This window comes from Ananas comosus, linkage group 9 (assembly GCF_001540865.1).
Source record: "Ananas comosus cultivar F153 linkage group 9, ASM154086v1, whole genome shotgun sequence".
Lineage (NCBI taxonomy): Eukaryota > Viridiplantae > Streptophyta > Magnoliopsida > Poales > Bromeliaceae > Ananas > Ananas comosus.
The window spans coordinates 4,210,563-4,282,651 of record NC_033629.1 but is presented as its reverse complement, the minus strand read 5'-3'; the positions used below and the strand labels follow the sequence as shown (position 1 = coordinate 4,282,651).

The 72,089-nt window shown below is 35.9% G+C and overlaps 3 protein-coding genes and 1 long non-coding RNA gene across 5 annotated transcripts; 1 reads left to right on the top strand and 3 right to left on the bottom strand.

Moving 5' to 3' along the window:
• On the top strand, positions 22,680 to 27,802 carry LOC109715902 (hydroxyproline O-galactosyltransferase GALT6-like). The gene is made up of 7 exons (XM_020241132.1): positions 22,680 to 23,805; positions 23,945 to 24,183; positions 24,425 to 24,712; positions 24,789 to 24,917; positions 25,037 to 25,210; positions 26,197 to 26,304; positions 27,084 to 27,802. The coding sequence occupies exons 1-7, from the start codon at positions 22,986 to 22,988 to the stop codon at positions 27,288 to 27,290; spliced, it is 1,965 nt and encodes a 654-aa protein (XP_020096721.1). The 5' UTR covers positions 22,680 to 22,985; the 3' UTR covers positions 27,291 to 27,802.
• LOC109715762 (probable prolyl 4-hydroxylase 6) lies at positions 35,655 to 39,139 on the bottom strand. 2 transcript variants are annotated; one of them, XM_020240909.1, is made up of 7 exons: positions 38,985 to 39,133; positions 38,832 to 38,889; positions 38,629 to 38,733; positions 37,234 to 37,291; positions 36,983 to 37,158; positions 36,838 to 36,898; positions 35,655 to 36,100 (listed from the first exon to the last, which is right to left on the bottom strand). In XM_020240909.1, exons 1-7 carry the CDS (start codon positions 39,098 to 39,100, stop codon positions 35,790 to 35,792), a joined length of 885 nt encoding a protein of 294 aa, XP_020096498.1. In that variant the 5' UTR covers positions 39,101 to 39,133; the 3' UTR covers positions 35,655 to 35,789. The 2 variants fall into 2 exon arrangements, with proteins under 2 accessions (XP_020096498.1, XP_020096499.1); XM_020240910.1 differs by lacking the exon at positions 35,655 to 36,100 and adding an exon at positions 36,268 to 36,722 and having other exon boundaries at positions 38,985 to 39,139.
• On the bottom strand, positions 48,102 to 49,707 carry LOC109715668. Its single transcript, XR_002217719.1, has 2 exons — positions 49,469 to 49,707; positions 48,102 to 48,647 (listed from the first exon to the last, which is right to left on the bottom strand). It is a non-coding gene; the product is annotated as an uncharacterized LOC109715668 (long non-coding RNA).
• LOC109715685 (vesicle-associated membrane protein 721-like) lies at positions 61,151 to 68,849 on the bottom strand. The gene is made up of 5 exons (XM_020240801.1): positions 68,376 to 68,849; positions 62,437 to 62,578; positions 62,222 to 62,342; positions 62,037 to 62,099; positions 61,151 to 61,414 (listed from the first exon to the last, which is right to left on the bottom strand). Exons 1-5 carry the CDS (start codon positions 68,563 to 68,565, stop codon positions 61,268 to 61,270), a joined length of 663 nt encoding a protein of 220 aa, XP_020096390.1. The 5' UTR covers positions 68,566 to 68,849; the 3' UTR covers positions 61,151 to 61,267.

Here is a 72,089-nt window from a genome sequence, read left to right as displayed (position 1 = left end):
CGGTATATTAGATATTATTCCTTAGAAAAAAAAAAAAAAAATCAATTTAGAGCTATCAATTCTTGGTCCCCTCGTTACCTTCCAATTAGTTCAACTTAAATGCTTATAGTTTCCTGGAGCCAAGTGGTTGGTTTAAGTTGATGAGTTTTTGTCCTCGTGATTTTAATAGAAATTATTATTATGATCTTTCCAGCTAACGCTAAGATCGAGCAGGATCTTTCTCCTTCATGAATAGTCCCCTTCTTTAATTAGAGCAACTAAAAACTACCAACTAATTAATAAAGTATGAGGCAACCAAAAAAAAAAAAGAAAGGTAAATTTCATCATTGGTCAGTGAAATTTTATTTAGGGCACTGTATTTTAATTGAGAAATGCTATTTTTCCATTCCCAAAAAAATATAGATCTTAAAAGAAAAAACTCGACAGAAAAAAAAAAAAAAAAAAAAAGTTAATTGTTGGCTCTTATATGAAAAAGTGCAAGATTTATATATACACTACTTTTTTGATATACAGATATACAGATAGTGTTGCTCATTTTAATTTGTTGGAGTTGAATTCGTTGACTTTACTTCTTATTTTAATTATATAATTTGTTTGTGGAAAGATAATGCGATAGTTGTCATGTCATTTCCGAGCAATTATGTTGCAAATGATGTTAGAATTGATTGGTGGCTACATTGTATCAACACTATAAAAGTTTGCCTAAATTATGAAAAGCTTGCTTATACTTTATAATAGTACTAAAAATATTATTAATTATTATAATATACTTTATCATCATCTCAAATAAATCTAAAAAAATATCCCAGTTTCATTGGAAAAAAAACAAAATAATAATAATAATAATAATAATAATAGCAAGTCAATACAAATAATGTATTTAAATTTTAAAGTAAAATGATTATTGATTGACTCAAATCAAACAAACAGAAAGGTTAAATAGTAAAATCAAAATTTTGACAGGTATATATAAACAGGGAATTAAAGAGTCATTTTGATTTTGCAACCATACAATCTTTCATTTGGTTCATGCAAAATTCTTATCTCAGATTAATTTAATGATTATTTTTTTGAAATATAGATAATAGCATGGGCAATTTCTCAAAATAAACTTGCCCTTATATGCATTTAATTTTATTTATTTGTAGCAAAATTATTTATCATTAGAATATAAAATAAAATTAGTATGTAAATCATAATTAAAAGAATCAATTTTCAATTTGTTATATGCGTTGTTGGCTCATATTTTAACTTTTATTTGAGCTCAAAATTATAATTTGAATTGTAAATCAAAATTAAAATTTGATTTGAATTTATATTAAAATTTTATGGCCAAATTATAAATTCGAATTTTATTTAAAGCAAAGGATTTTCATGTGATTCAATTAAACGTAAATTAAATTTAAATAAAAATTAAACTCAAATTTAAACCAGAACGTAGATATCGAATTAAAACTGTATGTTTAACTCGTTGAATTAACATTTGAATTTGAACTTCAAACTCAATAGGACTTCCATTTATTTAACTAAAACAAAATGAATTCAATTGGCAAGTTTAAGTCTTGAATTCTACCCTCAAATAGTGAATTTAAACGTGAATTTACTTTGTGGATTCTAAGAACTCACAGTAATTTAATTTAAATTTGAACTTAATTGTAACTAAGTTTTTAACTTTTAAATTAAAAGGTTTAAGAGTTCTTAAAGTCAATTTAGAAATTTTGAAAAATATATTTGATTTAGGCTTCGTTTGGAATTGCGGGGAGATTGCGTTACGCGCGGTGAGAAGGTACGATAAGAGTACGATAAGAAAATACTGTATTTATTTTCTTACGTATTCATACGTAATATTGCATTCCGCATATCGCAATGAGTCGATATGATATATTTTCTATGATTCCACCAACAAACGAAGAAGCAATCCCACATACTTAATACTATGTAGGGGTTGAACTGGGCCGGGCTTGGGTCGGGTAATACTATGCCCAAACCCACCCAAAAAAAAATACTGGGCTTCGGGTCGGGCATTTACCCATTTTTGTTTGAAAATTAAGGCCCGGCCCAAACCTAAGCCCAATTCTCAATACCCATCGGGCTTTGTGAAGGCCCATTTTATATATTTATCGTATAATATATGAATGCTTTTATTTGTATAAAATTAAAATAAAATACCTACTTTTACTGTGGGTTGATCACATCACAGAAATTAATATTTAACATCAAATATAATACCATTAATATCTACTAGTAATTATCTATCAATGAAATAAGACTAAATAAAGAATATTAATAAATTAAAACTAATAAGTTATGTACATAGAATGTCTAATTAATTTTTTAAAAAAATTCTAAAATAAGTGTTATGCGCATAACTAATTAGGTATATATAATAATATGTATCACATATTTACCTTAGTTAGTTAATTCGCGATTAAAACGCGAATTATGCGCGAATTTTAAAAAATACGTATTAAACGGTCAGTTCCGTATTTTTTTCGAAAAGTTCGAAAAAAAAAAACGCGATTTCTTCCTCAAAAAAACTTGTTCGCGAATTATTCGCGATTCGCAAATGATTCGACCAAAAAAACAGTGCTCGCGGTCGCAGATTCACGGCCGAGGCTCGCGTCGTCGCCGCGCTCGTGGTCGCGGATTCGCGGCCGAGGGTCGCGTCGTCGCCGCTCTCGTCGCCGAACTTGTCCGGGTTGTCCTCCTCCTCCTCCTCCTCCGCCACCCTTGCCGGCGCCGGGAGCAAGAGCCGCGGCGGCAGATGCCCTCTCGCTCAAGGCCGTCCACAGAAAAGGAGAAGAGGAACAGTAAAAAAAAATCGGAGCTTTTGGAGGCAAATATAAATTTATAATTATTTATTAATATTTCTAAATACATAACTCTTATATATTATTAATATATATTTATTATAACTTTAAATATATTTAATTTATATATATAAATTATAATAATAATATATATAGTATATTAATTATTATATATTTATTATATAGTTGAATTTTATATCTCGAGTTTTTAATTGGTGAACGCATAATACCCGTAAAAATCACATATCCGAATAATTGCCGAATCTGATTTTTAGCCGTATTTTTCAACAAATTTAAAAATTAAAAGACGAATTTTATCCGAATTTTATCCGTACCGAATTTTTGCCGAATCCGAATTAACTAACTATGATATTTACTCATAGATACGTATAATTAATTAATTAATTATATATAATAATACTATTTAATATATCTAATATGGAGCTAGATAGTTTTGTTAATATAAATATATCGTTATATATATAAATATTACAATAACAATATAATACTATATATGATATACTATATCAATTTATTCTTTATATAATATATAATTATATATATATATATATATATTATATATATAATATATATATATATATATATATATATATATAATTAAATATTTTATTTTAATAATTAATATATCGGGCTTTTGGGTCCGACTTGGGCCGATCTAGGACATGCCCAAATAGGCCCAAAATTTTTTCGGGCCTAAATTTTTAAGCCCGACCTGAACCTAAAGTTGTATTTTTAATGCCCAAAGTCCGGCCCAAACATGGCCCATCAGGCTGCGCTTTGCTTAGGCCCGAGCCCAGTTCCACCCCTAATACTATGAGATACTCACCCCCCTCTCTTGCTAGGGCTGGAATCAGGCTGAAATCGGATCATGCTATACCCAAGCCCGGCCCAAAATAAAATACTAGGCTTTGGGCCGGCCCCAAAGAAAATAGTAGGCCTTGGGTCAGGCTTGGCCCAATTTTCAAAGAATTAAGGCTCGCCCAAACCCACGATCGCATGATCGAGGACTAATATCTATCGGGCTTTGTTTAGGCCAACCTCAAATTGCTTGTATACATTTTATTATATCAAATGGAAATAACATATAATATATATATAATATTACAGACACTTCATTTTAGTGCTTTATTGAACAATGATTCTCATAAGGCTTTGTTTGAATGTTGGAATAAGTTATTTAAGAATAATTTATTCTATATAAAGATTTTCTAATATTATTAGGAGAAACGTAGCTGCCTTTTCTTTTCCTTCAAGAAAATAATGGAGTTCACTTTTTCACGTCTAGTACAAGGGATACAGGACGGGATATATAGAAGGTCCTACTTTTTGGTGGGTTCCAAAATAGGATTTTAAAAAATTTTCCACAAATTTTGAAAATTTTCTGGAATTTTTCTGTATTTTTTTTAGTAATTTTCTAGGAACTTTTGGAATTCGGAAGTTTTTAAGCAATTGTAAAATTATAAAAGCTAGAGAAAAATAACAGAAAAAACTGAAGAAGGGGGAAAGATAATCCTTACTCTTGAGCCAAACAAGAACTTTTACAATGAAACTTTAAGCCTTGTAGTGTCCTTGGCCTTATGGAAGCATAATTGGTTTAGGATCTGATCTTATCCCAAACAAGCAATTAAAACAACCTGATCTAGAAACTTACTAAACAACTAAAATATGGAAATCTGAAAATAAATTAGACCATTGTAGAGGATACTTAAAAATCCTAATTTAATTAACTAAAATATGAGATCAAGCTATAGCAATCCGACTATAAAAGCAGAAAATCTAATCTTAAAAAAAAAGAAGACAAAGTCAACTGGTGTAATCTGGTCAAAGCGATTGAGTTTTTTTTTTAGAAATAGATAGCACGCTACCAGCTTCATTTATTTCATCTAGAAATAAACTTAGCTGGAAATGTGAATCAACTAGGATTCGAACTTGGGACCTCGGATACCAACCACCAAGTCCTTTGCTACTTGCACTAGGGACGGTCGGTTCAAAGCGATTGTGTTACTGTAGAATTTTCAAGATATACGGGAGGAAGAATATCTCAAACTTAAATTTGAGTTCAAATATTTCGTATTTGTTTACTTCACATCCAAAACCTGTCTAAAGCACATTTAAGCACGGTTCATGGTGACATCTCTAGTACTAATCAATTCTCAAGGGTATGGATTACCACAAATTTTGTAGGAGAGGAGCAGTTTCTTTGAATTTGCCTATTCTTGCAGTAAGTTTGGTAGAATAACAGCTTGCCATTAAAATATTACGAGGTCAACAGAAGCGAAATTCTATTCTATTTTCAGTTTATGCTAACTCTGGTTAGGAGTAGCCCTTCATAAACTTCCCTGGATTTTGAAGTAGTCAGTACAAAGGAGAAAATGGGATCTAAGATTTATGCAACATGAAACATCTTTATAGGATCATTGGCGTTAACCATTAATCCCAAAAGGTCGAGCTGTTAGAAATACGCAACTAATTCACTTAAAGCGTACAGATACAGTGCCTATGGGTCTTGATTGTGACTCGGCCTCACGCCACTTCGAATATAATTTGGCCCACCCAGCCTCACGTCATTTCGAATATGACTCGGCCCTCCAACACCTGCATACATTTGCAGTATGCGGGAATCGAATCCGCGACCTCTGTCTCTGATACCTCTTGTGGATTGTAAACGCTAACCAACTATCTCAAAAGCACGTGATGATAGAAATGGCGCACCCAGGGCACTTAAGGGCTCAGCCATAGCGCTTGCGGGCTCCGACTTGACTCAACCCATCTGGACGTTGGGTCTATTATTTGGCCTCTTACCGTTAGGTTTCTTGTGGACCGTATCATCACTCGACTTATTAGGCTCATCTAACTCAACTTATTAGTCTCCTGGGCCTATTGTTACAGGACAGGATGTTGGACCTATTTTAGCCCAATAATAAATAGCGAACAATCTTCATATAGAATTCGAGAACGTTTTCTGAATCTCACCGTAATTTAACATAATGGTAGCTGTTATTGTCAATTTTTTACCTTCATTGGATCCTTCTTCTCGATACTTGCTAAGCCCGTTTTATGATGTCACGGATGAATCTTCCTTTTAACAGTATCCACATCTTAGTGTGCCATCTTTTTGAAAGCGAAAAAAAATAAAAAATAAAAACAGAGTATTTTGAAAGTTGGCTAATTTGAACTCCTACTTTCCTCCAAAACTTTTCATTTTGCGGAATTGTGGGTCTTATATAAGATATCAGACATCCGAAATTGGATTCGGAACATCGAACAGCATGCATCTGATAATGTTAACAAGATCTTGGGGGGCAACATCATCATCATTAATTTTCTATATCTGTAACTTTGTTCTCCCTCTACCGGGCTGCGCCGACATCACGAGGCCAAATGCTAGCTGATGAGTATGGCATTAAATTTCTCGAAACCGTAAGCTGGATGGATATACTAAACAGTTTAAATCCAGATTCTTCACAAACAATGCATCATCATGATGCAAGTTTTTTTGAATGATTAACAGCAAACTCTGCAGAGTGCAAAGCAGAGATTAACAGAGTGATGTATGAATCCATTCATAGTAAAAAATCAGGACAACAAATGTGCTCGACCTCTCTTTGCACTATTATAAAATTATCACATGAACTTTCAAATGTTGAGAAGAAAAAGAAACTATCCGAACTCTCTGCCTATCTCAGTCAGCATCTACTCCTAATCTCCATCAGTTTTTCTGAGCAATCAGTCATATGAAAAGCTCAATGACTCAAATAGCCCTAAACTCGTCTAGGCATTCGAAAGAATAGATGTACGGCCTGAAATTTAAAGGCTCATGGGATAGTCACGTACTAACGGTCTTTAAAAAAAAAACTTATGGAATTAGGGAGTGGGTTGTCAAGGACTAAGCAAAATTGTCTCGCAGCCTGAGTTTCTGGCCCAACTTCGCAAATCTAGCGGGCTGTCAAGGAGACCCAAAGCCAGCAGCTTTTATGGAAGGCAAAAAAAGGTCATATAACTACCGGACATAAAGACTCCAAAACCGCAGATGAAAACCCAAGAGTCATGGGCAATCCCTGAGTTTACCTTGCATTTATGAGGACTCATTGCTATGTGTTAATGGGTGAGTTATATAAAATAGATTTGTTGTATCTTAGGCCTACAAATTTGTGAAAAGAAGAGTTGTCTACTGAAATTCTATTTTTTCAAGTAGTCGAGTACTTAATTTTTCGAAAGCCTCTGCCTCTCTCTCTCTCTTCTCTCTTTATTGCATATTTAGTTGTAGGATGCGGAGGTCCGGACTAATCATATGGAATTAGACTTATCCATCTTTGAGCAGAAGAAAAGCAAGCGCCGCACGGACTTTGCAAGAAAACACGCTAAGTCTGTGAAAAGGTGGTGGGTTAAAACACGCTAAGTTCAGGTAGACCTTTGCATTTTTCTTTCCCCTGTGTAAATAGTTATATGTTATGTCATTATGCTTGCTTTGTATCTGCATTCCTAGTTCAGCCGCAAGCGATCAAAATCAATAAAACAGACGCAGCTCAGACCGCAAGTACGGTTACAGCTAGGCCATCTTTGCTGCTCCTGAAGAATTTTATGTGAAGATTTATCAGGTCCTAGGTCCTCTCTAGGCACTCCTAGTTCGTCGGCGTTTCCTGTTTGGTGACTTTTCTAATGCATGCTACAAAATGTGGGTGTTTTATGTATCAACTAGTTAGGAGGTTTTTCACATTGACCACCTTCGGCCCTTTCCGAATTTCTTGTTTCGTCCTGCTGCAGAATGTTTGAGTGCCTCTCAATAGGCAAAATTAACTTGCACTGTTTCAGGTTTACTGAATTATTCTGGTTTTCACAGCAATACAAGTATGTATGCATCTTTGTTCTGCTGATGAATATGCGAACTTCAGCCAAGTTAGGCATACTATATTTTGCGTGGCTTCGCAATTATGTTACTTGCTGCATCTTTAGCTCTATTATTGCAATATGGAACTTGTCATCTGCAACATTCATTCAGGAGCTTGATATTTTTTTATTAAGACAAAGCCATTTGGTTGTTATGACGTCGATATTTACAAGTCTCAAAATGCAATGAATCTGTGACATCCTAATAGTCCCATATCGGATAGGAATGGATTATCATTGAGTATATAAGAAAATTTCATTCTAGTAATAATGACTGGGCTTAAGTATTTTTGGCCGATAGTTTTGACCTAACGAGTTATTATTGCTGACGGGTCGGGTCGGGTCGGGTCGGGTCGTTAAAGTACCGTCGAATGTTTTATCCCTTCAACAGCTATTCGAAGACGTTGAGTTAGTCATTTGTTGAGCAATACTATGCTTATAAACGAACTCGATCTACAGCGATCTCTGAACATGCATATTTGGCGGGGTGAATCACAAAGTGATGGACACGTGATTCACAAGGTCAGGTGAAATCCGACCGTTAAAATACATGGTTTGTGAATTTGATGTGAACTTTGTTCGTAAGCATAGCATTATTTGTCATCTTCTGATCCAGAAGCTTATAAGAGTGTTTGCGGCGCCGCAGTATCCATTACACTACACTCTTTCAAGTTCATCTTTAAGACGTTTCATGGATTTTTTTTTTTTTTTTTTTTTTGAGAGAGAGAAAGAGAGAGGAAGGTAGCATGCTATCCGCTTCGTTTATTTTTTAGAAATAAACTTAACTAGAAATGTGAATCAACTAGAATTCGAATTTGTGACCTCGAGTACCAACCACTAAGCTCTTTGCCGCTTACGCTAGAGACAGTCAGGGCGTGTTTGGTTCGAAGTCGGAATCGAAATCAGAATCGGAATCGAAATAAGCTGGAATCAGAATCGGAATGACTCATTACCTAATTCTGTTTGGTTCATCACCTGAATCGGAATCGGAATAAATCATTCTCATTGTCGGTGTTTGGTTCAGGTAAATATAAAAAACGTAATCAGATTAATATATTAATTTTATCTTTATAATATATTAATTTAAATTCAAATTAAAAATTAAATATTAAAATTTTACATCAAAATTTTAAAATGATGTCAAAATTTTAAATCTATTTTTTAAAAGAAATTAAACTTTGAAGTTAAATGGATAATTCGAAATATAAAACTAAATTTCGATTTATTCAAAGTCAAACTTAAAATTACAATTTAAATTTTAATTTGAATCCATAAATTTAATTTAAGTTTTAAATAAAATTTAAATAAAACTTTATATAAATTAAAATTTAATTTAAATTCAAATTCATAAGTTAGATTCGAAATACTTGATTANAAATTTGAATAAAACTTTATATAAATTAAAATTTAATTTAAATTCAAATTCATAAGTTAGATTCGAAATACTTGATTAAATTTTAATTTTTAGTTCAAGTTCAAATTAAAATTTAAAATTTAAAAGTTAATTTCTAAATTTAAACTCATATTTTAATTAAAAAAGTTGAAAAAATAAATTTAATCTGAATAAATATCCATTCCGTCCGGATTCAACTTCTAATCCGGCCTCCTAGGCCGGATTGAAAAAAAGGGAGGCCGGATTGAAAAAAAGGGGCGATCGGGGGATTTCCATTTCACTCGGGAATCTGAATCGGAATAGTACTCCCGCGTACCAAACACCTACAAACGAATTCACTCATTCCGATTCCGATTCCATGGTGAAAAAAAAAAAAAACGAACCAAACACGCCCTCAGTGTTCATGGATTTTGTTGGTGTGGATTTAATCTGGTTTGAAGTGGAAAAGTTATCTTTTCTTAAAACTAAAATAAAATAGAAAATCAACATTTATTACTAATAGGCCAGAGGCTATAAAAAATCAACATTTATCTATTTATTTATTTATTTATTATAAAATGGACTCCACTTATAATTATCAAAATTACAAATTAGAGTTGTGGGAACTCTTTTGGGAGGCGTATAAATTTTACAGATATTTTTGCAAAAATTAAAATGTTATGTATACTTCTGCCACGTATAGAAAATTAAAACAAAATGGCCTTGTCGTGGCTAAAATGTGGCTAAATAAGGGAGGGGTTAAGTTATGAAATGACGAATCTACTCCTAATTTTTGGATGCTACTAATTAGGACTTGAACCGGCAATCTAGCTTGGATCGAGTTTGCGAGCCAGCTCGTGCATGTTTGGCTCGAAACAGATTTGAGATTGAATTGCTCATATAATAAACAAGGCGAATGTGATCCAGCTGAATTTTTCGGTTCGATATCTTAATGAGTCAAACATGAGCGAGAGTCAACTCACTTATGTAATAGCTTGAATATATATACTTTTATGTCTATATTTTCTACAGATATTATATTTATATATGATATTATATATACGTGCAAAATACAAATTTTTACTATTTGGATTTTGGCCAAACTCAAATGTATAGAAGTCCACTTATTTTGTAAATCTCAACCATTATATCAATATCTGATAGATAGAATTTAGGGTTTTATGTCATATATAAGCTTTTAACCCAAGATCTAATGGCTCACTAAAATTTTCATGCAAAAAATGATTATTTTTTAAGTTAATTAATCTAAGATTTAAATTTTAAGCTGTAAATAATTCGAGTTACAAACGAGCTAACTCAAATTCGTAAAATAATCGAGCTAACATGTCGAACACGGGTTAACTCGATAAAGTACGAGCTGATCATAAGCTAGGCTTTTCTAGCACGATACAAGCTCCAGCTGTACATAAGTTTGTCCCTAATACTTTTAAGCTGATGTCGAGCTGGTCCTAACTCGCACGTGTTCGGCTCATTGGCAGTCTCACTTGGGAGCCAAAAATGCACTAGAGATCCCTCATCTAGGGGTATTTTGGAATAGCCCCTCAACTTTTAATTTTTTGTTCGACGCCGGCTCAACCTTTAATTTTTTTATATTTGAGTTTTTATATTTATCTAAGTCATTCAATTTCATCAAATTTAATGATTTTATTAGTTTATTAAATATTAATTACTCTACTATTGTTTGCTACAAGTGAATAACATTATTAAATTTGGTGAAACCACTAATGAATTTGATAATTTTTTTTTCAGTTCTTTGATTAAAATCACTTAATTCCAAAAAATTAAAAGGTGAGGAGGTCTTAGTAAAAAAGATAAAAGCACATATAGTTGAGTAGGTCTCCATACTTTTTCACATTCAAAATAATTTAAAAAATTAATAGTCTTAACTTCAAAAAATTTAAGTTGAGGGGGACACTTTAAAATTACCCATATTGAGGGGGTTTCCATACATTTTTAAATACCACATTTAATACAGAGAGGTATAGATGATATTTAATTTGAGAAGCACTCTGTTTGGTTCATCTCTTTTTCATTCCGGAATTGGAATCAGATTAGACGATTATGCTTGTAGGTGTTTACTATGCGAGAGTTAGGTGTGTCAACAAGCTGAACACGAGTGAGCTTGGGCCGGCTTGTGTTCTCGTGTTCGGCTTGTTTAATGAACGAGCAGAACATGAGCTGATTCGTTAAAATATCGAGCCGAAAAATTCAGCCCGTATTCGATTCGACCGAACACGAGCTGGCTCACGAGCTAGCCAACGAACAATAAATTAAATAGATTAGATTAGATATATATAAAAAATAAATTTATAAAATTCTACCCATTAGACTTTGATTTAAAGGTTAAAACTTTACATATAAATGAGTCTTTTGGTTTTATATTTTTGTTTGGCTAAAAATCATATATATATATATATATATATATATATATATATAATATATATAGTAATTATATTAAATATATCTTATTCATATATAAATTAATATTATTAAATAAATTATATAAATATAAATATATGTATTCGAGCGTTACGAGCCTAACAAGCAAGCTTCGGCTATATTAAACGGAGCTGTAAAAATTCGCTCGTGTTTCAGCTCTTTACAAACGATTATTCACCCAGCTCATTTCCAAGTGAACACTGTAATGGCCGTCGGAACAACGAGTTGGATTGCACCCATTAGCGAGAATATCACTAGCTTATCTAATCTACACAGGCCTAGGCAGCGCAGACTGAAAGTTACTCTGAGTGAATAAATACTTTACAAAATAACTCAAAGCTATATTATATTTTAATTTAAAAATTATGTTTTAATTTTTTAAACTTAATTTTAAATAAATATGTTTTAAAATTAGAATAAATTTTAATTTTATTAGAATTTAAAAATTAAATTTAAATTCAATTAAATATTTTGAATTTGATCCATGAATTTAATTTATATTTTATATTCAAATTTGAATTTTTAACTATTATTTAATTTTAAATTAAATTTTTGGATTCAAATTAGAACTTAAATTGTAATTTTTAAGTTTCAATTTGAATCAAATCAAAATTTAGTTTTATATTTTGAATTGTCCACACAATTTTATATTTTAAATTTTTTTAAAAAGAATTATCAGAAAATTTTGACTTATCATTTAAAATTTTGATCTAAAATTTTAATATTTAACTTATAGTATGAATTTATATTATAAATTTAATTTTATGTTTTGAGTTGCATACTCAATTTTAAAGCATTTTTATATTTTACATTTTAATTTAAAATTTATTTTAGTTATTTTTTATCAGCAAAATTCTTTTTTCTATTTGAACCAAATAGTGAAAACAGGAATCAACTATGCTGATTCCAATCTTATTCTAAAGCAAACATATTAGGGAATTTTACTATACCATTTTGATTTTGATTCCGATTCCATTTCATTTGTGGACGCATGTCTACAATCGAAAGAGGTTGTAATCCCTACAACCTCTCATTCAAGAGTTTGTAGGGTTTACCGACTGTCCCTAGCGCAAGTGGCAGAGGACTTGGTGGTTGGTATCCGAGGTCCCAAGTTCGAATCCTAATTGATTCATATTTCTAGTTAAGTTTATTTCTAAATGAAATAAACGAAACGGATAGTATGCTGCCAATCTCTCAAAAAAAGAGTTTGTAGCGTTTACCAGCTCTTTTTTTGGGTTTTAGTTACAAAAGAGAAAAAGTTAAGCCAAGCAGGAAAAACTGAACCATTGGATGAATGAGGTTATAAGACTGCAACCCAAAATGGGTTGCAGGGTTATATAGTTTGCTCATTTACTTTTAGGATAAATTATACTTTTAATCCTCAAACTCTGAGTAGCGTGGCACTTTGGTCCTCAAATTTTATTTTGTTGTAATTATTTATTCGAACTTTCTGTATAATTACAATTAAGTCTCATAATCCAATTTAGTTGGCTAAATATTGACAAATTGTTTGATATAGAAGTGATGTGGAGGTATTGAGATTGATGATGTAATATTTTTTTTTTTTGAGAAAAGAGATTGATGATGTAATAATAATTAAGGTGCTACATCACTTCTATATAAAAAATATATCAATATTAATTTAGCCGAATACTTAAATTGTAGGACTGGGTTGCAATAACTTAGAAAGTTCGAGCCAGCAATTAAAACAAATTGAAGTTTGAGAAGCAAAGTGTTACGTGCACGATAGTTTGAGGGCCAAAAGCGTAATATATCTTAATTTCATGATGACTATTTTTAACAAAAAAATTACTGAGGTTGGTGTTAACGATTATCTCTTGAGTTTAGAAGAGTGTTGGTTGGTGATATTCTGAATTTGGAGGGCTATTGATAAAATTTTACTGTCTTTTCAAAATTAATTAGTTTAACCATCGAACCAGTCCGATTGATTATTTTAGTTGTAAATTTAATCACCATGCATTTAGCTAAATAAGTACAAATTATTGATGACATGCATTTTCTATTCAAATGAATTATATTAGATTGTTGGTACAAAATAGTGTATTGATAATAATACGTGGAAAACGCATTACAAAGAAACAAGCATGGTTAAACAGGCACGTACCGTCCGTATATCTCAATCTGCAAGCCTGTGCTAATAGTGCCGATCTCGGATCATTGACGCTACCTATTAATTTTAAAAATTCGGCTTATTAAAAATACGCAACCGATTTATTCAGGGACGGAGCTATTGAGAGGCCCACAGTGGCCATGGCCTTTCCTAACTCTTTTAAAATTACATAAAAATTCTTTGTGATAAAAATTAAAATATTATAAATTTTAATTTTATGGGGCCAAATTAATTTTTGTAATAAAATTTGTGCCTTAATTTTTTTTTTTTCAAATTTTTTAGTTCTTTTCCTTCAACTCTTACCGTCTTGTTCCACCTTGAGCGTATCGTCATTATTGTTGCTAGTAATAATTGATCAGTGAATCTGACAAATTTTTTTTCTTATTATTCGAGGTTGAATTTTTTTCCTATGAAATCTAAATCTTGGCTCCCCCGAATTTTAATTTCTGGCTTCGTCTCTAGATTCATTTAAAGTATACAGATATAGTGTCTACAGGCCTCGATTGTAATTCGATCCAACCAACCTCACACAATTTAAGACATGGCTAAACCTAACCTGATCTACTGTTACGGGACAAAATGCTTGCCTTTTTAAGCGAACACGCTAAAGTGCATAGTCATAGCGTATCATACCGATAGCGTATCATACCAATAGCTCATCAATACATTTCGTGCCTTTGTTACTAACACTAATTCTTAAGTTTCATACATCGTTTTCGAACTTTTCTCTTATAATAATACAAGGGGGGGACCGACCGTCCCTAGAGCAAGTGGGGAAAGGGCTTGGTGGTTGAAACCCGAGACCCAAGTTCGAATCCTAATTGATTCACATTTCTAGCTAAGTTTATTTCTAAATAAAATAAACGAAACGGGTAGCGTGCTACCTATCTCTCAAAAAAAATAATAATAATAATACAAGGGGGGGAGGTTAATTAATGCAAATAAATATATATATAAACTTGTAAGCAAAGTAAACAAAACCAAATTCCTAAACTTATGGAATATGCACGCCTTTCCTTATCATACAATTCATTGGTTATTACCAATTAATGCGAACCAATACCAGCCCATAAGACTCCATTCTGACGTAATTCGTCTCGTAGTCCTTTCTGGACTCCTCGTGTGGTGTGCCAAATCTGCCGGCAGCCTGTCCGGCGGTGGCTTGCTCAATTCTCGCCCGCCACCCAAATCTTTTCATCCCACTTTAACGTTTCCTTGGTAGAAACAGTTGTTTGATTTTCAGGATCGCTCGATACAATTGACTAAAAATATATAATATATATATACTATGAAAGTTCATAGAAGTACATTTCTTTTAATTTTGTGGCAGAGTTGAGAAAAACTATATTAATTTTTTTTTTTTTTTTGAGAGATAGGTAGCACGCTACCCACTTCATTTTATTTTATTTAAAAAAAATATATTAGTTGAATCATTGCAATCTACATAACATGTCATCAGTACGAATATATATATATATATATGGAGTAATGAGTATGACTACTATACTCTTATGAGTATAGAGTCCTTCATACTCATAAGTTGTTTTTAATGTTGGGGCTTCCGAATCGATGATCCATACTGTTAAACATGATCTAGAGTATTTGAAACTTCTAGAAAATAAATTTCATAATTTTTCGAAATCATTATAAAGACCATCAAGCGGATATAAAATGAACGGTCAAAATCGAACGACGTCCTAAAAATGGATGATCGGATCCTTCAATTTAAGATCGGGGTTATTGATCTTTATCTAGGTAATGAATAGAATTTTCTATCAAAAATTCAAGCGATTCCGATTCTTTTACACCGTTAAACTAGCAAGTATCACATACCGGCCGTTAAAAATTGTCACTTTTGTGAGCTTTTGATCGTAAGATAAATGATATCGAAAAATTATGAAATTTGATTTCTAGAAGTTTTAAATATTCTAGATAATATTTAACGGTCTGGATCGTTGATTCGGAAGCTCTATTATCGAAAACGACTTATGAGTACGAGAGCGATCTTACTCATAAGAGTATAGTAGCCGGACTCTATATATATATATAGTAGTCTTGTATGTTATTAGAAGCACAGAGACTTTTATGCTCCTAAACCGTTGTTGATGATTGAGTTTTCAAATCGACGATCGGTTCCATTAGACTTGATCTAGCGTATTTTAAGTATCTAGAAAATAAATTTTATGATTTTTCGATATCATTTACCTAGCAATCAAAAGGGATCAAAATCAACAATTTTTAATGGTCGATATATATCATTTGCAAATTTAATGGTGTAGAAATATTCAAATCAGATAAAATTTTGATAGAAAATTTTTTATACTATTTAGTGCAAAGATCAATATCTCTGATTGAAAATTTTAGTGCTATATCATCACTTTTTGTGAGATTTTTATTTCCAGCCGTTGATTTTGAACTCTTTCGATCACTGGGTAAATGATATCAAAATATCGCAAAATTTATTTTCTAAATACTTCAAATATGTTGGATCAAGTCTAATTGAGCTGATCGTTGATTCAAAAGCTCCATCATCGAAAACGACTTAGGAGCACGATGACCTCCGTGCTCCTAATAGCACACAAGACCTATACACACACATTTTCAGTAAACTGACCAAAATACCCTTATCACTTTTTCTCTCATTTTTTTTTTCTCTCGTTCTTTTTTCTCTCTCTCGGAAGGAGGAAGTGGAGGCGGAGGTGGAAATAGCCTTCCTCGCCTTTGCTTCGCACGCCCTCGCCCTCGCCCTCGCCCTCGCCCATACACCCCAGCCCTCCTCACCTCCGACCCTGCTGAGGTCGCGCCGCGACCCTCCTTCTCCACTAGGGCACGGCGACGTCGAGACGCAGACCCTTCTCCTCCACCGTGCGTTGAAACGCTGAGACGTCGTCGGAGGCGGCGAGATCGCCTCCGACGACATCGCGGTGGTTGCCATAGAGAGCAAGGAAGAGGTGGTGACAACAAATATATATATATAGAGAAAAAAATAAGAATAATAAAAAATAAAAATAAAAAATATTTTTTTTCTTACAGAAAAGATCAAAAAATATAGAAGAAAAAAGAAGATGATTAAATTGTATTGTTAAAATAAGATTACACTGTTTAAAAAAAATTGCACTGTTTTAATGAAAATTACACTATTTGATATAGAAATTACACTCTTTTGAAATAGATTTTANATTGCACTGTTAAAATAAGATTATACTGTTTAAAAAAAATTGCACTATTTTAATGAAAATTACACTATTTGATATAGAAATTACACTTTTTGGAATAGATTTTACACTCTTTAGGCCAAAATTGCACTATTTAGGAGAATTTTGGACAATTTCTTTTCCTTTTCTTTTTCTCTTTCTCTTCTTCTTCTTCTTTTCTTCTTCTTCTTTCGTCACCGCCTCCCGCCCGGCCCGAGTCCACTGCTCTTCCTTGGTTCTTCTACAGTTCCACTCCCGTCCTTCAAAACCCCCAGCTTCCTCCACCCCACATCACTCAAATCTCTCCCCCCCTCTCTCTCTCTAAATTCATGGCGGTGAATCGAGATCATGACCTCATCCCTTTGTCCCCGAGCAACTCATCACTCTTCTTCTCCAACCTCAACACCGAGGTAAGTAACCCTACTGTCGATGCTTCTCCCACACAATTGCCCCTTGTTTCTCTCACTTAATTAAGTAAAATATTGTGCGTTCGCTGTGGTGGCCCTCCACCTCCCACAAAAGTCGACGGGCTCCTTCTTCCCCGACCGAAGCACTTCCCTCGGAACCCTAATGGGCGTCTCCTTCCTCGACCTCCCCGCACGGTGCCCAGCACGCCGTGACCATAACGGCACCGACGTCGGCACCGCTGCCAAAGGGAGGAGGCCGAGGCGGCGGAGCGGCAGCGGCGCAGCAGCCGCAGTAGGGGGAGAGGGTGGTGGCGCCCCTGTCGCGGTGGCGCCGGCCTCACTAGGGGAGTTCCTGCAGGTAGAACGCAGGATCGGCGAGGGGAGGGAGGGGGGTGGGCGGTCAATGGGGACTACGCCTACGGCGGCGGCGGCAGCCCTGGCGCGGCGGAGCATGAGGTGATAAGAGGGGGCCCCGGCGTGGCGGAGTAATTTTTCCTATTTCACAAAGAGGGCGGCGGAAGAAGAAGAGAAAGAGAAAAAGAAATGAAAAAAAAATAGTGCAAAATTCTTCAAATAGTGCAATTTTGGCCTAAAGAGTATAAAATCCATTCCAAAAGAGTGTAATTTTTATATCAAATAATACAATTTTCATTAAAACAGTGAAATTTTTTTTTAAAACAGTGTAATCTTATTTTAACAGTGCAATTTCATCTTTTTTCTATATTTTTTTTATTTTTTCTGTAAGAAAAAAATATTTTTTATTTTTATTTTTTATTCTTTTTATTTTTTTCTCTTTTTTTTTTGTCACCACCTCTTTCTTGCTTTCTATCGCATCCGACGACGTCTCGGCATTCCAACGCGCGGTAGAGGAGAAGAGCCTACGTCTCGACGTCGCCGCGCCCTAGTGGAGAAGAGAATCGTGGCGCGGCCTCAGCAGAGTCGGAGGCGAGGAGGGCGGCAATGCACGGGCGAGGGCGAGGGTGTGCGGGGCAGAGGCGAGACTAGTTGTATTTGCCTCCGCCTCCGCTTGCTTCTTCGGAGAGAGAAAAAAAAGAACGAAAGAAAAAAAAGAGAAGAGAGAAAAAATAATAAGGATATTTTGATCATTTTGCTGAAAATCCGGTCCGAACCTGCAAAATTAAAAAAATGTGGCTACTTTTACAAAAGCGTAAAACTAGTGAATTTTTTATGCAAATTGGCTAAATAATTTTAAATAACAAAAATTTTCTCATATATCTACATTTAAAAGTGGGGATAGCATTGTCGTTGTCACTATTGTGACACGTAACTTTAAATTGGATAACACCACAGCAAATATTAAATGCAAATATAAAACACAATCACCTTCAATTTGGCATCTGGAATAGCATTAATTTTTGTTTCCCCACTAATCTTATATTTATTGCTATACAGCACCTGTGTATATATGTGTTTAATTGGACAGCTACTTAAAGCTACAATGGTCCTCCAAATCTAAAATGTATTAAATGAAGCTGGAAAAGTTTCTAAAATAAGCTAAATTATTTACTTTTCACTTTATTATGGAAAATCAGGCATTCAATTGATGATAGATACCATTAAATAATATTTAAATTATTTGAACTCTATGAACCCTATATAATAATTTTATGATTTTATTGTGAAATATATTACTTCTTAGATATATTTCCCATCAAATCAATTTTTTAGATAATATAGTATCAGAGTTAATTATAAATCTTTTCATTTTATGAGGTCGTGTGGTCGATTGCTGCTTTTATTGTAAATATCAATTCCACATGTTTTTCTGAATCTGATTCTTAATAGATCGATCTTTGTCATTCAAAGTGGAAGCAAACGCCCTATTTATTTTTGGAAGTATTTAACTTTAATATACTATTCAAACCCAAAGGTTTACAATTACTCGTTACATAATTTTAAAACATTATTAATTTAAAGGTTTAATTTCATACAGGTTCCTGCAAATATAGTAAATTGTAAATACATCCCTATAAAGTTTAATTTTTATATATTGTCCATACAAAAGTACTGATATTTTCAAATATATTTCTGCCGTTAGAATCTGTTAGAAAAAAATAGTTAACCATAGGTAAAATAGTTAACCCTGATTAGTTAATGATAGGGATGTCAACGGGTCGGATTCGGGGCGGATTTTCAAAAACCCGAACCCGAACCCGACTCCAAATCCGAACCCGACGGATTTTAAAAATCTATATCCAAATCCAAACCCGACCAAAAATCTGAAACCCGAACCCGAAACAATTATTTCTTTTTTCAATATTTCAAAATATATTATATTAAATCTAAATTTTTAAAATACAAATTCAAATATAATATCAAATTTTTATATATATATTATATATAATACAAAATAAATTCGGGTTCGGGTCGGGTTCAGTTTCGAGTCGGGTACAGTAAAAATCCATATCCGTCGGATTTCTATTTTTTATATCCATATTCGAATCCATATCTATTTAATTTCGGATATATCCGTTTCATTCAGATTCGGATAAAATTTCGGGTATTCATACCCATTGACATCCCTAGTTAATGAGGTGAATTGACCTTTTTACTCCTATTCAATTAACAGTTGGGACTTTTGGAGGGATATATTTGTGATAGCAAAAAGGTCATTTCACTTATAAAATAAACAGTATTTTAACGGTAACAAACTAGAAGGACATATTTGAAAAATATTAAAACTTTTGTAGAGAAAAGTTGAACTTTGTAGGGATATATTTACAATTCACTATATTTATAGGGACCTATATGAAATTAACCCTAATTTAAATCATACTGCATAAATTAATACAATAGATATATATATATATAAGAAATATTTTAATTCAAAATTAAACTATTTTTATTTAAATTGATCTAGTCCTTGCATTGCAGGATAGTACAGTACTATTGCTTCATTGTTGGCGAATTGTGCTTCCAGATTTTGGCAACTCAGTATTTCAAAAGTATTATTAAGCTGGATTCTAATTCTTCAATTTTATTTCTATGCTCTTTTGCCACTATTTATCATGTATTTTGTTCGAAAATTTTTCGCGCAAAGATAATAGTGGTTGATAGATACTTTTAACTATTTAATTATCATTTAAAGCTAATATATATATATATATATATAGAGAGAGAGAGAGAGAGAGAGAGAGAGAGAGAGAGAGATGAGTTAGAATACTATCGATAGAAAATCGGCACTTTTGCCACCCATTTGTTTTCGATGACGGAACCTCCAAATTGATGATCGGCACCGTTGAACATGATCTACACCATTTGAAGTATTTAGAAATCAAATTTCATACATTTTTTATATTGTTCTCTTATCCATCGAGTGTACACAAAAATGAACGGCTGAAAATGAATATTCTTAAAAAAATGATGATAGGGGTCTTGTAATTAAGATCAAGAGTATAGATCTTATTTTAAATAGTTTAAAGAATTTTCTAACAAAAATTCAATTGATTTGGATATCTTTACGCCGTTAAACGAGAAAACTCCTCATATCGACCATTAAAATTACAAACTTTGAAACCCTTTGATCATTAGGCAAATGATGTCGAAAATATTTAAAATTTAATTTCTAAATAATTCAAGTGGTATAGATCATGTTCAACGGTGTCAATCGTCGATTTGGAGGCTCCATCATCGAAAACAAATAGGTGGCAAAAGTGACGATTTGCTATCGATAGTATTCTAGCTCAACTCTCTCTCTCTCTCTCTCTCTATATATATATATATATATTAAATTTTTAAAACTTGGTTAATTGGTTTTATTCAACTTTTTTAGTACCCAATGTTTAAAACCGAATTCAACCAATTATGTATAAAAATCAAACCAAATGGAACTAAACCGACCGAAATGAGTGAGTTCGATTCAGTAATTCGATTCAAACTGAGTAATGCTAACCCCTAACAAATGGCGGGCATTGCGATTATATTATACCGGAATATAAAATATTTTAGATTTCTAAATTCAGAACAGAAATAAGTCAGGCATCACTTCTAGAAAAATAAACTACTAGCTGATTTTGAAATATAAAAAATACAAATTTTTGATTCATTAACTGTATTTTCGAAGGCTAAATTATAGAAAATTTTTCTGTAAATACTCGTTTTTTTACTTTCTCTTTCTGACTTTCAAAAACTTATATTTTATTCTCTTAAAATTTCAGAAATGGAGTACGGTGTTAATGGAGAAACGAAATAACCAAATTGCCCTTGCTTTTCCCATAAGAAAAAAAATAATTTTCTAATATATTTATGTTATTTTGAAGGAAATTTTTTGTATAAATTATAATAGAGTTACTATACTATCGGAAGTATAGAGAATCTGATACTTCTGATTTTTGCTTCTGATTTTTTGGCCCTTAGATCGGTCTTTTTAATTATTTCTAATCTTTAGATTAATATTATTATCCTGTAGGGATCACTGAACCCTAGCTGTACTACTCAACCCTAAGGAGGACCGCAATCATTCCAACCGTACAATTCTTAATCCAAAGGTCAAAAAATCGGAAGCATCAAATGCGCTATACTTTCTTCTTTCTTTTTTTTTTTTTGAGAGATAGGTAGCATGCTACCCACTTCATTTATTTCATTTAGAAATAAACTTAGCTGAAAATGTAAATCAACTAGGATTCGAACTTGTGTCTCGGGTATCAACCACCAAGCCCTTTGCCACTTGCTCTAGGATTGGTAATGCGCTATACTTTCAATAGCATAGTAGCTCTGCATGTATAAACTATAAAAATATAAACAAAATAGTGATGAAATCCTAACAGAGGGGTCAAATGCAGCAACTTGAAATATTAAGAGAATAAAATATAGATTTTTGAAAATATAAAAAAGATATATTTATATTTTTCTTTGGTAATTTAGCTATTTTTGAATATTGCATTATTAGGTACATTAGTATATTTTTATTTAGAAAAAAAAAAAATTCAAATTACCCCTCCAGTGGTGCATGAAGTTTTTCATTTAACACACGTTCCTCTCTTTGAAAAGTTCTAGAGATTGACTTGGGCCTACATTTCCGCGTGAGCATTCAACGGCGGATTCCATTCAAACTGGGACATCCCAACATGAGAATTTTTACTTCTGCTCTCGTGGACCGGGCCTATAGACCAAATCAGTCCAAATAAGCAAATATTTTCTTTTCCCAATTACCGTGAGCGAAAAAAAAAAAATCAGCTCAGGGATGATGTGGTAGACCTGGTCCACAACTTAGTTAGCTTTTCCTCGGACGGGTTTTGGCCTTCTGACGTGTCGCTTTGTTACTGGTCAAATTGACGTTTTTGTGTATGAGTTCGTTCACCAGATGCTCAACGGTCGGCGTTTCCACGTCTATAATTCCGCCGCGCTTTATTGAAATTTCTGAAAAATAAACAAAAAGAAAAAATAAAAAAAAATTCAAATCGAAACCTAATTATTGAGTTCGAAACGGCTATTTTTTTGGTCCCCAACTCCTCTTATTACTTCCTCTCCCGCTTCGCTCCTTGTTTTCTTCGTCGCCCTTCTCCTCTCTCTCTCTCTCTCTCGTTCTCGAGCTCAAGCTTCGTGCTAGAGTTAGAGTTAGGGTTAGGGTTGGAGCGAGGGTTTTGCTCCATCCTTGCGTCGTGTGGAGCTCCCTATCCCTAGGGTTTGGGGTTCTGGAGTCGAATTCGATCCCGATTTCACGCGGTTTGGAGTGGAGGAGCGATGAGGAGGCGATCGATCCAAATCCTCCTTTCGTTGGCGCTACTCTACGTCGCCTTCCTCTTCCTCTGCGAGTTCCCCTTCGTCACCCGCCAATTTTCCGGCGCCGGCGCTGCCGCCGGAACCTCCGCCGCCATGCTCCGGCCGCGGCCGCTCGACAGCGAGGAGGAGATAGAAGCGAAATCCGCTCCCGTCCGCCCCTTCAAAAGCCCGTACAGACTCCCGGAGCACTCCACGGCTCCCTCCCACCGCCCTGCGCGGCGCCGCTCTCCGATCGTCTCCGGATTGGTGTTCCGGGCGGGCAACGCCCCCGGCAGCGCCGCTGTATCGGAGCTGCATAGGTCGGCCAGGGACGCGTGGGTGGCCGGGAGGAAGCTCTTCGAGGGTATGCGAGCCTCTCCGCCGCTCGCGTCTCCGGCCCCGGAGGCGGATCGGACGCTCGAGAGCTGCCCCAGCTCGATCACGCTCTCCGGCGCGGGTTTCGGCGATCGGAGGAACGTGATGGTGCTCCCCTGTGGTCTCACCTTGGGTTCCCACATAACGGTGGTGGCGACTCCGCGCCGAGCCCATGCCGACCGCGACCCAAAGATCTCAGCTTTGAAGGAAGGGGAGCAAGCCGTGATGATTTCACAGTTCATGATGGAGCTCCAGGGGCTCAAGACGGTGGACGGCGAGGCCCCGCCGCGAATTCTACACTTCAATCCCAGGTTGAAGGGCGATTGGAGCGGCAAGCCGGTGATCGAGCAGAACACTTGCTACCGGATGCAGTGGGGAACGCCATTCCGCTGTGACGGATGGAAATCTAGGGCTGATGAGGAGACAGGTATGTCATCGAAAGCATCCCCACCCGCTTTTTTTTTTTTTCTTTTTTTTTTTTGAGAGAGATAGGTAGCACGCTACCCGCTTCGTTTTTCTTTTCCTTAATGAAATCATAGATTGAATTAGAGAATTTGTTGTTTCAGTTGATGGGCAAGTCAAGTGTGAAAAGTGGATTAGGGATGATGATGATGATGAGCATTCGAAGGAGTCCAAGATGAGTTGGTGGTTAAACCGATTGATCGGTCGGACGAAGAGTGTTTCGATTGATTGGCCTTACCCTTTTGTAGAGAACAAGTTGTTTGTTCTAACTCTCAGTGCTGGCTTGGAAGGTTATCATATCAATGTTGATGGACGGCACGTGTCTTCTTTCCCTTATCGCATCGTAAGTTCTCATTCGAACCCTATAGATTTGTTTACTTCAGCTTCTTATGCATGCTTGTTCAACCTGGCTTTCTTAGCAGTTTCTCTCCTCCCGAAAAATTTCTCTTCTATTATAGCAAGAGAATGTTGATGAGATTTTAACGAAAATGTTGCTACCGATAATTGAAACAACAACTCTGCTCAAACGGCAGTGACCACAGTAATCTTTGGTTGGTACCTTACAGTTATGGTTTTGTTTTCAGGGATTTGTTCTAGAAGATGCTACTGGTCTGTCATTGAGTGGGGACCTCGATATCCAGTCAATTATCGCGGCTTCGTTGCCCACTTCACATCCGAGCTTTGCCCCACAGAGGCATCTCGAAATGTCGGATCAGTGGAAGGCCCCACCATTGCCTGACGAACCTGTTGAACTTTTCATCGGCATCCTCTCAGCCGCCAACCATTTTGCAGAGCGTATGGCAGTGAGGAAGTCGTGGATGTCTGCTGTGAGGAAGTCGCCAAACGTTGTAACTCGGTTTTTTGTTGCCCTGGTAACTATCTCAATTTCTTCTATTGATTCTCTTGCGATTGTAGAACTGTCAACTAACTGATACGAGTTGTTGATAGAATGGAAGAAAGGAAGTCAACTTGGAGTTGAAAAAGGAGGCAGAATTCTTCGGTGATATCGTTATAGTTCCTTTCATGGATAGTTATGATCTTGTAGTATTGAAGACTGTTGCCATTTGCGAGTACGGGGTAAGTAAATTTTGTGTATAGGGAGTTATTCGATGTAATTTCTTCCAATACAGTTCGATTAAGTTTCCTTTTATGTTCAGTTTTCTCCAACACGCATTTGGATTTTGCTGCTTGTTCAGGTCAAGGTAGTTTCAGCCAAGCATATAATGAAGTGTGACGATGATACTTTTGTCAGAATTGATTCAGTATTGAAGGAAGTGAAGAAAGTCCCAAGTGACAGGAGCTTGTATGTTGGGAACATTAATTACTATCACAAGCCCTTGAGATCTGGAAAATGGGCTGTTACATATGAGGTAAATATTAGCAATGATCAATTTAAACATACAAGGAGTGAAATGCTCTGCCCCCGTTACTGATTTTGCCCTTAAGTGCAATTGGCATACCTTGATTAACCATCTAGGGTAGCAAATGATTGGCAGAAAGATGTTTCCTCATGCTAAATTTCCTGCATTTTTAAAGGAATTTATTGTTTATTTTGTCTACTTTTTTAATCATTGACAACCAATAAAAAGATATTTTAATTTGAGGTGTTGGCTTTATGTAAATTTGATCTGTTATCAAGGTAGGTTCTTATAATTGTGATTCGTCATCATCATCATCTTGTAGAAATCTTGAGTGATTTGGGTTACGATATGCTGAAATTTTCTGTAAAATGATTTGAGTAGTATAGGCTGGAGTTGATCCTGTATTCTGTTGAGTAGGTACGATGATTTGAGTTAGACAAACTAGAAATCTTGTTATTTGACGTCTTGTTCTTCTTCCTTATAAACTCAGGTAGCTTCATCATTCGAGCTTAATTGCATGAAATTTAATGCGTCCTCTTGGCTGATTTCATGTAATTTAGGCATTTGGCTCTGTCTTAGCTTCATTGATTTCACGAAATTAGAATACGAGGTTATGCTTTTGTTGCAAGTTTGTTCAGCAGTTGCTGCTAATTATGATATATGTATATTTTGTCATACTTGAGTTCCCAAAGCACAATCGAATTCATAATGGGTCGGTAATTGTCTGTTTATCGTGCATCTATCAATCACATTTTATAATACCTTCGTATGCATGAATTAGCTTGTTGGCTAACGGTCATTGGAATTTATTTTGGCTTTTCCTACCTCAATTTTTAGAGGCAAATTTTCTTCTATATTCCAATTTGTTATGCTCTGTCAGTTAATTATCAGCTCTTGTTACAGTATGTGGTTTGGTGTCTTATTACGCACGCCCTATTATCTCTTACATCGATACCTTCTTACTGCTTACTAAATGCCATAATTTTTCTTTTCAGGAGTGGCCAGAGGAAGATTATCCACCTTATGCTAATGGCCCTGGCTATGTTGTATCATCTGATATTGCAAACTATGTTGTCTCCGAGTTTGTAAACCAGAAACTAAGGGTAAGATTGACTGTATCTTAACACATTTTGCATTCAATGGTAATTTTCAGTTGTAGTGGAACAGGAATATATGTCTACTTGGCCTGGCTTCTTGAGATAATTTTCTGCTCAAGATGACGTTTAGCAATAAAACAAAAAATGATAAAAAACCATTATGGAATAGAGCCGCCAATTTTCTTTTCTGTATTGACTCCTCAACATTTAATTATTTTGATTTAAGTTATTTTTCCAAAATTCAATCGGGCATTTATTAAACTTAACTGCTATAGTAACTACTAGCCGTTAGCTGAAGAAGTATTCAAAATAGTTAAATTTAATATAATCACCATTAATTTGTACAAAATCCGTAATTTATTTGATGGAAATATGTTGAGGAGGCCACTTGAGATAAAACCTAAAGCTTCTGGCAAAGGCAGGAAGGCAGAAATGAGCAAGGCCTGAAAAGAAGAATCTCCAATTTGAAGCTTCTGCTTGTAGTTGTCCAGGAAGCTATAGAGAGGCATAATGAAGAGTTGTTGGGGTTTTGTTGATGCTGCCCTTCCTAGATGCTACAGCGAGGAGGTGTAGCCTGAACATGTTGCTACGGGGCCTTCTTACACTACTTAACTATGACATCCTTTTAATTTAAAGATGAATACAATTGCATATCTTGAAAGAAACCTTGGATGATCATCGTGTATAATTTTTCTCTCCAATAACTGTTTTAGAAAGTTGTAGTCTTCTAGAGCTTCACATTATTCCGATAGCTTCCCTAACAACTGTGTACCTTTGGATTGCAGCTATTCAAAATGGAAGATGTTAGTATGGGAATGTGGGTCGAGAAGTTCAACATTTCACAACCTGTTGAGTATATCCACAGCTTCAAGTTTTGCCAGTTTGGATGCATAGATGGTTACTACACTGCCCACTACCAATCCCCGCGGCAAATGATATGCATGTGGGACAAATTACAAGCTGGACATGCCCAATGCTGCAACATGAGGTGATGCATCGACAAAAATTTGCACAGAATAGAAGCAACTTAATACCCTAGAGGCTTCAGTCGGTTCGAAAGGCGGCTCTATTGATTCGTTCGTTGATTCTTTCTCTAAGCCAGCTGAGCGAGAGGTAGTATACAGCAACGAATATCAGAGACAGCTTTTGCTGACGCCCCAATCAACATGTGGTACATCTTTTCCTTTCAATATTGTTTTATTCTTTAAATACTTTGATATAGAGGAACTTAGAAGTTGGTTTTGTCATTGTTGGACTCACCATACACCTCGTAGGGTAAGCTATGTATCCTAGAGGAATTTCTAGTCGAAGCGGCATTATCAGGCTAATGTATGTATTCTGAAAACTAGTATTCCATTCTTATGAACACCAATCCATGTACGTGCCAACTATTGTTTGCAAATAATTCATTGTATAGTTCTGTGACAAACATTTTGTATACCCTTCGTCAATTCGACTTGATTGTAGTAAAAGTTATTCTACCTAAGTTAATTTTCTTATTTAACTCCTCATGAGTATAGCGCAAACAGTTTATGATATGTTCTTGACTTAATTTTGAGCTAATATGATATGAGGAGTTATTTTACTTAAAGAGTGTAATTTCGCATATTCTAAATACCGGAACCTAACAAAACTTTGAAACAAATCCCCGGTGGACGAAGTAAGTCTGAATTGAACATATGTACACCTATTGCTATGCTTCAGCACTCTAATGTACACATTTTAATAGACACTGCTTATGAAGGATTATTATGAGGGAAAAATGTCCAGGTAGTCTCTAACGTTTCAACCAATTGCAATTTGGTCCATGATCTTTCACTTGATAGCTACTTTTCAAGCGAAAGACAAGGGCCCAATTTGTAATTCATCAAAAGTTGAGGGACTGCCAAGCATTTTACATTCTTTCTATAACTCATTAGTGTGATTCTGACTCCCCTCCAGCAATAGCAAAAGCCTAAAACTAGCACTGAATAAGTTTATGATGAAAGAACTCTAATTTAGAGGAAAACCAAGAAATTAACCTCTTGTGCTCGATATTTTGTAAATGTCGCACATTTTCGAGCATCTTAAGTGCTACTTTGTGTTTACTTTTTGATGATTTTAGGATCTAATTTAGATGCTTTTACATTCCGATTGAGCATAACAAGGTGCTCGACCTTTAATGCCTTTTCTTGCACGGTGGGAAAATGTAGGTTGAGAACTTGAGATTGCCTTTGCTGTAATAGTTTCAAACAACAAATTGTGAATTGGATCCCTCAGTGTTAGTGCAATGACCTGACTCATTAGCTGTTAGAACTAAAATCGAAAAGATCTAGTTCGTCGGATGCAAAAGTACCAAAAGAAAATCGAGAATGGGAGAAGAAAAATAAAGCACACAATATTTACGTGGTTCGGCCATCGGCCTACGTCCACGGGCGAAAACGGAGCGAAAATGTTTATTATAATCAAAGTGGTGTACAAAATATGTCTCTCTCATAAAATTCTAATTCCAAAAAAATACTCATATTCTCTCTCTCATCTTCCGCACTAAACCAATGGAATAAAGGGTATATTTACAATAGTGGCTAAATCCTAATACAACTAGGAATACAAACCCACTAAGATTAGGAATATCTCAATAAAATTAGGCATAAGTTAAACTTAACTTAATAGAATAATCAAGGCAGAATAGAATTAAAAAATCGTGCGGCACTAGAATTTGAGACATATTTAACATTAGCAATAATAACTTGCGTTGCGATGTTACAGACATCCCATTTAGGCTTTGACGTTTTCGTCATCTCAATTACACATATAGCCCAAAATCACTAGGCGTTTATGTTCTGACGTTCTCATCAGTTTAATCACACATATAGTCCAAAATCGTTAGGCGATGTGACACCCGCCTCACACTTCCGGCTAGTGAACTTGATTCTGATATCAAATGTAACAACTCACTAGTAATAATAATCGTTGAGCCCAAATCACTTTCTTAAAATACTTAAGCTCGGTTATTATTATTAGAGTTAATAGTCTCTTACATTCTGCATCACAACCCCATTATCATTCAATGTGGGACAAACGAGATGCCACAGCTAGGGAAGACGATTTCTCCAGCCTTCTTCACGTCGGAGAGAAAACATAAGCATCGTTGCACGCACTTGATCGATCTTGTAAAACGCAGCAAAAGTATTCATTGGTAGCTTATTCGGAAGCGACTTGCATTATAACACGATAAGTCCCGGATCTTGAAAGTTGGTTCACGTATTCTCGAATCGTTGATGAAGATCTTCTAACTCTTCAAACTCCGCGGTAGATCGAGCTACAAACGAGGACATTGTTAATTCACAATTCAAGACCCTCCAGAAGCAATAGGAGCTTACTCACTCGTTATGGAGATGGGCTTTGTCAATGTGTCCCAATAATGAATTAACTTGTTAACTATCCTTCTAAGCAACCTTATGTAGATAGGCTTTGTCAATGTGTCCCAATAATGAATTAACTTCTTAACTATCCTTCTAAGCAACCTGTTATGCATGCGCACTATCTCCAGCCAAATATAGTATCGTGAACTATGACTTCATCTTTTTATATATACGGATAGCCCCTTAATTAATTATCTCGGTATCGTGACTTCTTCTATCTTTGTATTTTCATGTATTGTTCGTAACATTTATACTATTTGTGACACCTATTGTTCGTAACATTTATACTATTTGTGACACCTAGCCTTAAAAATGATATAGGGCTGTCAGCGAGCCGTACACGAGCGAGTTGGTGTCGGGCGAGTTGGTGTCAGCTCGTGTTCGGCTCGAAACTATTAGAGCAAGAATTTAAGTATCGTGATAAAAAATCATGTCGTAATTTGATTGGCACAATATAAAATAGCTTTTAGCAACAAAATTTTCTATTTGTTTATTCTGTATCTTTATCAATTTTTTTGAGTTTTATTGAAAATATTACTTATTAATTTAAAGTAAAAGAAATTTTGAACTGCGTCATTGGCATGGGAGTTATATCGTGTTGGTATCTTATTAGCATGATACGACACAATAGATATAGCTCATGCCAATGGGTACTTAAATCCTGATATTAGAGATATGCTCATGTTCAACTCGTTAAAATTAAATATATAATAATATATATGAAAAATAAAAATATATGTATTCAAGCTATATTGAGCCGAATATCAGTGAGCTGACCTCAGCTCGAGTTCGGCATTTTGAGCTGCACGTGAGCTGTCTTGCGAACAACGAAGTGGATTGGCAGCTCTAGTGACACTGATGCTATTTCTAATAAATTATTACCTCCCACGGCAAAGAGAGAAGAGTAAGGGCATATTTGTTAAAATAGTATCTTTGTTAAACAAAATAGGATATTTAGATTAGTGCCGAATTTTTTTAAGAATAGTTGTTTGAATGGCTTTTGTTTTAAATAAAAAAAAAAAAGTTAAAATGTATAGACACCCGCAAATAATAATTTTTTTTCAAAAAAAATAATGTATAGACGCTCCATCTACTTATTAACCGTTTGATATAGCTCATCCCATCAGTAATTTAATAAAGAGATTCTGTTATATCATATAAGTTTTATATGATTTTCGGTTCGGCTTTTTTCAATTTCGGTTCGGTTTGAATATATTTCGTAATCCAACTGAATCAAAAACCAAAAAGTAATATTTTTACACTTTTTATCTAAACTATTTAGTAAAATTTTATATTTATGATCAAATATATCAATACATTTTTTAAAAATTCTATGTTTATAATTAAGTTTTTATGTGCAATTTCATAATGATTCAAATTATTTCATAAGAAAAGTAGAAAACCTAAAAGATAATTGCAAAATCGATCGAAACCAAACCAAACAAACTTTTTACTGTTTGGTTTCGATCTGTACAGAGCATAAATCGATTCGGTTCGACTGTAATTTTTCAAATAAAAAAATTCGGTTCGATTTGAGATTTGTGTAAAAACCGAACCGATTACGCCCCTACTAGAGGGGGGCTTTATTTATGCTAGGAGTGGCACTTTTCCACATGATTACACGAATCAAACACGATCATAAAATTACCCAAAAAGAATCCAAAATTAGCACAACAAGAACCAGTAAAACTTGGAAAGATAATACAAAATGACACACAAAAAAAATCAGTGAACGCTTCAAACATTTAAAGTCATATTATAGATATTTAGACAACGTTCAAATTTACACGACTAACACGACTATCATATAGAGCACAGCTCAGAAGTGACAGATAAAAGAGTATGGCTGGAAAAAGATAAATGCAGGAAAAAAGAAATTCAACATAAAAATGATTTGAGTAGCTAATATTAATCCAAAGCACGAACATGACGTAGTTCGAGCATTAGAAGCTGAAATTTGATTATCACAGGTAGAGCAACTTTGATGTTATGTACATCTGTGGCTGCCATCACGAATGACACATCTCGCATTGTCGATTTTTTTTTATTTAATTTTTCGTGAAATAGTATTCATGATCAGACTAATATTATATGTATATAAATATCAAGTATTGCAGATTCATGACTTTCAATAAATACAAACATTTATTGTTAATTACCCGCTAAAGATTGAGGCACCTTCGATTAAGAGACCTTTATGAAGAGAATGAAATGAATTGATGATTGACCGAATCCCAAGTATATGTATTAGGATTTGACGGAATTTATAGTTGACTAGATCCTGAGTGTATGTATTAAGATCTAACTGACATTAGACTCTAGATATATGTTTTAGAGTCTAATTGGCTCTAAATATATTTTTTTAGAATCCAATTATATTTGATTTCACCTTGATTGTATGTTCTAAGGTGAAAATGTGACCAAACCCCAAATATATGTATTGAGATAGGTCGGATTTGATGTTACCCAAAGGTAAAGAATGGCTAATTCCTTTAGCATATATATTAGGATTAACTGAGTTTAATATATTCTTCAATCTAGTTATATGTATTAGAGTGAGAATTTGACTAAACCCTAAGGTATTGCGTTAGGGTTCATCGGATTTGATTTCAAGGAGCTCTAAATATATGTATTAGAGCTTGATTGGATATGGATTTCACTCTAAATAAATATGGTAAAGCAAATGACTGATTATTAGACCCTAAATATATGTGTTAGGATTAGTCAAGTTTGATTTGACTTCCACTCTAGGTATATATGGTAGAGCAAAAGGTCGACTAAACTCTAAGTATATGTATTAAGATTAGTCGAATTTGATTCAACTTCCACTCTAGTCATATGTGTTAAAGCAAAATATCGACTGGACCCTAAGTATATGTATTAAGGTTACGAGAGCAAAAGGTCGAAATTCATGATAGAACTTGATGTATGAGATTTGGATATGATTTGGTTTATGAAGTGTGGGCATAGTTCATAAGATTGGTGTATGGTTCATGAAATTTGGATATGGTTTGGTGTATAACTCATAGAATTTAGTGTATGATTCATGAAATTTGGTTCATGAACTTAAAGTATGATTTATGAAATTTGGTATATGGTTCATAAAATTTGGTTCATAATTCATGAGATTTGAGTTCATGAACTTAGTGTACGGTTCATGAAATTTGGTATATGCTTCATGAGATTTGGTTCATAAACTTAGTGTATGGCTCATGGGGTTTGATGTATGGTTCATGAGATCCGATTCATGAAGTTGGTATATGATTTATGGATTTAACGTATAGCTCATGAGATTTAGTATACGGTTCATAAAATTTAGTATGTGGTTCATGAACTTAGTGTATGGTTCATAGAGCTTGGAATGTTTCATGAGATTTCGTTCATGAACTTGGTATAGGGCTCATGGGATTTGGTTTATGGGATTTGGTTTATGATTCATAAAATTTGGTTCATAAAATTTGGTTCATCGTTCATAAGATTAGGGTATAGGATTTGATTTAGATTCATGAAATTTGGTTTATGAAATTTGGTTCATGGTTCATGATCCATGATTCATAAAATTTGGTTCATGAAATTTAGTTTATAGTTCATGAGATTTGGATATGAGATTTGGTATATAGTGGACTAGATTAGATTTGACTTTTTGTGGGTTTGATTGGGCTTTGGACTTATATAATGGACTAGATTGGATTTACATTTTGTAGGTTCAGGTTTTGGGGGTTTTAGGCCCGAGTTTGGTTTGCAATAGGTTTGAAAAATTTTTTTGCAGGTGATCTTGATTATAGGCTTTATCTTTAAATTGATTTGGTTTGGGGGTTTTTTTTTTTTTATTTTTTTAAGAGGATTGGGTTTTTTTTTTATTTTTATTTTTTTTAAGAGGATTGGGTTTGTGTTTTATTTTTAAGCGGACTGTATTGTGAGTCCGTTATTTATGGACTAGATTTGAGATGGGTTTGGATTTTATTTGTGGACTGGATTTGAAATCTATATGTTGACTCGATTTGGGCTTTCATGTGTGCTGGATTTGTTTTTTGTTTTTTTTTTTCTGAATGGGTTGGAAATTTTGTGTGGACTTTAATGAATTGGATTTTTATTGTTGACCGAACTTGAATTAGAACCTGCATGTTGACTGTGCCTGAATTGTGGGCTTGTATTCATTTGTGGGTTGTTTTGTATATTCTTTTTATTTTAAATTTATTTTGTATGGAATTGGGATCCGAAGAAAGTATCTTTATACTTATTGCAAATTTGAATTTGAGGTTCGAAGAAATTTCTTTTTGAATTTTATTGCAATTTGATTTCGAGGTCCGAAGATCTCCTTTTCAATTAAATTGCAATTTGATTTCGGGATCCGAAGAAATCCCCTATTCGGATTTTAGTGCAATTTTGATTCGGGGTCCGAAGATAGTCCCTTTTCAATTTATTGCAACTTTGATTTGGAATCTGAAGAAATTTCCTATTGATTTAATTGTAATTTTGATTTCGGGGTCCGAAGAAATCTCCTTTTTAAATTGTGATTTTGATTCGGAGTCTGAAGAAATTTTCTTTTCAATTTAATTGCAATTTGGTTTTGGGCTCCGAAAAAATTTCCTTTTCAATTTAATTGCAATTTGATTTCGGGCTCCGAAGAAATTCTCTTTTTTATTTATTGCAATTTAATTTTAGGGTCTGAAAGAATCCCCTATTTAATTTATTGCAGTTTTGATTCGGAGTTCATAGAAATTTTCTTTTGATTTAATTACAATTTTGATTTGGGACCGAAGAAATTCCCTATTGATTTAATTGTAATTTTGATTTCGGGGTCCGAAGAAATCTCCTTTTTAAATTGCGATTTTGATTTGGAGTCCGAAGAAATTTCCTTTTTAATTTAATTGCAATTTGATATCGGGCTCCGAAGAAATTCTCTTTTTAATTTATTGCAATTTAATTTTAGGGTCCGAAAGAATCCCCTATTTAATTCATTGCAATTTTGATTCAGGTTTCATAGAAATTTTCTTTTGAATCCTCCTCCCCTCTCCTATCGAAGAGGTCTAGATGGGATTAGTCGGTTAAGAATTCAAATTAAATTTTGAATCAGATTGTTGAGAGCAAAAATATTTTCTAGTTCGTTGGGAGTTCAAAAATTCGAAATTTGAGTATTTTAAAATCCAAACTCGAATTTGGAATGTGGATGTAATTGACTGAGAAAAGGATATTTATGGAATTGGTTGGAAATTCCAAATTCAAAATCGAATTTTAAATAGAAAAGAATATGTATGAGATCGTTAGGATAAGAGATATTTGCTAATTGGTTGAGAGTTTAAAAATTTGAAATTAAATTTGAACATAATATTTTTTTAAAATTTGAAATTGAATTTTCGAATGTGGATATAGATGTGGGCTGTCATCCCATGGATTGGGCTGAAATTTGGCCCATTTTAATGAAGCCTGTTGGACACAAATAACATTTGTTGGGCTAAGATGAGGCCCGAATTATTAGATATGCTAAAAAATTCAATGAGCCCCGGACATGCATTATTATTAGGAAAAACTTTAAATACTACCCCTCTGGTTTTGCACTTTCTCACTTTACTACCATGTGGTTTAAAATATATCAATTTAATACCATGTGGTTTCATTTTTCTCTTTTTATTATCAATTTTACGAATTTTTTGTGTTAAATCAGTGACAAAGTTAAAACTAAAGAATACTAAAGAGAAATATTCGATAAACCAAGATAGGTTATTTGAAATTTTTTGTATATAATTTAATAAAATATTAATGAAGAAGTTGACAAAAAAATAAAAATAAACCACAGAATACTAACTTAATACACTTTAAACCACATAATACTAAAGTGAGAAAGTGTGATACCACGTGGTATTTGAAGTTTACCTTTATTATTATTGAACCCAAATTATACCATAATTAGTTTATATAGAATCCAAGAAATTGATTAAGTTCAAATCAATATTACGGATCAACCATAATCTTTTATTTTATTTATTTATATATTTATTTTTACCCCAACAATCTGAAATAAACTAAAACATAAAAAGAGAGACTGTGTGTATCAAAACAGTGACAGTGATGAATCGGTTACAAGGATTACTCCGGGTCGCACATTCCGCAACTCTTCAGACAAAAGCCACGCGCTTCCTCGGTGCCCACCATGTAGAGGGGATTCTTCATGCATTCCCCTGCCGCGGCCCATCTCGGGCACAATGCGTTCTCATCCGAGCATTCCCCGGTTGCGATCCTCCTCGGCGGATCGTCGAAGGAATGGACGTGAATCCATTTTGTTGCTGACCATTTCTCGCCCTCGATGACCGGGCAGCTCGCGTGGAGGCTACTTGGATCTGTAGTGGCATCGACGTGAAGGCTAAAGAAGAGCAAAGCATCACCCTTCTTAGGTTTCACTGCAAGAAGAGAACTCAGATGAAGAGGCAGGTTAAGACTTGCTGTTACGACAAACGCACAAACGGAAACAAAATGGCAAATACGAAACACTCAAACCACAAGCAGAAAATAAAGATAACATACAGATTTACGTGGAAAATCCTTTGCAGGAAAAAAACCACGGGCGAGGGAGAAGAGAACTTCACTATCGAACGAAAAAGAGAATACAATGTTCAGCTGCTTACAACCAACCACGATCTCACGCCTCTAGGACAAAAAACGGGGGAAATTCATAACGGGCTCGGCCCGAGCCCTCCGCTACCCACCACAGACATTCATTTTTCCTTCATAAAATTGTTTTCCAAATTGGTCGCACCGCGAAGCTGTCGGCGAGTCGAAAATCCGAACTTGAGTCGATAATCAATTTCGAGTCACATCTAACACTTGCTTTACAAAACAAAATATTATCACAGATACCGAAATGACTGTCTAATATATCGAGCTCGATGAGTAAATCATTCAGGAAATTTGTTTACTGGATGTTAATTCGATTTGGAAAACTCTTTGACATTCTCTTCAATGTATAAGAATGAATGTTTACCTGCAAAACCAGATCTCGAACAGACCTTCGAAAAACCAGATCTTGAACACGTAAACCTCGATGAGTTAGTCGTCTAGGAAATATATCTACTAAATGCTACTTCATTTTAGAAAACTCTTTCGCATTCTCTTCAATGTATAAGATTGAATGTTTTACCTGCATAACCAGATCTTGCACACTCAGACCATGTTTCATCCGTGTGTTGAGAAAGTTTTCCCTGCAACCAATATATATAAGGGTTAATTAATGTCATGTTTTAGGGTCCAAAATTAGCTGAAGAGCCAAGCCGCCGCTTACATACCTCAGCATCAGGAAACACTGTTTCCCCACCTTTCTTTACATCCGATAAGTACATAAGCACTGTAGCGACTCTATGCCCTCCTAGTGCTTGGTTATTTTTGTCGTTAAAATAATCAAAATGTTCATCATACTTCTGTCCGTTCTCATAGCGCAGGATTTGAATAGCTTCGCCATTCTCTGAGCAAAGAAATACTTAATAAACAAAGGAAGAGGAATAATGACTTGGGAAAGGAAACAAGTCGCATAATTTACCTTCTGGGAGAAAGGTCCAAGCAGCAATTCTTTGTTCAATTCTAGCGACAATTTCATCCTTGAAAGATTAAAAAGCATTTTTCAAGCTCCAATATCTTTATGAACATTAAATTACAATTCCCTCACATGAATAGCACTGTTCTGAAAATACGAAAATAGTCGATTTATAAGATAAATTTTGGCCCTCGAAGTTAGTCATCTCTGATATCTAATTTAGCAACCAAATCTTTGTGGAAACTTCTTTGAATTAGATCTCTTGTTGAAACACGATTCTAATCGATTGTATTGGCCCTCAGTAGATTTAATCAGCTTAAATGACAACAGGTAATACTTGGCCCTTTATCTTGATCAACAAAACTAGCACATATTTGCAAAATCAGGCCATGCGCCCTAATGGACAACATCAAGGGGGCCATGGCACCTCGAAATATCCGAAACATTTTCAAACATTTCATTCCTTTTTCTAGATTATTAAAGTTCTAGATTATAAAAAAAGGTACAAAATATAATTTAAATTAAGCATTAGAAACATAAAATCTCTACCTTTATTTACTATCTTAATTCTCTCCACACATTTCTGAAAAATCAACCGACGCTATAAATATCAATTTTGAACTTGCTCTGGTAATCGAATCTCATCGAACTAAATTATCTCAAACACTGGTCCAGTTTCTTTTCGATAGTCAAGACAGATAATTTCTATTAACTTCCAATCAACATATTTGTTTTTTGGACTTTGATTTGAATCCTTTGTTACCCTAACTTGCAAACAACCCAAAAAGGCCACTATATATTAATCCTCCGATCATAATAAAATTCCTAGAGAACTTTTTTTATAATTAGACGTATAAAATATTATAATTATAAAAAGAGTCTTCTGAGAAATTATTTACAAAATTAAGCCTGAATTATGCCGTGTAGATCGGAAACAAAAAGCGGTGAATGAATCACCGCCTTCTAAATACGCCAAATTCATTCACCGCTTTATTTGTTTTTCACAAAAACATTTAAAAGTGTTTGCGGGTGCTCATGAAAGCGGCTTCACCGCATTATACTTTCGTCCTTCAATACTGTCGAAGTTCGGACTTAGGGAATTAACAATTTAAGTAAAGGCGGTGAATCATTTGCCGCATTTAGTTATCGCATTCTAAAGCGGTGAAACATTCGCCGCTTTTATATGCAACCGCCCCGCAAACAGGCTTAATGTTAGAAATAAAAGTTGCAATTAAAAAGCTCTATAAGCTTACACTACAAAATTTTCCAAATTTCAGATCCGCAACAATACCACTTAAGAACCTGAATTAATAGAACATCAAGTGATGAACAAAGAATACATACATACATACATACATACATTCAACAAATAAAATGCCACAAGAAAGCCAAAACCAAAACCTGGTGCTTCTCCAAGAACATGCCGGAGCTCGTCCGAATATCGCTCGCAACGCTATCCCCAGACTCATCGTCCGCCACCATCGACTTCTCCAGCTTGTCCTTCGCCTACCGCATTAAAAACCCGGTGGGTCATTTCATCAAACAAGTGGTGGGCAACACCCAACGATCGAGGAAACAAAAGATCACAATTTTTTTTCCTTTACCAACTCGATCAAATGGTCGCATTCCTCGTGGGAAACGAAGCCCCTGTACAAAAAAGCCCTGGAAACAGAAACCCAGTTCGCAGAAGCTCAAATCAGGACCCACTACCGACACGCAAAACAGCGAGCAAGAGCACGGCGGTTGGGGGAGAGCACCTGGGGCGCCATGAGAGGCGGGAAACGCGAGCTGGGTCGTAGAAAGTGGGCTCGGATCTCGCCACCAATAGGGTCGGGAGCGACACCAGTACGAGGAAGGCGAAGAAGAGCGCCATGGACGAGGAAGAGGGAGAGGGTGGGAGTGACGCCATGGAGGGTCATTTTCACTCGTTAATAATAACAACAATAACAGTACTGTTCGCGCTTGGAAGAGCCGCCCATGGATTTGCTCTGACGCAGCACGACAATCACGAGCGACAAAATTTTGGCTGGCATTACCTCCCAAACATAATATTTTTTTTTTAGAGTTTGTTCGTCTTGGCGTCACGTGGCCAGACGTATTCATCTCAACCGTCCAAAACGTAATTTATTTTACTAAATTAAAATATTTAAAAAATTTATTTTTGTTCGGCAGTTGAGATGAGCCCGATTTGCCACGCTGCGCTTATCGCAAGAGAAATGCTAAAGGTGTGTTTGGTTTCATGTAAAATGGTAAAAAAAAAATTTTAGTGGAAACAAAGTTTTACTTCGTTTAGTGTTAGATTTATAGGAAAAAAATATAGTTTTTCTTGACGGTTGTTTGGTTTTAAAAAAAAAAAAACNTTTTTTTAAATTGCACTGTTTTATTAAAAACTGCACTATTATATATAAAAATTACACTCTTTTGGAATAAATTTTACACTATTTAGACCACAGTTGCACTATTTAGAAAAATTTTACATTATTTGTTTTCCTTTTCTTTTTCTCTTTCTCTTCTTCTTCCGCTGCCGCCTCCTGCCTGGCCCGAGGCCCGCCTCCTCCGCATGCCCCGCCCTGATCTCACCTCCTACACCTCCGTCCTCCTCGCCCTCACCGGCTCTGCCGCGCCCCACCACGCCCTCCCCCTCTACGCCCACCTCCTCCTGCTCCGCCGCTGCACCGGCCCTGCCGCCGCCCCGGCTCTCCTCATCACGTACGCGCGCTTCACCGACCCCGCGTTCACCACGCAGGCCCAAGAGGCCGTGGACGACCGTGGACGAGCGCGGTCCATGCGAGCAGGTCCCTCACGGGCATTTTGTCGAACACCTTGCGGGCTAGATATAAGGCTTACCAATCACATTCCATTTCATAACTGTTCTTCAGTAAAACTTCTGGAGCAATATAGTCAGGTGTGCCAACAGTAGAGTAAGCCTACGGAAATCCAACTACAAAAAAAATTCAAATCCTAAAATGAAACAAATTATGTAAACACACTTTCATGTAAGCACGTAGTGCATTTTTTTTTAAAATAATTACATAATTTATTTCATGTAAGCGCGTACTTAATTTACATAGTTTATTTCATTTTAGGAGCTCCGCCAGAGGGAGAGAGAGAGAGAGAGCTCTGCCAGGGTGGAGCTCCACCAGGTGGAGCTCCGTGAGTGGAGCTCCGCCAGAGGGTGGAGCCGCGCGAGGGAGCAGGACACCCCGCGCCACGACGCGTAGGGCTTCGACGAGTTGGCGTTGGACCACGACGCGAGCGCGCCCGACGGGTCCGCGAGCGCCGACCTCACCGCCAGAAGCGCCGCCACCTCCGCCGCCGCTGGCGCCGAGGACCTCCTCGAAGGGGGAGCAGGACACCCGCGGAGAGGTTGAGAGAGGAGATGTCGAGGGACGCGACGGCGTGCTGGGACCCGGGCCGCACGAGGGAGCAGGACACCCCGCGCCACGACGCGCAGGGCTCCGACGAGCTGGCGTTGGACCACGACGCGAGCGCGCCCGACGGGTCTGCGAGCACCGACCTCACCGCCAGAAGCGCCGCCACCTCCGCCGCCGCCGGCGACCCCTCCTCCGCCGCGCCGCCGCCGAGGACGACGACGAAGAAGAAGAAGATAGATATATAGCTCGCTACTCTCTTACCTCGATCAGAAGCAGCAACAGCAACGGACGGCTCTGCAAAAAGGTGGCAACAAATGGGTATGAGAACTACTGCAAAACAGAGTAGTTCTCAGTGGGTACCGTCACCGACCCCAACGGCCTACCTACTATGTCCACAGAACAAGTATGAAACTTATAGGTAAAGGATAGTAAAATGAGCTGGAGGAAACTCTACAGCTATATGCCACTATACTACCACTATCCAAATCATGCTCTCTATAGACATAAAAAATGCATCACTAACTACAAATCAATCACACTGACCCAATCTCAACGGATCGCCAACTGGCCAGTCCAGCCTGTGCCCAAACTACACCGCACACCACCCACGACGGTGGCCGGTCCAAGAAAACTACCCAAACGGGACTGCTGCGATGTCAATACAAAAAAAGCCTCACTCCGAAGCGGCACTCATGGGAGCGACCTAACCGAGTATGCAAGCGTGTCTCTGTCGAGCTCAATCAGGCTCAGACAGCCTATAGTCAATACCAATAGGTCAAACTGGTCTAACAACCGAGGGTCATGTGCCCTCGGCACAATCTGATACAAAATATAAGAATCTGAGTCCACCGTCAGTCCCGACGGCACCCGAAAGTACAAAACAGCCTAATTCTGCTGTAAAAATGAGCTCGGCCCCTCAGTACGAACGTAATCTCAACCTACACTAGTCTAAATATTTATGACGCACTAACACTAGTGATACAAAAGAAAAATCAGCTCCTGAAGATAAATCTGATAACTTTTCGAAAAGTGGCTGGTATAAGTTTAATAAGTTTTCTCCTAAGTCAAATTTCAGTTCAAAAGATAATAATCATTATAAATTAGTTATGCATGCTCCAAAACTTATATTTTATCTAAATAATGCAAATCTATAGTTTGAGCTATAAAACAAGATGATTATATACAAAACTATACATACTGGGGTTTCGAATACTTGGAAGGAATTCCGAAGGCTTCGGATAACATTAACCCACCTTAAACGCGACTCCAACAAAGGCAAGAAGTCGCTGGAAAAGACCCTGGAAAAGATCTGCCTCAAAACAAACTATATCAGGTTGCTGTCAAGATCTGGACCCTCCTGTGCCAACTTTTGGGCGTCCAGAACAAGAATCCAGAACAGCAAGTTGGCAGCTACAACCTACATGAGTTCAACATTGGATTAAATCCAATTCTGAAGTCTAAATGTAGTGAAACTTCACCCAACTCACCTCTAGATGCTCAAGAATAATCCCTCAGGTTCCTCACCAAATTCGAGCTCGAAAAGATCGCCAAAAAGTCTTCACACTAATTTGAACCCACTTCTGAATGCTCAGAATCTGCATCCAGAACTTCAGCACTTAAGCAATTTTGCAGTTCAGCTCAAATCCAAGAATTCTAGCTTATAAAATGAGTGGAGTTGGATCACAAACCTCCCAAATGAAGTGGAGAATCAATTCAAATCCATCCATAAGCTTCTATAAAAATCTGGATTCCAAATTTCAAGATTTTACATCAAAACCTCAAAATCAGCATATATATGCTCAATTATCCAAATCTGAACTAAAACTCACCTCTCAAATCTCAAACTGCAATATACCGAAACTTCGGTAAATTATATCGAACTTTAGTCAAATTGACCAAACTGTGGCGAGAGAGATGGTTGGACAAAGTCCATTCGACACTCCAACAGTGTTGGAAGGGTTAAAGTTAAGTTCCAAGTGAGATAGAAGGGTTTTGGTGTTGCTCGGTACGAAATAGAACCTAAACACTGCCAAAACTGCAGTCTGGGCACTGCGTACCGGTATTGAGGAAGTCGTACCGGAACCAGGCAGGCCAACCGAGAAGCTTGCTCTCGGGTTTGGTCACTGGGGTCGGCGTACCGGTATGGTACTGGGATGGTACCGGTACCCCGCAGCAACCCGAGAACAGCAGCTCTCGGGTTTGGACTAATGCTGAAGGGCGTACCGATGACGCGAGCCCGCGTATCGGAACCCAGTGCTGCGAACAGCAGTTTTAGTCTGCTGCAAATAAAAGTAATTTGAGAGCTTAAATGCAATTGTGGTGGCTTATAAAATCCCCACACCTTCTCCTCTCTTGTCCACAGCAGTGAACACACTCTCCTCTCTCATTTTTCTCCCTCTCTCTCTCTAGGAGCTCTTTCCTAAGGTGGATTGGAAAAGATTGGAGGAGATTTCAAAGAAGATTTGAGGCTTTGGAGGATCTAGAGCTCTCCTACAAGGTGGAGCTTGGAGAACTAGTAGGCTAAGGTAAGGTTTCTTGCAAGATCCATGTTATGATTTGGTTTTATGCCCTAGAACACTTGGTTTTGAGCCTTTTGTAAGAATAGAAACCTAGAAAACCCTAGTAATCTCATGTTGAGACCATGTTGTTCACGCTATGGAAACCCTAGAGTTGAAATTGGAGTTTTCATAGATATGAGGTTTATGGTTAAATTGACTCTTTGTAAACCTAATTGAAGGTAAAACCGACGCGTTGGGAGACTCGGTTCGAAGATCCGACAACCCCACTACTTTCCACAGATCCAGGTTCGAGCGAAGCGGTCGAGGACCGTGGCAAGGGTATCGCACCCTAGCTAGCAACTACCCGAGTATAGCTTCATCCCCGTTTATCAACTTTTGTATTTCATGATGTTAGTAGTATGAATGATGCATAAATATAAAAGCTTAAGTTTTTTAGGAAAGAATTGTTATGCAATTTTGGAGATCATATGATGTATAAAGAAAAGAATGAATGTAAATATTGAATGCATGTATGTGATTAAAAGTTAATCATAGTACTTGTATGAATGTTTAGTTTAGAATCTTTCACTTTTGGCTATTGCTTGCCCTCGTGCAAGCCATATATGTTTATGTTTTTGCTTGTGCAAACTATATATATGTTTGATGTCTTGTTGAGCCTTGGACGGACATGGGAGGTGCTATCCGTTCGGCGTCTGTTCGACGTACCCGAACCGACCAAATAGGCAGGTCGGGGCGTGACACAAACTCAATTGGGAAAAGTTTCTAAACTAGTAGAGGATGATGGAAAACCAATTTCCACATTAAAAATCCAGCTCCCAAGGTAATCGGATCCAAAAACACCAAGAAAATCTCAATTTTAGCTCAAGAACACCAAAATATCAAGAAAATAGTAATTTGATCATACTAACCTCAATTACTTGCTGTTTAATTCGTTCTACTCATCACCCACGAGTCCACAATCCTCCAAATCAAGTTTCACAGGATTTGGGTGCTCCTACGCCGCACACGAGCTAAATCTCTAAAGGTCGTTGCTGGAATCCTGCTAAATTTCCAAATCCTCAATGCCAAAAGTAGAAATTTGAAGGTTTGGATGGGCTAGAATGCAAAATTATAGGCTCTCTGTGAAGAAGAGGTGAAAGGGTTCACTAAGGTCGCTCTCCCACTTTTATAGAGGTATAGGCTGGTACAATAGGCCTCACGAATAAAGAGTGCAAACCTATTACTCAGCAGAAAAACCAAGTTTTGGGCGCCCTAAACCTAGTTTTGGACGCCCAGAAGTTCCAGCCTACACAAACAGCACCTCAGTTCCTCCGTCTGACGGTCCGCTACACCGTTATCCTATTCCAGTGGATCTCACCTACCACAGCCATATATCAATACAATCGATATTCACGAAGTGAACTTTCGGATCCACTTTTCGGGCGCCCTAAAAAGGGTCCGAAATGACTCCAGCATCCAATACAAAACAGCACTCAAGATCTGGGCGCCCTAAACCCATTTCTGGGCCCCCTAAACTGACAGAACTTCAATTTTGGCTTATTTGAGTGCGTCAAGTCCGTTTTCGCATCCATTTCGCGCGAAAACTATTCCGACTCGTCCTGACACTCTACAGATATGTCGACTAGTCGCTGATACTATAGTCATTCCGTCAACTAAACCCTAGAGTAATATTTGGTTCGGGAACAAGTGGGGGAATAAGCCTAAATTCCCCCTTTTGTTCCCAAACGTTGCGTTTGGTATCCGAGAATTGTAGTTCTCGAATTTCTGGAATAAGCTGGTATAAAGCTGGAACTGCTGTTCCACCATTTTCCTGGAACAAGCTTGTTCCCAGGTGAGAGTAAGATTAATTAAAGTCTAAAAATAATTTTAATTATGGTATTAAATAATTAATTAGTTTAATTAATATATTTAAATTATTATTTATTGCTTAAATAATAAAATAATTTATTAATTTATTATTTATACTTATTAATTAAATTATTATTATTTATAATTTTCAATAATTATTTTATTTATTTATTTATTTATTTATTTATAATTAATTAATTATTAATTAATTTATTAATTTATAATTAACTAATTTATCTTTAATTTTAGTCTAGCAGAACTTTATTACAAAAAACTAGTATAAGGCCAGCAGGTTGGATTTAAATATTTAATATAGATTTTCAAAACATCTTCTATTTCTCTATAACTAAAATATTACTTTTAACCAAAAAAAAAAAAAAAAAGATTTGATGATCTAGATTTAATGATCCCTTCTTACATAAGCTTTTATGAGAAGCTCCTCAAATTTTTGCAGTGGGGCACAGTTAGCAACATTATGTATAAAGTACAACCTAGATATAATGCAATGCACACTCTAGCTAAGAAGTAAATCGGAGTAGAATCTGAATGGTAAAAACGACTTATGTTAAAGACAGAAAAGGTGCAATCCTGTTTCTTCTTAGAAAACACTATATATGCATGTTAGAGTAAGAGACATACACAAATCAAGGAATGGTGGATTAAATACACTTTACCAAAGAAATGAATTTACTTCTATGATTAATTTTTGCAGTGAGGGTCGACTAACTACTCTATGCACGAGTTTCAACTCCAATATGTAAAATTTTTACACAATATGACGCAATATGCATTCTTAGAAGTAAATAACTGCAGAATCTCAATGGCGAGAACTTTATTATTAAGGAGAAATGCGCGTTTTGAGTTCCCCCACTTTGAATACTCCAATATATTGTATATTAATTAGGCCCCGTTTGGATATTCCTAAAAACGTAGCATAGTTAAACTATGCTACGGCGGTAGGAAAAAATATCCTATGAAGCGTTTGGGAGGAAAAAAAAGTAACGTAATTTTTGGAGTATAGTTAAACTATACTCCAAAAAATGGAGTAAAAGTATAATCCACTCTAACCAAAGGAAAAAAATTCCATCATTCTTAAGCTTCCTTATTCAAAAAAATACATCAAGTTCTAACTTTTAAATTTCAACATAAAATTTTAAATTTCAACATAGATTTAAATTTTCAACATAGATTTAAAATTTAAAATTTAAAATTTGAAATTTGAAATATCACATTTAAAATTTTAAATTAAAATTTTAAATTTTAAATTTTAAATTTCAAACTTTAAATTTTAAATTTCAAACTTTAAATTTCAAATTTTAAATTTCAAATTTCAAATTTAAATTTAAATTTTTAAATTTCAAATTTAAATTTCAAATTTCAAATTTCAAATTTCAAATTTAAATTTCAAATTTCAAATTTCAAATTTAAATTTCAAATTTCAAATTTTAAACTTTAAATTTTAAATTTATTTTTTTTAAATTTAAAATTTAAAATTTAAAATTCTAAATTTTAAAATTTTAAATTTCAAGTTTTAAATTTTAAATTTTAAATTTCAATTTTAAATTTTAAATTTTAAATTTCAAATTTTAAATTTTAAATTTTTTATTTTAAATAAAATTTCAAATATAAATTTGAAATTTGAAATTTGAAAATTTGAAATTTGAAATGTTAAATTTTAAATTTCAAACTTTAAATTTTAAATTTCAACTTTTAAAATTTAATTTCAAATTTAAATTTGAAATTTCAATCTCAAGTCTCATAGTTCAAATTTCAATTTTAAACTTTAAAATTTTAAATTTATTTTTTAAACTTTAAATTTTAAATTTAAAATTTAAAATTCAAAATTCAAAATTTCACATTTCACATATCAAATTTTAAATTTTAAAATTTTTTGAAATTTTAAATTTTAACTTTTAATCTTAAAATTTAGAAAAATCCTGTGAAATTGTACAATGCATATCCAAACAGTTTAAAAATTGAATCCGTGGAATTTTTTAGAGTTACAGAATTCTCTATTTTATCTAGACCGAAACCACAGTTTATAAATTCCGTGGAGATATTTTACTGTGTATCCAAACAGGCCCTTAATGTGTTAGCATATACATGTGAAAGGATTATGTTTCAGAATATAATGACGGTGTTTAGGGTTTAATATTAACAGTATTTAAAAAGTATAGCAATTAATATTTAGGGCATAATAATGGTATCATCGTATCGTCGGGAACATTGTAGGATACCTTCTAGGTTTTCTGCAGCAGCATTCATTATATATTAAGAAATTTACATAAATCAATGAACAGCGGATTACATACACTTTACCACGGAAATAAATCACTGAAGTTAGAATGCACGCTATTTTTTTTTTTTTTGAGAGGGAGAGAGAAATATAACATGCTAACTATTCGCTTTATTCATTTTTATAGAAAAGAACTCGGTCGATCGGTAATAATTATTTTATTTTATGTATTTTTGGGAGCGGACATAGTACTACTCTGTTTGACTCAGTAGAGCCTGGTTAAGATCAGTAACGAAGTACAAGAAGTGTTGGAGCAAACAAGCTATGTGATAAGATGGAATTAGCATCTCTTAATAGAGTCTTCTGATGCTTTGGCTATAGCTAGCTGTTTGCTTTGGACCCACCCAGTCTCTGTTCCTCCTCGGTCTGTTCAAAATTAGTGCAAGAAAAGAAGCAAAAGAGGGGGGGTGGGGGAGAAAGAAGCTTGCAAAAGGAAAAGCAACCTCCTCTCAGAATCCTCCTTACTTTGGCTCTTCTCTTTTGCTTTTGCTTTGCGTATTACTCCATTTGTTTGTTTAGGGGACAAACGTTTACTACGACACTACTTCATATGACTCCTCCCATGCATGTTTTATATTTGTTTGAACCACTTTAGACCACCTAGTGATCCAAAATAGTACCCTCAAAGTGTGTGTGTGTGTGTGTGTGTGTGTGTGTGTGAGAGAGAGAGAGAGNTTTGCGTATTACTCCATTTGTTTGTTTATGGGACAAACGTTTACTACGACACAACTTCGTATGACTCCTCCCATGCATGTTTTATATTTGTTTGAGCATCTTTGGTTGGTTGGAATTTGCTTTTGCTTAGAGGGACACAAACAATCACATGACATGATTCTGTGGCTAACTACTAGAACATTTCTTGGTTTTTGTTTTCTTCCACTTCTTCAACAGTTTAAATCAATCTTCTTGTTTTGATAGTTACATGCAAAGAAGAGCTCTCTCTCTCTCTCCTTCTCTCTCCTCTCTCCTCTCTCCTCTCTCTCTATCTCTCTCTCTATCAAAAAAAATAATAATAAAGGAAGGAGATCACTAAAGCAACTGCAAAAGCTCCTCTTACTATCTCTGTCAAGAATCTTGAATGTGTATTTTGTGAGAAGGAAGCTTGGACTCCTTTAACACCCACCTTCCACCCCCCCCCCTACAAATAACATCCTCATAAAGTAAAGTACTTTGCAAAGCAAGGAACTTATGTCTAATGTTCTAGGAGTGTTTAAAGATAGCCAAACTCAGTAGAGTTACATTCACCATCAACATGAAGAGACCCATGCACATCCCCTGTAATCCACTACCTCCCACACCATAGGAAGCTTCTGCCCCCTCGCGCGCCTCTCAGTTTCCGATCAAGCTCTCCCCGCAGGCGGCCGCGCCGACTTCCCCGCCCTCCTGCAAAACACATACATGCATAGAGTGGTGGTTAGGATTATTGGGGGACAGCACTGGTAGCTAGGCATGCATGCAACACTGTCTCATCACTCTCTTTCTCTCTTCATTTCCTAAATTCAGGTGACCCTATACATAAGCCATTAGGCCTTTGATCATTAAGTAATAATTAGCACATATATATATAGCTCATTTATGTTTTATGCACATATGTACTTTGTCTGTGGGACCAAACATATGATGTTTTGGTGCATGATGCTTGACACTTTACATACATAAGCTGTTCACTCCTCATTATTTTAATTCACTTATTAGTCTTTGTTGATCAGAAAACCCACTTGCTTTTGTTGCAGCAGATCATTGAGAAGATAAGTATGATTATGGAATGTGGCTGTAAAGTGAAAGAGTACTAATCCATATTTTCTATTCTTTTCATTCTCTCCTCTCCTCTCCTCTCCTCTCCTCTCCTCTTTATTTTGAACAGTGAAACAAAGCCATTGGTAGCCTATGAGGACGTACACACTAATTAAAGAGGTACTTTGCTACTGTCAATAGCTGTCCTACTTATGGCTAATTCTTGAAGAAGCATCAAGAATTAAGTAATAAAAGTGATGTGACAAAGATTTAGGAAGAATCTATGAATATAGGAAAAGCAATATTCTAGCTGAGTTAACTTCAGTACTAAACTAATTAATAATGTATTTCTTTTCCTTTTTTTCTGAATTGTGAAACTGATTAACAATGTGACTTAATAGAATGAATGTTTACAAAAAAGGTTAGTGAAAAGCTATAAAAACAATAGAAACACCTTGCTATATATTTACCTTGTGCGATATCGCCAAATTTACAACTTGGGTACTAGGATTAGCGTTAAAAACCTAGTATATAAAAAAAATACTGGAATTTCTAGCGAGAAGGCATGTGGAGAACTCGATAGGTTTGTTGTTCGAGCTCCCAAGTTTTGAAAAGAAAAAAAATAATAATAATGGTGGATGCATAAGAGGAAAGATTAACAAACTCAATAATACGAATAGAGTAAAAACTAAAGGTGAGTAGGTGTACAAGTGGAATTACAAGTACCTATTGTGAATGGGATCAGGCCCATTAGGCACCCTCCTCTTAGTGGCCACAAAAGGGTCCAAACTCATGCTCCCCATGGGCCTACCAACCCTTGTTGTGGGTGTCACAAAACTCTCCATATTTGCAACAGATGGTGGTGTAGCTTTTGCACCTTGAGTAGTCCCACTTTGCATGGCCAAACACACCAAGAGACCAATACATAACATGCATCCCAGCCCACTCAACATTGCCCTCAGTGTCCTACCACTCCTTCCCATTGTCCTCTCTCTCCTTCTTGGTACTTCTCTTTCCCTCCACCACTTCTCTTTCTCTCTCGTTTGGGTCTCTCTATTAGTGTCTCTCCTCCCTCTTCTTGTACTCACAAGTGGATTTGGTTTGTTCTAAAGATAAAAGAAGAAGAAGAAGAAGAAGATGGAACAAAGTATTTAGGCTTTGCCATAGAGAGAGAGAGAGAGAGAGAGAGAGAGAGAGAGAGAGAGAGAGAGAGATGAATATATGATGTGGTGGTGGTAGGGAATGAGGTTGGTTGGGTTTCTGAGGGGTGGTGTGTTGTAGGATGTAGTTTGGGGGGTTTATTTAATTTCTTGGTGTGTTGTTGCTGCTGCTGCTGCTGCTGCTGCTGCTGCTTTTAGCTCTTCTTTGTCTTTGGAGTTGGAAGCGATTCTGTTGCGCTTTTGTAGGACCAGGGAAGGCAAGAAGAGAGAGAGGGGGGGTTGGGGGGTTGGGGGTGTTGTGGGGAGTGTGAAGACTGAAGAACAAATTAAAGCAAGAGTGGTTCTCAGGCTGCAGCATGAAGAAGTGTTTTATACCCTCCTCCTTTCTTTGGGGTCCACCACATTCACTGTCTCTCCTTTTTTTTTTCTTTTTCTTTTTCTTTTCTAAGCTTATTAGTTTAAAAGAGATTAAGATTCATTACTTTACATTTTTTTTTGGGTGGGAAGGATTGCATATCCAAAGTGCAAAATTTGGAATCCCGGGAAGGATCTATTCCTCCCCATCTTAACTACTGGCCTACTGCAAGCCAGAGGGTAAAAAGAAAAACACGTTAAATATGAACTAGAGTATTTGAACTTTTTAGCTTTCAAATTTCACATTTCACAATTTGTTGTATAATTTACCTAGCCTTCGAGTGATTCAAAAATTAAAAAACTTTTAATGACTGATATGAGATGAATTTGACTAGAATAGTAAATTTTGGTTTCTAGCTATAAAATTTAAATTGTTTAAATCATATTTAATGGAGTTAATCGTTAATTCGGATGTTTTATTGCTAGGAACTATACGGAATAAATAGTTACTTATACTTCTAAAATATTAATTCTAGCTTTATATATGTTTAGAATTTTCAAAAAAATATGCATGAATATTAGTAGTAAAGTATTTATGGGTGAAAATGTAGAGAGATCCCTCTCAACTAGAGGCAATTTTTTAAATAGATTGCTCAATGAATTTCAAATATAGATTCTCAACTTTTGTTTATTTAGATTTAAAAAGAAAACCATCAAATGTTAGAAATGTCAATGAAAAAAGATTAACTCGGCAAAATCTAGCAATGGCATGTATATGGTTGAGGGGGCATCTTTCCATATTTTTAAATTATCTAGCATTTATATATCCACTCTTCATGGTGAAAATTCAAATTTTTGTGGAAGTCAATTAAAAAATAAGGCTCAAGCTTCTAACTCTTTGGTTATATATCTAGCGGCTGTTTGATTGCATGTAATTGCAACTGCCTTACAATTATAACTGCATTCAAATCTAAATTCTCTCTTTAGTTTCATATATTTAAATCCAAATTGCCGCAATTAAAACTGTGGCCAATTTGGGCGTAATTCCAACTGCTGCATTTGAGCAGCCGCAGTTCCAACTGCAGCAGTTGGAGAGAGTAATATTAAAGAAAAGTAAACTTACCTCCATAATAATCTTTCAAATGAAAAATAATTATTTTTCCTAAGTAGAGAGTACTCATATATAAAATGATAAAACTTTCTAAATGCACTTGTCAAGTTGCACACAACCAAACAAGGCATTTACAGTTGCTGCATTTTCTATTGTATCTAAACAAACAAGATGTGTGTAATTATAACTGTTGTATTTACAATTATATATATTTCGAACTACACTATATTTACAATTACATCTAATCAGACAAACCCTTTAATTAGTAATGATACATATAGGGCATCCCAATCAAATTTTTTTTAAAAAAAAAAAAGGAAAAGAAGAAATTTCATGCTTGCCATTTTAATTAAAATTTCTCTTTCCACAGGAATGCCCCTCTTTACTGCCCCAAAGGAAGCACAGAAATTTAATAAGAATGCATTTGTTGATTTAAGGTGATAAATTTGTAGGGGCACATATGTAAAAGCACTTTACAATTATCAAAGTTACACTGGGTACTTTAAAAAGAAAAAGATTTTCTTATGGTAACTCTGATGGCCCCTTTTAAAAGAAGGAAGTATCCACATCTTCTCCTCTTGCTTTTAATCTTTTAGACAGTGCTTGAAAATTACCTGATATTGGTCAAATTGGACACAGACATATATATTTGCTTTACAACCTACTTTGAATCTATAAATAGCTTTAGCAATGTAAACAAATTTGTGGCCAAATTGGTACATAGAATATTTGCTTTACCTATTTTTGAATTGCTTTGTAAAGTAAATTTGTCTTGTTCACGTATTCATGGAGTATTGTGTAGTGTTAACCGATCGAAAATTCGATTACGTAAATAGCATACGAATAGTCTTAACATCCCTACTAGCTTGCATACCAAAAATCAAATGAATCATGCAAAATATACATACGCTAACCGGAAAGATAACAAAGTAGTAGACAGAAACATATACAAATAATAAAACAGCTTTGGACTGGTTTTAATATTAATCCAAAAGATTTGGGCGACGTTCGGACAAGAGATTTGGGCGAGGATGCAGTGATTTTGGTCTGGGACAGGTGGAAAAATAGGATGGGTTCGTCAAATTCAAGGCCCAGGCTAATCAGTTTAATAGCATGCTGGTGGGTCATTTGGAAGGTCAGGAATGGCACGATCTTCAGAATGACCAAACCAAACCCTTTAATAGGAATTTACAAGATTAATCAACTAATGAACCTGTGAGAGCAACTCCTTTCAGCAGATAGACACAACGGCACTGGGTAACCTTACATAAAAAAATAATCCAAAAGAGTGATCTAATAGGAAATGACTCAGAAAATAATAAGCGGGTGCTTCTTATTAGCCCATGAATTTCTTGAATATGAAGGAGATATTCTTTAAAATTTATTAGTTCATGCCTGTTTGATCCTACCCAATTATTTGAATCGAGTTGTTTGATTATCGCCAAAAATGTAAAAGTTTTATAGCTTGAGAAACCCTACTACTCTTGCTGAAATCCTTGCAACAGCCTCTTGTTTTTATTCCTGAATTATGGTTATAAAAAAATAATGGCAACACAGTGTTTTACTAAAAACGAAACAATTAAAGAAAAATACATGACCAAACAGAAAACTATAATCTAAAATTTACTCTATCTGAGAAACTGCAACAGAACATTTGGTTAGCAAAAACTCTGAAGCTTCTGCAGTGATAAGAAGCCAGTATAACCATCTATAGTACCCAAAACCATTATGTTCGCAAAACTTCTATGTCTCTCTTAGTAAAAAGATGAAATAGAGGGTATATGAAAATTTTGTTAGTAGTTCTCTTGAGAAATCTACTGAATTCATACTTCCATTGCACTAGCCAGGCCAAAAAGGCACTTAAAAACTAGATACTTGAGTTTCTCAACATGAAAATTAATGGCAAAAATGTGTTCAATTAAATTCATAATTTAGCGACATTTACTCCGCAACATTTATTTAAATAACGCTAATTAATATACTTAACAATTTTACTTGATAAGTGCCGCTAGATTTAATAATTTAGCAGCAATTTACTAATTAATATTGCAAAATAGGATAAATTAGCGGTATAAATTAGTAAATGCCGCTGAAATTTTCAGCATTTTATAAAAATGACACTAAATATAATAAAGTAGCAGCACTTATTACTAAATGCCACCATATTTGTTCCGCAACATTTATTTAAATCATGCTAATTAATATATTTAACAATATTACTAGATAATTGTCGCTAAATTTAATTATTTAGCAGGAATTTACTATTAATGTTGCAGAATAGAATAAATTAGCGACGTAAATTAGTGAATGCCGCTAAATATAATAAACTAGCAGCACTTGTTACTAAATATCATTACTAATCAATATATAATTATTAATATATCCATTTTTACTTAGAATTAAAAATTTTAAAATTAAAGTTTAAAACTCGAGACTTATAATTTTAAAAATTAAACTTATAACTTAAAATTTAAAATTTTAAAATTTATATTTTAAATTTTAAACTCTAAAATTTTTAATTTTTAATTTTTAACTTTTAAATTTTTAAATTTATTTTAAATTTAAAATTTCAAATTTAAAACTATAAATTTTGAAACTTAAAATTTGATATTTAAAAATTAAAAATTTAAATTTAGTATCTAAATTTTAAATTTTAAAATTTTAAAATTGAAGACTTAAAATTTAAAAAACTAAAATATATATAACTGATAGTAGTTAGCGCAAGTAGCAAATGGCTTGGTGGTTGGTAGCTGAGGTCTCAAGTTCAAATCCTAATTGATTCACATTTCAGCTAAATTTATTTCTAAAAGAAGTTAAAATAAAATTAAAATTTTAAAATTTCAGTTCGTAAAATCAGATATTTATATTAGCGGCATTATATTTATGTGCAACTAATAAATAACTTAAAATTAGCATTTAATCCCTTTTAGTGGCATGCTCCTAATGACACTAATTAATTTATATTGGCGGTATTTATTATAAATGTTGCTAATACTTTACATTGGTATAGACAGCATTTGGTGTCATATGCTGCTAAACTTTTTAGTAGCATTTATTAATCAATTAGCAGCATAGATTTTTTTTTTTTTTTTTTTTTTTTTTGCCTTTTCTCTTTTTCTTTTGTGATAGACTTTCTCTCATAACCCTAGTCTCCCTGCTTAAGGGGATGATCATGAGATTGTATTAAAGATAGTCCAAAGGCACCCAACAAAGAAAGCAAGAAAAGTCATTCCACTTCTCTCACTTTTAAGTGAAATGTCACATTCCTTATTATAGGTGATAATTTTTAGGACTTGTAATGTATACCAAACTCATGACCACAAAATAAGTTCTTCTTTTATTACACTGACCTTTTCTTTTTCCTTTTTTTTCCTTTTTTTTTTTTTTTTTTTTTTTTTTTTTACAATGACATTAAGAAAGTTCCTTGCTACAGTTAACTTTCTCACCTCCCAATAGTCCCAAGAAAGAGTCAAAAATTGAATGAAGACAATGCAGCTAGCTATGCGAATTGAGGGCCTGTTTGGCTTCGAGGAAAATGACCTTTGATAAGATTTGTTCAAGGAAACAGGTTTGAGCACTACTACTTGTACATTCAAACATAGATGTAGAACTTCTGTACCCTATTCATCCAAAGATCAATTTTATCTTATTAGTCTTATTACAATCTTTTTTCTTAACATTAAAAACCTAAAAAGCTGTTTCAACTCTTGAAATGATGGAGTGTAAGATATACACCCCACTTTAACATTTCTCAATAGGATTTATTTTTTTGTTATTATTCATTTAATAATTTTTATCTACTACTGCATTAATTGGAATTTCTGCTTTTGGTTCCCAAGAGCTCAATGTAAGCTTTTTTTTTTAATAGCTTTTATCTATAGTAGAAGTAGAAGCATCAATTGGAATTTCTGCTTTAATTTGAATCAAAGAACTCAATTTAACTTTTCCATGCATACATGAAAGCAAAGAAATAAATTAAAATTTTGGGGCATCTAATATTGAAGCTTTAGTGCCTCATTCATAATAAATTTTCAAAGGTTTTTTGTGTTACCATGAGTCACATGAGTGAATCTTTAGTTGAGCAACAATTTCCTAATTGCCATAGCATTTATAATGAGAATTTATTAATGCTTTTGTGTTATCATGAGGAATTGAACAACAATATCTGGTTGGAGTAATAATGTATGCAGGGCTAAAATACATAGCAGAATATCAACTACAAAACAAGTAGGACAGCAATTCATCTGTTGGCCCAAACCATACAAAATTTTGTAATGGACTTCTTTTTGCCTGCAAAGAAAAATATAAAAGTTTTTTTTTTTTTGGAGAATTGTATTCTTCTGAGGAATATATATATATATAAGTATATATATATTATATACTATATATATATATATGAGTTGAGGGTATTATGGCTATCGTAAGCCACGGAGCTTCCGTAGCTTCCAGCTGTTTTCGATGTTGCGGATCTTTCAATCGTCGATCGGACCTCCGTTAAACTTGATTAGAGTATTTGGGAGTACTAGAAATAAATATTTTATTATTTTTCGATTCTATATGCCTAGTGATCTGAATGCGCTTCAGAAATCAAATTTGAAGAAATTAGATTCTTCTACCCGTTTAAACTTCCAAACTCGTCATAGTAGCATTAAATTGACAATGTGTTGAAATGGTTTATTCATAAAGTAAATTATGTCGAAAAATATAAAAATTTTATTTCTGAAACTTTAATATCCTAGATTAGTTTTAATGGTGTGGATCCGTTGATGTAGTGAACTATAATCAAAGAACGAGACTGATAGTACGGAGTCTCCACGTACTATAAATTATGTATAGGGACTATAGCGTAGGGCTATATGCTATTTGAGTATTTGGCACCCTTCGCTACTCATAGTTGTTTTCGCATGATGAGCTTCCGAATCGACGATCCACTCCGTTAAATGATCTAGAGTATTTTGACGTGTCTAGAAATAAAATTTTGTAATTTTCGGAGATATAAAATCATTCAAGCGTGCATTAAAATGAGCGGTCAATCGACGATGTTTTAAAAATGGATGATCGGATCTTCAAGTTTCAAGATCGGAGTATTGATCTTTATCTATGTATGATAGAATTTTCTATCAAATTCAACTTATTCTGCATTCTTTTGCACGTTAAACTAGCAAGTATTCCATCGGCCGTTAAAATTATCATTTTGTGCAGCTTTGATCGTAAGGCTAATATGTCGAAATTATGAAATTTGATTTTGATTTTCAAATTGCTCTGTTAACGTTTAACGGTGTGGATCGTCGTTCGAAAGCTCTATCATCTGAAAAACTTTGAGTACGAGGGCGGATCGTATTCATATAGTATAGTAGCGGGACTCTCTATATGTAGTATTATTATATAGTAGGAGGGGGGGGGGGGAGAGAGAGAGACGAGAGAGAGAGAAAGTCCAGCTTATGGTGCTTTGTAAAAGCACAAAGCACTTGGTGCCTTGTAGTTTTTTACCGTAAAGCTATCGTCGGGAGTCATTTTCCCATTAGATTTATTTAATATTCAACCAACACCATCAACCCTAGGGGGGGCCCATCATCCTAACCGCATATAATTTAATTTTTATTGTTATAAAAATGATTAAAATAATGGTAATGAAATCAAGCTCATGCAATCGGAAATACGGACTAGCCAGGGGAGGAAACCCCCTCCCTTAGGTCACCATTTAGTCCGAAAAATAGCACATTCTCGACACGTAAAAAAAAATTTATATCAAACAACTGCGCCACCAGCACGGACGGGCGGCTTCGATACCGAGCCATCCATGGGGTGCTCGTATCGGGCGTACCATGTATCTTAATACAATGGCTAAATCTATTAAGCACAGAATTGGTACTTTTAAAAGATTGGAGCTCCAATGGATATACTATAATTATTACATACATATATTATATATATACATAACATATATATATATATTATATATATAATAGATACTATAGTAAGTATATTATCATTGCTTCTATGCTCTTTGAAGTTTCTCTACAATTTTTCTCGCCATTCGACCCTAATCCCCATCAAATTTGATGGGGTGGTAGTTAAAAACTTTGGAACAAGGGCTACTGTTGCCCTCCTAATAGCACAGTAGCCCCTACTCTATATATGTATAGAGAGGAGAAGAGACAGAGAGAGTTTTGCTAGGAATACTATCAGTAGTAAACGGCTCGGTTTCCTATCCGATTGGTGTTTTCAATGATAGAGCTTCAAATTGTATTGATCCAGGCACCGTTACAAATATGATCTAAACTTATTTAAACTATCTTGTAGTAATCAATTCACACATTTCTTAATTGTTCTCTGTCATCAAAGAACAAAAAAATAAGAATGGCCTGGAAATGAATATCTTCAAAAAGTGATGCATACATGTATATTTGACGATCTGAGTCTAGATCTTATTTTAAATAGTTTAGAAGAATTTTTTAACAAAAATTTAGTTAATTTGAACTCTTGCTATAGCATGTTAAACGAGCAACGCCCGTATACGGTCATTTAAAATTATAGATTTTGTAAAGCCCTGTTGCATGCAATTAGTTTTAATGCCTAAAATCATGAAATTTGCATTTCTAGTAATTTAACATGCGTCTAGATCATGTCAATGGTGCGCGATTGTCGATTTGGAAGCTTCTATCATCAAAAACAAACATTGCCGTGCGTAGTAAACGAGCAGTTTATTTACTACCGATAGCTAGCCGCAATCATAACTCTATATATTTATATATATCATAATATATATATTATATATATATATATATATATATAGGAACTTCTTACATGTTATTTACTGGAAATGATAACAAATAAAAAGCTCAAAACAGTCATAAATAAATCATCAGGGCATATGAAAGTTCGTTCGAATGTTTTCTTGTATCAGGTTTTTCAAGTAACATGGTATTTCAGCAGTTTACTGTAAATTCCCTCTACATCTTTCTCACCGACTCTGAAATCAGGGACCCAACTAACCATCTTATCTGGCGACTGAAAATTCCTCTCAAAATCAAAACCTTCATTTGGTTACTGCTTCAGAAAAAACTACTCACCACTGACAGATTGCTAACCTACGGGTTGAGGGTGGATCAACACTATGTCTTCTCCGCGTTCAACACGAAAAATTGCGACCACCTATTCTCCAACTGCATCTTCACTCGTTACCTTCTACTTACCACAGAGGGGCAGGTTGACCGAAGCTCTAGGGGACGTCCGAGAACTATGGACCCTAACTGGCAGCACCACCGACGCTACTCTGAGATCAGAATGCTTAAGCCGCCTAGCTGGAATCTCGCGGATCGTGTGGACGGAAAGAAATAACTCCATCTTCCATGCAAAGTCCCACAACATTCTTCATTCTTCCGAAAGCCTGAGACTTTTGTTGGCCGAATGGTCCGCGCATCTCTGACCACATGCATACCATCTATCGTACTACTTTTTTTATTTTCCTTTTATTTTATTGTTCCTGTTTTTTCTTTCTCCTCTACTGTTGCCTTTCACCTCTCCGGAAGCCTTAGCTGCTTTCACCCTGTAACGCTTAATTCACTTCCACTTAATAAATGAAGCAGGTAGCTTGCTACCTTTTCTCAAAAAAAAAAAAAAAAAACAACATGGTATTAGAGCTCATTGTAGCTCACCGATGTGCATCTCTGCATCTCATGATTCTCATACGAAGCAAAAAAATTACGATCTACAACTATTCATAAACGTTTCTCTCAAAAATTGACCCACCAGAAAACTCGCTGGCTTGCGCCGTCACACAAAATCAACCCTGCCAATTATTTTCCTGCTTATATTTTCATACAAATTCAGCCTCACTACAATTATATCTGCCTTATTTAAGCAATGTAAAAATTAGAATCACAACAAAGATAAGCACTACCAGGAGCAGATCTCTCCTAAAACATATTCAATTCAAGGGGACTGCAACTCAAATGCAAAAATAAGAAGTGAATGTCTTTATAAAATTAAATACAGATTTGGCATAAATTGGAAAGCAGATTTGAGACTGATCAATTTTCCTTTTTGGGATAAACACTAGTATGTCCTTTAAAAGCATACAAATAGCTGATATCTATTTAAATTTTAAAATAATCTGTGTCCTTTCAAATTCTCAGTACCTTGCAAAAGTCTCCCTCCGCTAATGTTTCTTCATTTATCAGTTAAAATTCTTCCATCCTTTCTCTATTTTATTCTTTTTGTCTCATTTCTATATCACATTATCACATTAGCATCGTAACCTTAACCTGCAAGTATACTGACGCTATAACCCTTATCCAAGAATATTGAGAATTTACTAGAGAAAAGATACCCACCGGATTAAGATTGTTGTAGAATTACATCTCAAAGTGGAACTCTTTTTTCTTTTAATGGTGTGATTCTTGGTGGTCATGAAAAATAATAATAATAATAATAATAACGGAAGAGTCACGAAAAGTTAATGAAGGGATTTTTTTAAGATATTAGGAGTTAAAAGAATACATAAATTATTTAACGAAGGGATTCTTTTTTCTCCTCGTCCGAAATCTATTTACCGTCTCTCAATTACTACCTTATTAGGAACGGATCGGGACCGAAGCTCCACCAACCATAAATCAGAAACACATTTGTGTCATTACCCGGATAAGAAGAATAACCTTCAGTAGTACTCTTCACATGAAGAGTTAGAGAGAAGGGCGGGAATTAGCAAATTGGAGCAGATACCTTTCTAATCTTATTTAGCCATATTTAAGATCACAGACGGATTCTGCAGTTTTAAGAGCCTAAGTGCAACCGACCGTCCCTAACACAGATCGCAAAAAGGTGAATAATTGATGCCCAAAGTTTCAAATTCAAAACCTAGTTGCTTCGTATTTTCAGCTAAATTCATTTCTAAAAAATAAAAAATGAGACAGCATGGTAACATCCTCTCAGAAAGCGTAAAAACAAAGGTGCATAATTTAAAATAAAAATAAAAAGAAAAACCATAACACCAGCTTATGCAAAAGTGGAACAAGCATGAGAATAATACCCTTTCCTCCTAAGTACAGTTCAACTTGGTTTTCACCTATTCATAACACCAAAACACTATGCATTATCAAAATCGCCATCATACGGCTCCCGTACAGAGGACACAGAAAGGATGATAAGAAAGTGATGACCGAAACCCTGCGTCTTGCTTCGTCATAGACAACGGGAGAACTTGCTATTTTTCCATGGTAACACAGAACTCCTTATTAGCAAGAGCGACGCATTGCAGCTATCCCGTCATTTTGAATGGAAAAGTTATAGCGATCCCAGAATATTACAAATCGGTGAAACAAACGCCTCGAATATCTCACGCAGAGCACAAAGATAGCTTTCTATTCATACAGCAACAAAGAATTGCATCCACACTATACATAACAGTACGAGCGAATACCGACCATAAAGAACGTAATTGCTAACAAGAAAAAGAAAATGAAAACGAAAAAAAAAAGAACAAAAACATTTGAGAAAACGAATACTAGACTGACAAAGAAGAATACTAGGTCACAAAGTAGCAATAGAGTTCCTATGCAGTAACCAAACACCACTATATTCAGACAAGCAGCAGTTGTATATAGGGTAAGAGCTATATCTTTGGGTGGTTGAAGACCGATTAATTACTTGCATTTGAAGCCATGGCACACAGACAGGATTATGATAAGGATGAGAGCGATTATGATGCCAAGGACAATTAGCTTGATCTTCATGTTCTGAAGCCACATCTTCCTCCGCACCCTCGTTCCTTGCTGTCGGAAATCGTTGGCCTGCGAAGTGCAAAGGGTAGGAAAGAAGTTTCACTACCAAGCTCCTAAAGAAAGGGGGTTACGGTGCATAGAACTCGTTTCGAAAGACATTCCCGTTGAATGTCATTGCTGCAATGCTTCAACACCCCCCAAAATGTCCTGTAAAGTACATTGGAGATACCACGAATGACAGTGGAAACCTCCTAAGAAGCATTCCACCAGATACACTTCCGGTGGAAGTTCCACCACCATTCTTTTGCATCAAAGAGCGGAACTCCAAAGCTTTAGGGTTTTGCGGGGTGTTCTATAAGCATCAGAGCAGGTAGTTTATGGAGTGCATTGACAACATAGGCCTTTATATGTTATGCATAAGTGCTGTTCAAGAGTAGTTTGTTGAAAGAAGAACCAACAGCTTTATGGGCCACAAATCATCTCAACAGCTTCCTGCTACAGTCAGAAGCATCAATCGGTTCTGTTTTTTTGAGGGTCAGAAGTTAAATTTCACTTCCCACCAGAAGAAAAGGCTTTAAAAGTTTAGTTTGCCAAACATCCAAGTATTGCTTCTCCGAGTAGAGAAGCTACTCAATAAGGAAGGGGATCTCAACAACAACATAAGAAGAATAAAATGAAAGGCATAACAGACCTGGAAGCGAAGATTTTCTGTCTTGTCAACAAGACGGTCGACATTCTCCCCGCGTTCTATAACCTAGTGTCAAGAGAGATTTTTCATGAAGGCTCGGAAGCATTTAAAAAATAACAATAACAAAAAACCAACAATCCCAATTGAATAATAGGTAGCATTTATTATTGAAATGGCAACAGCAGTACCTTCTCAATATTTTCCATCATGACTCCTTTGACTTCTGAAACCTGAGCTTTCACCTTCGCCAGCTTGCTAATCTCCTCAGGGTGCTCCACACAATAGTGCATGTGCTCTTTAAGTTTCGACCTGCAAAGTTGCAGCCATAGTTTTGTTGCTGAATATTCTGAGAGATACAGCATCATTTATTCTTCTTAAATTGGTTCAGGAATAAAAAGGGTACCCAAACTCTCGGTTTAGGCTGCTGGCTGCAGCTGTTGCAGCTTTGCCTCCACCATATCTTTGGATGAAATCCTCCTTGATCCTCTCCAAGAAGGCAATGGGCATTTGTCTGCCTACTGATTCAACTGCAACTACACAATATGCTGCAAATTTGATTCAATATTAGCTCCTCACGTGTAGATTGAATAGTTCTCACAAAAATAATGCTGAAAGTGAAAATAAAAAAGTAAATAAGCTGTTCACAAAATTTAACACGGCGAGGAAGAAATGGCCCATTTGCTCGAGTAGTTCAGGAGATAAATGCAGTAGAACCATCTTTAAGAGGACAGCAGTAAAAAGAATTCAACAAAATGGGTATTCAATGAACTTCTCAAGTCACTTAAGTAATCACTTGGCTATAAAAGGATGACATTACTTCAATAAGACTTAATAATAGATAATCCACAGCAATCCATGCTGATCATGCTAGTCAGCAGGGGCAACACATACTGTACCAATAAGCCTAAAATTTCCTTTTGACTCTCCTAGTTTTTGCCTCTCAGGCAAAAACTGATGAGGGGCAAACATTATCTGCTGAAAGGCGAGAAGTCTGTACACAAAATAAATGTACTGAGAGGCAAAAGTATGTGCACACATGCTTTCCACCTCTCAGGCGCACGCCAAAGATGCGCCTGTTTAATCACTGCTCTACCTAGTACAATCATAAATTACAAGGCATGACAACTATTTTGAAAATGTCCATTCGGATACTCACTTCCAACAGCATATTAACTAACCAGTTAAGTTTAAACTCCAAAAGGCAAAAAAGAATGAACTGATCCATAAATCCACAGTCAAGCTAACCAGACAAATAGAAAATAGTGATGTAACTTTTTTTGCTCATCAGAATGATGCTCAAAGGATAAATCTGGTCTTTGATTAATCACCTTTCAGGTTGCATAGTTTGCTCAACAAAATGCACTAACATAGGATCCCATTGAACCAATTGATTCGCATGCAAGCCCTTTGACATTGGAGTTTAAAATTTGTCCAGAGAGAATCCACCTAATATTGTTCACGAACCAGACCCTCTCCGTAGTTCATCTTGATAGAAAGTACTAGATTACATTCTGTACCCTCTCATAAACATAGTGTTTACATCTTCTACCAGAGATGCCAATGGGTACGAATACCCAAAACTTTTCCTAACCCCAAACCTGAATAGGGTGTGTTTATCCGATGCTAAACAGATATGGTTTCGAATACTGGTAAAAAAAAATGAAAACCTAACGGATTCGGGTTCAGATATGGATTTTGAATGTACCTGACCTGATTCCGAATAGGTTTTACATTATATAATACATATGAATGCCTGATATCATATTTGAATTTGCATTTCACAAATTTAGAATGCTTGATATTATATTTGAATTTGTACTTCACAAATTTAGACTTTAATATAATATATTTTGAAATATGGTAAAGAGAAATGATTGTTTCAGGTTCAGGTTTTCCGTTTCAGGTTTTGGGTTTTTGACCGGGTTCGATTCTGGATATGGATTTTCAAAACCCGTCAGGTTCGGGTTTGGGTTCAAGTTTCGATTTTGGTTGTTGGGTTTGGGTTCAGATTTTTGAAAACTCGCCCCGAATCTGACTTGTTGACATCCCTACCTACAATGATGACTCGCGAGCAAAAAATCCCTCAGAAGTAACACTTTGGAATATATTCAGAGGCTTTCGAGCTCACAACTTAGATGACAATACATTCTACAGTCAGTATTTCTCATCAGTAAAGTAATCAGGAAATATCATCACATGCGAAGTCCTCAGCCTTGAGTTTTTCACACGTAAAAATGTACAGCAATCCACTACAGACCATTTTGAAACCATTCCCACAACTATTTTTCTATTGATAAAGATCTCCTCAACTTCTCATTCTTTTGATTTACATTGCTTTTAACAATTGAATTACGGATTTTGTTAAATTTAGATACAATTCTATCAACTTTAACTACTATGAAAACATTTTTAGTGATGGAATTGCGGATTAAATTAATTGCTAATTATTAGCTAACATAACCATTAATGTAACAAATTTCCAATTCAACTTACGAAGATAGTTCAGAACAAAAGAATTAAAAATTAAGAAGTTATCATTCAAAAAAAATAGTTGAGGGACTTATTTCAAAATGGCCTATAATTGAGCGGGCAATTTCACCTTTTTTCACACTAAGGTAGCAACTCCTGGTGCTTCAAGCACAAGTCTACTTTAGTGTGTACCTGTACACCTAAAAGAAATCCCAGAAATCCAAGAACCAAAAAGTAGTAATTCACTGAAAGGTGAAACTGCAATTCCTCAAACACTAATCCGCATAGATATCTTTTCACGCATGACTGAAATAGTTCTATAATTAATTACCTATTTGTACAATCTAATTTTTTAAGCAATCCATCTAACTTTTCTGTAACAAGATCCTATTTGGTGAAAAAGTAGCAAATATTAGACTTCTTATTTTCCTAAATATAAAAAAAAAGGTAATTGGTTACACTACATCATGTTGTAGGCACATTCGAATCAACACTCCATTAATATAAACAAATCGCATGAAACCTATGAATCATCAAGAAACTACCAATCACTCCTTCACTTCTGTTGACGAAGAAAATGCAGGGTGACACGTGGCACACTCTAACACATCCGCCTCTTGATGCCCCTCTATGCATAAGCTAGGTCTGACCTTGTCTCAAGTGCGGATCGGAAAGGAAACAGTCTGATCAAGTCTGATCCTTGAGAGACGGTCTTAGGGTCTTCATATACCAGCCGAAGCCCAAAGCCTTTAGCCTCTCAGGTTTCAGTCGTTGATCCGGGCCAAAAGTGAGTTGGACAGAACTGCTAAGCAAAATTGGCTCTCAAAGTGGAATTATGCACGTGGCGGCAGAATGCAATATGGAATTGCGTCTACCGATAAAGACCGATGTGGTCCGGCAATGGTCGGAGTGGTTCAGGGTGGTTGATGCTAGGTGGAGCACTGGTTCGTGAGCGGATGTCGAAGACTTAGAATTTTCCCCGTCTACTCCTTTGCAATCACCCAAACTCCGAAAAAGATTATTGCAAAGGTTTTGTCAGAATCTTCTAGAAGCATCTACGAGTATTGAGACTACGAACACGGAAGCCGAGGAGTCAAGAGTCCCTTAGCGTTTCTAGAAGATGTAATAAATGTAGACTCTTGGGAGCTCGTAGCCACCCGTTTTGGCTTGTAGTTTTGCACCAATGGCACATTTCTAGTTGCTCTCTTGGGCGGGGAGTGACTTATATATAGTAGTGGCCTCCACCCCCTCAGGATAACTCAATTGTACTCATCCACTTTCAAGTAATAGAATACTACATTCCTCCAAACTCTCTCTCGAACTTAGTCATAGGAAAAATAGGTCCGGGCTAGCAAGCGAAAAGACAAGCTTGCTCACTTCGCGAAGGAAGGCGAACGCCACACGAGCTTGACAAGCGATTCTGCTGAAGTCCATGACAGTTCATATCAAAGCGAGTTTGGGAACTGGGAACCACGTTCCCGTCAGATGCTATCGTCGTAAACGTCGTCCCTGAGCCCAAGCATTCCAAGCGCAGCAAAAGCAAGGAGTCGCAGACCCTTGCAAGGGAGTCCGCTCCGCTCAAGGACTATGTGGGCTTGACGGAGAATGTGGTTGCGAGAGTGGAAAAGTGATATTCCATTCAATCCCAACACGTAGAGTGATGGACGACGGGCTGCATGCCATGCAGTACAGCATTGCGACTGCTATGGTGACCTTTCGCCAACAACGTGAGTAGGTTGGGAGTGACCTCACTCGCCATAAGTACACGACGAAACTGTCGAGGATGGGCACATTAAGACTTGTAAATGCAATTCGTGGGTAGTCAAGTAGTGGCAACCTCCACCGGAAGGAGCAGATGTTCATCGATGTGACCCTCAATAGGAGGGCCACCCGAGCAATGATCAACACTGGCACGACAAACAACTTCGTCGCAAAAGCGAAGGCCAAGCGGTTAAGCCTTCAGCTGGAGAAGGATGCGAATCGCATCAAGACTGCCAACTTTGAGGCGCAACCTATCAAAGGAGTTGAAAGGGCATGTAGATAGCTATCGTGAAGGGGCACAGCTAATCTCATTGTGGCGCCGCTCGATAACTTTGGAGTGATCCTAGGGATGGATTTCTTAGCATCAACGAAAGGGGTGCCATACCACACTTGTGGATGCTGAGCTTCATAGATGAGTCAACCCCATGTATGGTCCTGATATGTCGAGAGAGTATACAAAGGACCAAATTTTTCCTGACGTACAGCTTTGCGAGAAGGTGAGGTGCAAGAGGGTTGTCTACCATAAGGGCCTCAAGGAGGACTTGAACAAGAGCGAGGCTGTCAAGCCTCAAATATTGCTGGAGCGACTTCCATCTGATCAAGGTGTTGATGGCACAAGGGGATCACTACCCTAGGCCTAAAGGTGGAGCAATCTACTAACAGGCGTCAGCAGGGTGTGCGAGTAGGACGGATCCTTAAATGGACCCGTGGGAACCCCATGGCTCGAGAGCCTGTGTGTGCTTGTCACGGAGGACAAGTTCCCTCCACAGTTCGAACTCGACAACAAACTTCCATGCACTACGAAATGACTGGTGATCGGGCTCAATGGGGCAAGACACTGAGAGCCAATGCGAAAACTAAAGCAAACTACGGAAGTGGTGACTCGAGACTGCGTGAGCATAAAGGCACAACGGACCGCAAGCAAGGCTACGCAAACCGGGACTGGCACAGGCACGACAAGGACGTCTGCGCAATAGGTGGGAGAGATTGTTAAGAGTTTAGAATTTCCCCCCAGTCTACTCCTTTGCAATCACCCAAACTTCAAAAAGAGATTATTGCCAGAATCTTCTAGAAGCATCTATGGGTATCGAGACTAAGAAAGTGAAAGCCGAAGCCAAGTCAAGAGTCCCTTAGAATATCTAGAAGATATAATAAATGTAGGCTTTTGGGAGCTCATCGCCTCCTATTTTTTCTTGTAACTTTGCACCACTTGGCGCCTTTCTAGTTGCTCTCTTGGGCGGTGAGTGGGCTACATATACTTGTGGCCTCCACCCCCTCAATATAACTCAGTTGTACTCATCTACTCTCAAGTAATAAAATACCACATTCCTCCAAACTCTCTCTCTCTCTCGTACTTAGTCGTAGGATGAGTAGGTTCAGGCAAGCAAGCCGAGAGGCAGGCTTGCTCACTTCGCGAAGGAAGGTAAGCACCGCACAGGCTTGACAAGCGATTTTGCTTTAGTCCGTGACAGGAAGCTTCTAAGTTACGCCCACTTCTAAACTATGTTACAACTACTCCTAAGATAAAAATAAAAGATTCGTTGGTAATGATGATTCCAAATCCTTTCCCCTTGTAGCCCTTGCTTCTTTTTATATCCCTTCAGCAGTCATAACCGGAGAAAACTCCTGCGATGCATTATCTTCCCTTCACAAAACTGCTCTCGGACTTCTCACTCATTTCCGATTTCATGGGTGCACCCCTATCCAATTTTCAATTTTCAATTTTCAAATGAGTACGTAGGTCCGTGCTTCTCAGTGTTACTGAAGCAAAGGCCACTGAAACCTTCGGCCCTTGGCATTTCTGGCAACCTCTTTCACTGAGGCCCCCCTTCTATTGGTAATTCGGGTTTCGGCAACACCCACAACTCGTTTGCCGCTCAAACGCGTCTTGCCGTCACAAGATGCGTGTCAACAGCTTCCAATCCCTAAAATTAGAAACTTAAAAAAAACAAAACCTCCCCTCATCAAACCCTACTACATACAAAACACGTTACAACCGCAAAAGAACAACACAAGTTGCAGTCATATCGCCGACGATCCGATCAAGAAACGGATCAAACAACACGAAAAAAGCAAAAAAAGGAAGGCGGGGAGATCGAATCGGGAGCTTACTGTATCCGTCCTCGACAAGAAAGTTGAAGGTGTGGCCGTCGGTGGTGTGGGTGAACCTGTTGTTGCTCGCGGGGAGCTTCGTGAGGCACTGCAACGCGATCGTGGTGAAGTTGCCCTTGAACTCCGTGTACTCCGCGAGGATCACCGTCCCCCGCGCCACGAAGCTGTAGATCAGCGACGGTTGCGCCATCTCCTCTCCTCCTCTCCTCCTTCCTCCTCCTCCGAGGATCAAACCCTAACCCTAACCCTAACCCTAAGCCTAGATATCGCCGATGCGGAGAGGGGAAACGAAGGAATTCGCCCGCTGTTACTTTTTGTTTTGGTAGAAAAGGGTGGGCGAGATTAATTAGCACCGGCGAAAAGTATATATATAATATATATATTATAAGAAATGGTCTAATTTCGTAGTGTGGAAGGGGTTTAGATGTGAAAGGTTTTGGGGAGAAGGAAGGGTGAGGGGGAAGCTTCCTTTCTTGAAAGATAAATGATACTAGCGGCTGCTGCACGTATCACAGGCCGAAATGGCTTTTTCTTATTAAAATAACTAAAAAAAATTATTTTTAAAAATTTATATATTTTTTAAAAATTTTATATATTTAGTTCACTTCTGGCTTTGTTTGGAATTGTGAAAAAAATATATATTGAAAAAAATATCTTGTTTGTTCCATACGTTATATCGCATTCCGCAACCAACCATCCCTAGCGCAAGTGGTAAAGAACTTGATAGTTGATACCCGAGGTCCCATGTTCGAATCTTAGTTGATTCATATTTTCAGTTAAGTTTATTTTCCGCATATGACGGTGAATCGGTTACGATATATTTTTTACAGTTCCATCAGAGAACACAGAAATATATCCCTATATACTTTTACTCTAACTCTTTTTTATCTAATAGCGTCACATGGACCTCAAAGCCAGACTAAACCTAAGTTAGGATTCTATCACTATTCGGCTCATTTCTTATAGTTTATATCAAAATACTCTTTGAAATGATAAAGATATATTTAAAAGTTATTTTTTTTCTTATAAAATAAGCAAGATTAGTTTGGTCATTTTGTCATTTCTATTGATGTCGTAACCCTTTAAAAAAAATTTTGAATTTTAAAACGACAAAAAGTAAATTTTTGAAAATTGGCAGAAAAGTTAAAAAAAAATTATGAGTACTTATAAGAAAGTTTATGTATTTTAATTTTTTTGAGAAAAATATATAAAACTTATTTAAGCTATAAACCATATAGCTACCTAACCTTTCAAAATTTTAGTTTTATTAGCCAACTTTTCAATTTGTTTTATTTGAGTGAGTCGATGACACTTTAGCTCTAAAATTTAAGCTAATCACTTATTTTAATAAACTTATAGTTAGAGACTTGTATGAAATATATGAACTAAATCCGTAAAAACAGATGATGCATTAAATTTTTGAAGTCAAACTGTCATTGGCGGAATCAAATCAAACAGAGCGAAAAGTTAGATAGTAAAATCAAAATTTTGAAATGTTGAATAGCTAAATCCAATGGTCCATAGTTCAAATAAGCTTCATATAATTTTACCTAGCTTTACGTTGTTGCAATTGAGTTTCACTATCTAGTTTAGTTAGTTAAATGACACTGTGTCTCCCACTATCTAATTTAGTTAGTTAAATGACACTGTGTCTCCCATACGACATTGATGTGGTAGTTATAATCAATAAAATGGTAAATAGTAAGATGTCTGTAAGGACTGAGATTTTTGACAGTGCAACTAAACTCTCTGTTGATAAGGTTTATGTGTGTAATTTAATTACATAAGCACTCGTCAAGTTTCAGGAGAAACTGAGCTAAAATGGAGAAGATACGCGATTTTTAGTTTTCACTTAAGTGAATAGTAACTCCGGTTTTCCGGAGAAGCCACGGGGTAGAGTTGGCTTCTGGTGCGTATCAGACTCCGTTCATATCAGTCCAATAGCTCGTTTCGACCGGTTCAGTTGTTCTGGAACTACTGGCGTTGACGGATTTTGAGTTTGATGCACGGATTTCGAGAAAATCCAAAAATACATGTTTTATATGTATTTATGTGTTATTCATTCTATTGGAATGAAAGGTTGGATTTCGTCGCGAATCCATGGTCGATCGAGGTGAACCAAAATCGTAAATTTCTTGTCTCCGTCGTGCTGATCGCATTGGTACAATCCGTTCGCAAATCTGACGGACGGATCTGCGAAAATCGCGCGTTGTTCGAGGAGAGGTCGGTGATCGCAAAATGATATTTTTTCTCTAGACCTAATATTTTATGTATCGAATTGCGTGAATTCGAACATGGAGGTACATACGCGCGAAACGCACACGCTGGCAGAGACTTAGCTAAGTATATTAAGCTCTGGGAGGACCTTCTTGCGATTTTTCACCTACATATACATACATAAGTNCTCATGTATTTGTGGCGGATCTGGCATACTCTGGGGTCAAGTTTTCAAAAAAAAAAAAAAAAAATTTCAGACGCTTTTTCGCTATCTTTTAAACTGAAAGGGACCCCGGGGCGTGACAATGTCACATATTTAATCAACTAAGTTATAATCAATAAAGTGGTAATTAGTAAGATATCACATATTCGGTCAACTAAATTTTACCGTAGTATTTACCTATAATATTTTAAAATTTTTGAAGTAAAAATTCTAAAAAAAATAGAACTAAAAGAGTACGCAGCTTAAAGTTTGAGGACCAAAAGTGTAATTTAGCTTTTTAATTTTTGGGTAATTTCAAACACATATTTTTAACCTTTCAAAATTTGTTAAATACTTCTATTAAATCCTCTCAATATATAAATTAATCATAAACTCGTATAGGTTGAAACTGCCAGGCTGCAGTTCTGGGCGCTTAGAAGTGCTGCAGAGTGGATTCGAATCCTACTTTCAGCTAGTTTGTTTTCGGTTGGGGCGGATATTGTGCGGGGCTTCTCCTATCGACTTCTAGTTATTATTGGACTAGCGCTTAAGGTAGGTTGATGTTATCCGAAATCTTCGAAATTCCTCCTAAGTATTCAAAACCCCAGCATGTACAGTTTTGCATATAATCATCCTATTTTATAGCTCAAACTGTAGATTTGTATGTTATAGAAGAAATCTAAGTTTTAGAGTATGCTTAGCTAATTTATGATGATTATTATCTGCTGAAGTAGGATTTGATTTAGAAGAAAACTTATTAACTTACACCTGTCACTTTTCAAAAAGTTATCAGATATAGCTTCAAGAGCCAATTTTTCTTTTGTATCACCACTGTTAGTGCGTCATGGATATTTAGACTAGTGTAGATTGAGATTACGCTCGTGCTGAGGGGTTAAACTCATCTTTACAGCAGAGTTAGGCTGTTTTGTACTGTCGGGTGCCGTCGGGGCTGACGGTGGATCTAAATTCTTATATCTTGTATCAGATTGTGCAGAGAGCACGTGAGGCTTGGTTGTAAGACCAATTTGACCTATTTGTATTTATTATAGCATGTGAGTCTGATTGAGCTTGACAGAGACACGCTTACATACTCGGTTGGGTTACGCCAACGAGTGCCGCTCCGGAATGAGGCTTTTCTTGCGTTGACATCGCAGCAGTCCCGTTTGGGCAGTTTTCTTGGACCGGCGACCCCATGGGTGGTGTGCAGTGTATTTGGGCACATGCTGGACTGGCTAGTTGGTAGTCCCTTGAGATTAGGTTAGTTGTGGCTAATTTGTAGTTAGAAATGCATTTAT

What these genes read in the sequence shown, in the direction of transcription:
- LOC109715902 (XM_020241132.1), top strand. Translation starts at nt 22,986, where the DNA reads ATGAGGAGGCGATCGATCCAAATCCTCCTTTCGTTGGCGCTACTCTAC. An exon ending in CTTCTTTCCCTTATCGCATC is followed by an intron (nt 24,184 to 24,424) that starts GTAAGTTCTCAT and finishes TTTTGTTTTCAG; the next exon opens with GGATTTGTTCTAGAAGATGC. An exon ending in TTGCCATTTGCGAGTACGGG is followed by an intron (nt 24,918 to 25,036) that starts GTAAGTAAATTT and finishes CTGCTTGTTCAG; the next exon opens with GTCAAGGTAGTTTCAGCCAA.
- LOC109715762 (XM_020240909.1), bottom strand. Translation starts at nt 39,100, where the DNA reads ATGGCGCTCTTCTTCGCCTTCCTCGTACTGGTGTCGCTCCCGACCCTA. An exon ending in CGCCTCTCATGGCGCCCCAG is followed by an intron (nt 38,890 to 38,984) that starts GTGCTCTCCCCC and finishes TTCTGTTTCCAG; the next exon opens with GGCTTTTTTGTACAGGGGCT. An exon ending in TGTTCTTGGAGAAGCACCAG is followed by an intron (nt 37,292 to 38,628) that starts GTTTTGGTTTTG and finishes TAATCTTTCAAG; the next exon opens with GATGAAATTGTCGCTAGAAT.
- LOC109715685 (XM_020240801.1), bottom strand. Translation starts at nt 68,565, where the DNA reads ATGGCGCAACCGTCGCTGATCTACAGCTTCGTGGCGCGGGGGACGGTG. An exon ending in TGATGGAAAATATTGAGAAG is followed by an intron (nt 62,100 to 62,221) that starts GTACTGCTGTTG and finishes TCTTGACACTAG; the next exon opens with GTTATAGAACGCGGGGAGAA. An exon ending in CAGAAAATCTTCGCTTCCAG is followed by an intron (nt 61,415 to 62,036) that starts GTCTGTTATGCC and finishes TGCACTTCGCAG; the next exon opens with GCCAACGATTTCCGACAGCA.